Here is a 72,089-nt window from a genome sequence, read left to right as displayed (position 1 = left end):
GGCAACGGTCGAGGGAAAGAGAGTGGGAGATCCTAGCTGGATCAAGAAAAGAGAGGGAGAACAAGGAATAGGAGACCATGGTAAATGAAGACCACATGAGAAGGGGAGGAAGCAGAGAGCTAGGGAGGCCCACGGAGATCCACAAAGATACCCCCCGCAAAAGACTGCTGGCAATGGTCGAGAGACGGCAGGAACTGACCTACTCTGGTGATGGGATGGCCAGACACCCTGTTAGTTGTGCCATAAACCCCATCCAAGGAAGGTCTGAGGAATCTGGATGAGGCAATAAGTTTAATTTCACATTTCACTACACTAGCATGTATATAATATTAGAAAATTAGTTTTGAGAAAATTGCTATCTATACTAGAAAATAATTCAAATATCTGTATCAAACATTAATAATTAACACACAAAAAGTATATATACATATATTATATATATATAATATACAAATATAAAATTAATGAATGCATATGAAAGAGATGCTGAGAAGGGAACTCAGTTCCTTTGCGAGAGCACCAAATAAGCCATGTATGCAATATCCTGCCGAGGCAATGATCCTGCCTCAATTAAGATGGATCTCCCCATGGCTGGAAAGTTAAAAGAACTTGCTGCTCTTACAGAGGACTTAGGTATATTTCTGAGCTCCTACATGACAGCTCAGAGTCATCTGTAACTCCAGTTTAAGAGGATCCAATGATGTCTTTTGACCTTTGCAGACACTAGATACAATGCACATATGTACATGTGGTCAAAACATTCATACACATAAAGTAACAATAAATAAATCTTTAAAAATGTCATCTAACATCAATTATTTTAATCAAGACAACCTTCTGATAGGCATGCCTGAGGTCATCACCCAGATGTTACAAGTAGATTAGTAATACTAACCATCATAGTTCTATAAAGAAAATGTTATTTAAAATCTGTAATTCTCTATAGAAAGTCAAGACTAGTAATGTAGAGTATATCTTCTAATGCTTCTAGTTTTCATCTCTCTTTGACTCTTCTCTCTTCCACTTCTTCATACCCTCAGTAGTTTGAAACTGTCTTTGTTGCTCAACAATCGATAACAAGACTCATTAAAATACTGAAGACTTCCTTTTTTCTTTAATTAATTAATTTTCCAAGTCCAATCATATTTCCCCTCCCTGCCTCCCCTCTCCCCAGTCTCTTTCCCCAACCTCCCCTCTTCTGCTCCCTCATCCACTCCTCCTCTTTTCTCTTCAGCAAAAGGCATGCCTTCCATTTATTTCAGCTGCCTTCCATTTATTTCAGCCAGCCATGGCATATCAAGTTGCAGTAAAACTAAGCACCTCCTCTCCTCTTAAGTATTTAAGACCTTCTTTTAATCATTTATATGACTATTTATTTCATGTTTGTATCAAATTTTATATAATTGTAATAACCTATAGGTATTTAATTTTCTCTATTGAAAGTCTACATATTTTTATGTTTGTGATAATTTTGAGAAGAGAAAATGATGTTTCAAAGGTATTGAACATTTAGAGTATTCTTATTATTTTTGTCTTAGTACCCAGGGGAGATTCCTAGAAGGATGAATTGACAAACCTAACAATAATGCCTGAAAGTTATTATGTGCTCCCTATTGACAAATATATGTATTTGATCCCTCTTTGTAAAATTAGAAGAGATAAAAACTAATAAATTGTGTTAACCAATTTTTAAATCAAATGATATTAATCATTTTATTCCATAATTTTGTACCTTTATTTTCAATACAAATGAAAATTCATTTCACTGTAATCTGTGAGTGAATGCCTTCAAAAATGGTTTATTCATTAGGGAAAGTCTGTCATTTGAATTCAGACCTTCATGATAGACTAAATTAACCAGCCCACCTAATTTGTATAGCCCTTGTGACCTTGTTTTGGTCGTGCCAACATTAGAAATGTGGGCAAACTGTCATGATCACTCAGCATTTATATAGGTTCCAATGGTCTAAACTCTGGCCTACATGCTTCCAAGACAAGCACTTTACCCCCGAGCCATCTGCTCAACCTTTTATAGTATATATTTAATAAGCATATCTGTCTTATCCTGTTTATCTGAAATCCCTTTTATAATTTCATACTATTATTTCATAGTAAATTGATACCTTAGATTTACAACTTAATTTAGGCATTACATGGAAGAAACTATATACTCAGTGACAAGTTGGCTGATCCTTATTTAATCTCTATTTAGGAAACAACAAACATTCTTCAAGCATTTATAGAGTTGCTTATTCTGGAGATCTATTAAAATAAATATAACATGCCTCTTGTAACTGATTTCTTTAGCATAGCTTCAAGATTGATTCCTTTTTAAGCATTATAATTTACTTGATTCCATAATTACAACTGGAGTATTCTATTGCATGAATTGGAGGAATTTTGGTTATTTTTAATTTATGGCCAATGTGTTTAAATGTTCCAAACATTCATGAGTATGTTTTCTGTGCATGTGAGTATGTATATATGTGTATGCATACTTAAAGTTTTTTTTTTTTTTTTGATTCTGTACTTTGGAGTTTAAAGGCTTTAAAGGCATGGTCATATGGTAACTCCATGTTAATCTTTTAGAGTAGCTGTCAGACAATTTCTTAAGTGCCTGTAACATCCTACTTTCTCACCACCAGAATATAAATGTTCCACATTTTCTGCATCTTTGCCAGAATTTGTTTTCCTTTTTTTTCAAAATTTAGTTATTATTATAAATGTGAAAGAGCATCTCATTATTGTACATATCCATCATTTTCTGTAATAACTCTATACTTCTGTTAAACTGCTAATTTTTTACATTCACAAAAGCAAAATAATATGATTAAAGTAACCTATAAACTGCAAATAAATGTTGAACCATGTTTACAGTGTTTTAAATTATATACAGATAGGTAGACTTGGAACAATCTTAAAATTCACATTCATAGTCATAGTTATGCAAAAGCATGTGAGAGAAAATAATGTTGCTAATTTAAATGATGGTTTGTAATATTCTATTAAAGAAGTTGACAGTTCTTAATTTTTGGCCCTTCTACTATCAAACCACATTTTAATATGCTTTTAAAAAACATGCTCAGCCTTACTGTAGGGAGGAGGGGACTGGACCTGCCTCGGCTGAGTCTACAAGGCTGGGCTGACTCCCCAAGGGAGGCCTTGCCTTGGAAGAGGTGGGAATGGGGATTGAAGTGGGGGGAGGGCTGTGGCATGGGAGGAGGGAGGACTGGGGAATACGTGGCTGATATGAGAAATTAAGTTAATTGTAAAATAAAAATATTTTTTAAAAAGATTTTTTTCATTCATTTTATACACCAAAGATCCTCCTCTTCCCTCCTCCCACCCCCCAGGAACCCTCAACGCCCCCACCCCCCCACACAAGAAGGCAAAGCCTCCCATGTGGAGGCACATCTAGTAGAAGCAAGTCCAAGTCCTTCCCCCTGCCTCAAAGCTACACAAGATGTCCCATCATGGGTAGTGTGCTGGGGATCTCTTTCTGTATGCTGTGAATGTGTTGCTCTGATTTGGTTGATAAATAAAATGTTAATAGGCCAGTAGCCAGGTAGGGAGCATAGTATAGGCAGGATAATGAGAGAGGAGAAGGCTGGAAAGTGGAAGGCTGAGTCAGGAGACACTGCCAGCCGCCTCCATGAGAAGTAAGGTATAAAGTACTGGTAAGCCACGAGCCAAGTGGCAACTTAGAGATTAATAGAAATGGGTTGATTTAAGATATAAGAACTAGATAGCAAGAAGCCTGCCACAGCCACTCAGTTTATAAGGAATATGTCTCTGTGTGATTACTTGGGTCTGAGTGGTTGGGGGCCCTGGTGGGACTGGAAAAATCTCCAGCTACAGTAGTGGGCTCCATAAAACCCCCTCATGCACCAGGAATGAATTCTGATTATACCACCAGGGGCCCCCCAAGCAGATCAGGCTACACAATTGTTTCCCTATGCAGAGGGCCTAGTCCAATCCCATGCAGGCTCCATAGACATTGATCCACCTTTCATGAGTTCCCACTGGATTGGTTTAGACATCTCTTCATGTTTCCCCATCATGATCCTGATATACTTGCTTGTAGGATCCCTCCTCTCTTCCCTACTGGACTCCTGGATCTCTGCCTGGTGTTTGGCTGTGGATCTCTGCATCTACCTCTATCAGTCATTGGGGAAAAGCTCTGTGATGACAGTTGGGGTATTCACTGATGTGATCACTGGGGCAAGCCAGTTCAATTCAGGAACCCTCTCCAGTATTTCAAGTAGTCCAATCTGGGTTCATCCTTTTGGGGATTCCTGGCAACTTCCCTAGCACTAGGTTTCTCTCTCTCTCCATGATATCTTCCTCCATCATGGTATCTCTTTCATTGCTTTCCCATTCCATCCCTGTTCTAGCTCAACCATCTCATTCTTTTATGTTCTCATCCCCTACCAGCTACCCTCCATTGCCTACCATTCACCTCCAGTTTACTCATAGAGATCTCATCTATTTCCCCTTCTCAAGGCAATCCACGCATCTTTCTTTGGATCTTCCTTGTTAGCCAGCTTCTCTGGAGTTGTGGGTTGTAGTCTGCTTATCCTTGGCTTTACTTCCAGTATCCACTTATGAGTGGGTACATACCATGTTTGTCCTTCTGAGTCTGGGTTACCTCACTTAGGATGATATTTATCTAGTTCTATTCATGTGCCTGCAAATTTCATGATATTATTTTTCTCTGCTGAGTAGTACTCCATTGTACATATGTACCACATTTCATTTATCCATTCTTCAGTTGAGGGGCATCTAGTTTGTTTCCAGATTTTGGCTATTATGAATAATGCTGCTATGAACATAATTGAGCATGTGTCCCTGTGGTATGATTGAGTATTCCTTGGGTATATGCCCAACAGTGGTATGGCTGAGTCTTGAGGTAGATTGATTCCCAATTTTCTGAGAAACTGCCACACTGATTTCCAAAGTGGCTGTACAAGCTTGCATTCCCACCAACAGTGGAGGAGAGTTCCCCTTGTTCCACATCCTCTCCAACCTAAGCTGTCATCAGTGCTTTTGATCTTAGCCATTCTGACAGGTGTAAGATGGTATCTCAGAGTTGTTTTGATTTGCATCTCCCTGATGATTAAGGATGCTGAGCATTGCCTTAAATGTCATTCAGCCATTTGAGATTCTTCCTTTGAGAATTCTCTGTTTAACTCTATAGCCCATTTTTAATTGGATTGTTCATTAATTTGATTTCTAGTTTCTTGAGTTCTTTATATATTTTAGAGATTAGCCTTCTGTCAGATGTGGGGTTGGTGAAGATCTTTTCCTATTCTGTAAGCTGTAGTTTTGTCTTATTTACTGTGTCCTTACCTTACAGAAGCTTCTCAGTTTCAGCAGGTCCCATTTATTAATTTTTGCTCTCAGTGTCTGTGCTACTGGTGTTGTAGTTAGGAAGTGGTCTTTTGTGCCAATGTGTTCAAGACTACTTCCTACTTTCTCTTCTATCAGATTCATTGTAACTGGTTTTATATTGAGGTCTTTGATCTACTTGGACTTGAGTTTTATTCATGGTGATAGATAGGGATCTATTAACAGTCTTCTACATGTTGACATCCACTTATGCCAGCATCATTTGTTGAAGATGCTTTCTTTTTTCTATTGTACAGTTTTGGCTTCTTTGTCAAAAATCTGGTATTCTTAGGTGTGTGGGTTAATGTCAGGGTCTTAAATTTGATTTCATTGATCCCAATGTAGGTTTTTATGCCAATATCAAGCTGTCTTTGTTACTATAGCTCTATAGTAGAGTATGATGTCAGACATTCTTTTATTTTCACTTTAAAAAAATTATTTGTTGCCTGACATTCAATCATCTATTTTAAGGATATAGCCAACTGTATCACATTTCTTGAAATCAGTTATCTTTTCCTTGATAATTCTATTGTGGTTATTTAAAAGAACATGGCCAAGGAGCCTTATAAGAATGGTTTATTTGGAGCTTATAATTACAGAGTAATAAGAGTCTGCCATGGTGGGAAATCATGGCATAAAGCAACCATGATGCCTCCATCAGCAAACTGAGAATTTATATCTTGACCCTCAAGCAGCAAGCAGAAAGCATGAACTAGATATGACACAGGAGTCTTTCAACTCTGAAGTCTACCGCCAGTGACATACTTCCTCCAATAAGTCCACAACTATTAAGCATCCCAATACAGCACGAACAACTGAAGAACAAGTATTCTAAATGCATTGAAAGTATGGGGGACAATTATCATACAAACTACCACACTTGGTTTGCCAGTAGTTTAGGGAAGGATACAAGGGTAAATGGCTTATGATGCAGAGTATTCATTATATTAAATTCAAATTTATCATTTGAATTTCTATATACCTTAATGTGTTATAAAGGAATACTTGAATATCTATTATCTATCTACCCATTTTTCTTTTATCTATAATCTCAGACTATTGAATTCAGTGAAGAACCCTGTGAATATCTTCATAAACTTTTATCAGTCAGCATTCTGTCTGTTATTTTATAGCTATTTCCTCATTTTCAGTCTTTGAAATATCAACAACAGAAAAATAGGAAGAATTTTATGTTACTCTCTATACACACACATACATACCCACATATATATGTGTGTGTGTATATACGTATATACATATATATATATATATATATATATATATATATATATATATATATATATATATATACAGTAACTGCAAGTATAAGAAATTTGTTACAATGATGTTTTAGATTAGGTCAAAAATGTAATTGTAGTTGAATGTGTTTATTTTTCTTTGCCATTGTGATGTTGTTGTTATTCTTCAGTGTATATGTATGTATGTATAAATGCATCTTTTAAAAGCAATTGGTAACTAAAAAGAAAAAAATTACGTCACTATCCAGTGCCTGTAAGGCAAAATCAAAATCATTAGCTGGGCTTACAAGTCTTTCCAAAAGAGTCTTCATTTCAGTTTTCAAAACTTAGGTGTAACAATCTAATAGAAATACTCTCTGCTGCTGAAACTAACCCTAGCTTTCAAAGCAATGATGAAATAGAGAATTACCTACAGGTTATATTATTTATCTCCAAGTCTCATAGTTATTAGGATATAAGAAATATTCAAATCTCAGCAAGGACTTCAGAATTCTAATTGATCATTGCAATAATTTCCTTATGTATAAAATAAACAATATTTATTACTACCTACTTCTTAAATTTTGGGGAATTATGTGAGTCATTTATATAAATATATAGGTTTTTACCTAGTACTGAACTAAACTTGGTGAATCAGTAAATAAAAGCTAAGCATTTTGTTGATGCACTTTGGCTTGTTGACTTATAATACTTACAAATTTCAGTACAAGGGCTCTGAAAGAAGCATAAAGGCTTTTTGTTTTGAAGTCTTTGAAGGCCAATATACTATATTTTTGTTCCTGACATATACTGTATTGACCTAGTATTATGACATTTACAGGGGTCTTAAATAAAAATGAGTTCATAGATTAACTTTAAAATACTCTGGAAAAGTTCCATTATTCTAAAGCTAAGAGAATTTAGAACAAGAATGGTTTACACAGGGCTGATTCACAAAAATCATGCTTTTTCTTGGAGTATGCTTGTAAATAAAACAAACTAAACAAACAAACAACTTTAATGAGAAAAAAACAAAACAGAATAAAGAATAAACAGTCACTGACAGACATAGTGGACTATAAACAAGAATGATGATCAAACATAGTCATTCCTCAATCCTTTTTATCATAGAAAAGACAAAATGTGGCAAGCAGAAAATGAAATGCATTTGCAAGCAACCAGACAGGCAAGGTTATCTAGCTTATGGTTCCTCAGTATGCATCATAAGGGTGGAATTTACTTTTCAAAATAAGTAACATTCACCATCAGAAACCACAAAATAAATGTAGAATTTCTTATGAAATGCATTTTTGGCACATTTTCACCATTTTGTACATACAATGGTAAATATTCTTTGAAAGGCATTTTAAAATATTATAGAATCCATTGCAAGATTTGAGGGTTCCCCATAAATGCTAAGAAAGGAAGTTCTTTTATAATGCAGGAAAGGATGCAGAAGCCCCTGCACACCACGAGATTCAAATACCAAATATTTTGAATATTTAAACATCATAGCAACTTTAGGTAATGCTAATAAAATTTTGTTATATGTATATTGATTGCTTCAGTAGCGCGCACACACACACAATCTCTATAAATAAGATACCAATAAATAAGACCTTTAAAGTCAGCAAATACAATTTTAAAACAGCATGCCTTATATGCATATCATCATGGCTTCACAGAGTTTTTCTATTTTTTTTTTTTTTGAGATTTTGTTCAAGGAATTGTATTTCTCTGAGAATGCAAGCAAAAATAAACCTAAGGATTTTAGAGATACAAACAAAATTCAGTGAAGTAATTTTAGCCAAGGTTTAATGGTTGAATGAAATTCATTATTCAAATATTATTTAAATAGACTTCTGGATCACAAAATGTCATTGTACTTTGTGGTTTGGATTGAAATAGATTTTGAGAGGATATCTGAGGAATTTTTTGATTCACATTTTATTTTACAACACTTTATTATATAAAGAATTGGGTTAAATCAAGACTACTATACTTCATGAAATGTGAATTAGCTATCTTATTTTTTTTTAATTTTAAGAACAAGAGCAGTAAAGTTTGTTTAACAGTCCAGAATTGTAAAGCAAACGGAATAAAAAGAATCTGTCTTGGGGAAGATTTCAATTCCTATATATTATTTAAAAGCCTGAAGCTATCTGACTTTCCCTTTGTGACCTTATTTCCATTTTGCAAAGTCTTCCGTAAGGTCTCTTTAGATAAATCAAAGGATAACCTAAAGACAGTCAGTCGGGGCTTTTGACCTTTGGACTACAGTAACTGCAAGTATAAGAAATTTGTTACAATGATGTTTTAGATTAGGTCAAAAATGTAATTGTAGTTGAATGTGTTTATTTTTCTTTTCCATTGTGATGTTGTTGTTATTCTTCAAGTTCTCTCTGTCATGTCCTATCAGTGGAGAGAATTCAAAATCTTCAGTACTGAAGGTCAAACCATATTAAATACTAGAATCCCTTATTTCATGGAATGAGGAAAGGGGAAAATATCCTAATTCAGTTTTTTGTGACCTCAATATAGATGCTTATTATGTTAAAAACAGATAATTGTGAATATAAAACCCAGCAATATATTTTATTTTTCTGTGTATTATAGTAAGCTTGCTGGACTTGACTTGAAATAAGAGTTCAGTGTGTCTGGTATCACCTTATCTTCTGCTATTAGATTAGTAAGTGTCTGTTTTTCTTAAATGCTACAAACTATAAACAGCTATATTATCGGAAACATAGTCCTAATACAAGCCAAAACTATCTTTCGTGCTCATAATAAAAAATAGGTAATATGATCATGCTGTGTACACAATCATCCCTTTCATTCCAGGGATAAAAAATGCAAGGAAAGATAATAAATTGCCACATGGAAGACTTTGTGGCACTAAATGATTTGAAGTAATGAGATATTATAATTCAGCACACAGTAGCAGCCCAACTGTTTGAAATTTTGTATTATACTATATTAAATTTTAGTTATCTGCTGTTGGTTTAGATATTATCTAAGATTCAGAGTTAGCATTCATGAAGACGCACCCAAGCATACAAATCTGAAAAAAAAAGAACTGCAATAGTACAAGTTGATTTCCCAAGGATGCAAAGAGAATAATTTTCTACTGAAGAAGCATACCTTTTTGCACTCTGTTGAAAATTAGGCACAGTGTTAGACATTTACAATACATCTTGTAGTTCCTCAAGTACAAAGAGTAGGCTAGAACTAAAGTATAAATCATATGCTTGTTTTTGGATTGCTTTATCTAATCATATATATTTAATTATATATATATATAGCTCCGATAATAGAGCTGTTTATAGTTTGTAGCATTTAAGAAAAACAGACTCTTACTAATCTAATAGCAGAAGATAAGGTGATACCAGGCACACTGAACTCTTATTTCAAGTCAAGTCCAGCAAGCTTACTATAATACACAGAAAAATAAAATATATTGCTGGGATAAATATATATATATATATATATATATATATAATCATATATATATAATCATATATATATAATTATATATATTAATTCCATTGTAAAATAGAAATGTGATTTTCCTTTCTCAAGTCTAACTAAATCTTACCATTATGCAAATACACATCTGTTCAAAAAACCAAAGCAAAAACAACAGTGTACATTTACTACAAAAAACAAAGATTTCAAAGGTATAGGTGCTGCAATTATGTAATTTTGTTTGTGCTTTATTTATTTAATCTACATCAAGGTCTAATGGTAATAAAATTTGCTATTATTTTCCATACAATATATTTTTCCATTACAGGTTAAATGACCATAATATAAGCAGCACACTTAAAAGCAGTTACTTTAGGGAAAGAACCATTCAAGGCATACTAATTAAGTTTATTGTATATACTGTTAACCTACAAAGCAGGAACAAGAAAAATCTGAAATTAAAGATGCACACCTAAGACAACAAATGTTTTGGCATTCTGTACTCTCATTAATGACAATATTAGCTATAAATAATGCTTCTCAGGAGAAATACTTTTACTTAGAATATTGAACTTACTTTGCTTTGGTTAGTGTTTGAATCCTTATTTCCATCCTACTTCGCATAAAATTGGATATGCTGATTTTTTTTTAAAAAAAGTATTGTTTAGTCTTCTCTTAACTTGAGTAATGTAGACTAGTGTCAAACACCATAATTAATCAATTAAGGAATATTATAGTTGATATCTAGTTAATGTAAAGCATTATCTGCAAAAAATATAAAGAAGTTGTTTTGTGCCCAAATAACAAGAAGAAGGAAGATGCATGCTGTTTCTGTTTGAAATTTGTGTGAAAAATAAGTAAGACATTTATTTTTTGATAAATGATCATATTCACTTAAGGAATACATTTGTAATGAAGAAAAACTAGATATTATTGTCAAAACATTACTCCTTAATTAAAAGAATTAATTTGTTTCTGAACTAATTGAGATTGGATGAATATGGATATGATCACTTGTCTTCACCCTTTATTTAACTAATATTTATAAAGTACACATTTAAACTAGTACCTAATTTTATCAGTAATATTTAATCACAGTTACTAATTCTGTTTCAAGATTCTACCAATTAAAAAATTGAAAACAATATTAGTCTGAAAACTAAATTCCCTGAAGATATAGGAACAAACCTTTTGTTGTTGTTGTTGTTTGTTTTTTGTTTTTCTGAGACAGGATTTATCTATGTAGCTTTGGAATCTGTCCTGGAACTCTCTCTGTAGGCCAGGCTGCCCTTGAATTCATAGAGATCCACTTGCCTCTGCCTCCTGAGTGCTGGGATTAAGGCTTATGCCACCACTGCCTGGCTGAACAGATCTTAAGTAACTCATAAATTTCAATGACTTAAAACACACGTACAAGAAGAGGTTTAAATTACCAAAATTTTTTTAATCATTTAAGATCCAGCTTCAAGAAGTGATACAAACCACAAGGTGAAATCTAGATCTATAAAATATTAGTGCTTATTCATATAGCTTTCCTTTCTAAACACACATTAGTGTAGCATTTGCAAAGACTAAGTGCTGTAGGATGTTCTGTATGTGCTGTGGGAGCCCATTCTTGGGGTCCTCATGGCTTTACCCAGCAGGACCACGGGCCTGAGTGCAGGTGTCTGAGATGATCTGCACTTGGCTGTGCTGGGGGATAGTTTGTATGTCAAGTTGCTCTGATTGGTCAATAAATAAAACCTGATTGGCCGTGGCTAGGCAGGAAGTATAGGCAGGACTAACAGAGAGGAGAAATAAAAGAACAGGAAGGCAGAAGGAGTCACTGCCAGCCGCCTGCCCGCCAGGCCAAGCAGCATGTGAAAATGCCAGTAAGCCACGAGACTCGTGGCAGGGTATGGATTTGTGGAAATGGACTAATTTAAGATATAAGAACAGATAGCAAGAAGCCTGCCACGGCCATACAGTTTGTAAACAAAATAAGTTTCTGTGTTTACTTGGTTGGGTCTGAGTGGCTGTGGAACTGGCAGGTGAGAGAGATTTGTCCTGGGCCAGGCAGGAAAGCTCTAGCTACACTACTCTTATATTTGGAGTTCACACAGAGCACATATTGAATATCTATAATTTATTTTTATTCTCCCTTTCAGTAGTAAATCTTCTGTTATATTAGCCACATCAATGTCTAACCTCTGAATCACGTGAGAACAACTTCTTACAATGCAGAAAAAATATTTAACTATTCCCAACAATTTTAATACAACTTTAACATGTTTAGTAGAGGAAAACCTGTTCTGCTTAATTTGTTTTGATTTTGTTTTTGATTCTGCATTCTATTGATCATCTCATTTTATGTGTTACATAATTTGGAAATTTTTTGTTTGTGTGTATATTTGTATACTCATGTGTGTGTGTGTGTGTGTGTGTGTGTGTGTGTGTGTGTGTGTGGTGGTATTGTGTTCCCCAAAATATTGTGTACCTTAATAAACTTATCCGGGGTCAGAGAACAGAAAAGCCACTAGTTAGGCAGTGATAGCACACACCTTTAATCCTAGCATTCCAGAGATAGAAATCCCTCTGGATCTCTGTGAGTTCAAGGTCACATTGGAAACTGCCAAGCATGGTGACACATGCCTTTAATCCCAGAAAGTTAGCCTTTAATCCCAGGGAGTGGTGGTAGAAAGCAGAAAGATATATAAGGCGTGAGGACCAGAAACTAGAAGCATTTGGCTGGTTAAGCATTTTGGCCTGGTTAAGCATTTGACTGGAGAAACACAGTTCAGCTGAGATTCATTCTGGATGAGGACACAGAAGCTTCCAGTCTGAGGAAACAGGGCCAGCTGAGGAATTGGCAAGGTGAGATAGCTGTGGCTTGTTCTGTCTCTCTGATCTAACAGTATTGACCCCAATAACTGGCCTCGGGTTTGATTTTATTAATAAGAACTTATAAGATTCCTGGTGTGTGTGTGTGTGTGTGTGTGTGTGTGTGTGTGTGTGTGTGTGTGTGTGTGTGTTGTAGGCCTGAAGTCAATGCCAAGTATCTTTTGGCGGCAGGTGTTTTACTTAACCTGAAGTCACTGATTAAGCTATCATAGTTATCTAGAAAATTCCATGGATCCTCCTTTCTCTGCATTCCTAGTACTAGAATTCTAGGTATAGTCCGTCATGCCAAATCCTCTACATGGGTTTTGAGAATTAAAATTGTGTCTTTATAATTTAGGGCGGAGCACATTCCATATGGATGGAGCCATTTTCCAAACACTGATGGGCAATTTTAAAGATAAAAAGATTAGGTCCATTGAGGAATAGCACTCAAACGTTTTTTTTTGCAATTTTTTTTCTAATGGTATTTTTTTTAAACATCATTACCCTCCTCATTTGCAAAGGCAACATTCCTAACATTCATTCATACAAAATTTCTTTCTCCTCTCCTGCCCCCCATCCATCCCTCCCTCCTTCCCTCCCTCCCTCCTTCCCTCCCTCCCTCCCTCCCTCCCTCCCTCCCTCCCTCCCTCCCTCCTCTCTGTCTCTGTCTCTAATAAAATATCTAACTAGAACATTGAAACAAAGGAGTTCCATGAGAATGTTAACATTCACATGTGCATAGGTTAGTGATTTTCATAACTAATGCTCAGACACCTGTGCATCTGTGGGACTAAATGTAACATGTATTAAGATTGAATCATTTGTTAGCATACTTGGCAATAGTTATCCAATTATATTATCCCCTATTTTAACCACTAGGGGGCATATCTGTCCATAAATAAGATCAACAATTAACCTTGAAAGCCAAGCAAATAAATATTTAATTTCAAATAAACAGAATTTCTTTTCTGATATTGATTTAGGATTTTCTGCAGTTTATGCCAGATGCTTTCTCACCAAATATTAAATCAGGCAGAATTTTATGTTCAGAAATATTGAAATATTTGAAAAATAATTTTTATTTAAAATATTTTCCAGTAATAACTGCTCAGAAAAGAAACATATTTATGTACTATGTACATAACAGAACATTCCACTTTCTTTATTATGCCACCACAAAGTAAGTTTACATTGTATAACTATAAAATGATAACTACATTTGGTATTTTATGCTGATTTGGGAAAAACATGAGAAGTATAATTCAATTAAAATAATTTTGAGTTTTTACTTTAGAGATAAAATTGTCCAAGTCATGATTGGTGCATCTTCAAATTACAGGAATAAATATCAAATTAAAAAATCAATAAGCAAAACAGTTGTGTAGCTTGATCTGCTTAAGGACCCCCCTGGCAGTAGGATCAAGATCCATCCCTGGTGCATGAACTGACTTTTTGGAGCCCACTACCCATGGTGGGACACCTCCCACAGCCTTGAGGCAGGGGGAGGTGCTTGGACCTACCTCTACTGAATGTACCAGGCTCTGCTGACTCCCCATGGGAGGCCTTACCTTCTTGTAGGAGGGAATGGGGGTTAGGTAATGGGGAAGGCTGGAGGGGTGGGAGGAGAGATGAGTAGAATCTGTGATTGATATGTAAAATGAATAAAAAATTTAATAAAATAAAATAACCAATGTGAAAAAATTAAAAAATCAAATTTTGATTGCTCAAAGAACAATATACCTCAATTGTACTGTCTCATTTATATATGCTACTCAATCAAAATATCTAAAAATAAGGCTTTGTTTATTAAATAATACCAATAATTATTCATTTGCTTTTTATGTAACAAAAATAATTAATTTTACCAGTTACTGGTTTGATTGTTTCATTATTGCTTCCTAATAACATTTGAGCACATTTTTCCTGATGATTTCCTTAGCCAAATAATTTTAATCTTACTTTCTCTTCCTCTTTTAATAATTATGGATATTTTAAAACAGTGAATGTAGTTCTTAATACTCTAGATACATACATGTTTGTGAATGAAGGAGGTCTAATGAAAAGGGACAGATATTTGAAAATTATAAAGGTTTTGGAGAGTAAGTATGAGCAATGGTAATATGTTGGGGTATGTGTTACTTCACTAGTCAACAATTCCAATTGAAATAAACCCTTCCAAATATCAAACATTTTGGTTGGTAGTTTATAGTTCATTGTTGACCTCTTACAGGGTAACTGCAACTGTGGAAGATATAAACAAACATATACATATGTAAAAGGAGATTAAATGAGATGCAAATTGTTGATGTTTTGGTTGTGAGCCTAGCTTTTAATAGCTGAACCATCTCTCCAGCCCTATGTGCCATTTGAGACCTGCTTAAGTACAACTTGAGACCTGCTGTGTAGGAAACATTATTTTAACAAGTTTGTGAGGCTCTTTGTAAGCACATCAGTGTTTGAGAAGTCCTATTATAAATGACATTATTAGAAAAGTCAGTGCTCTCTTCTGGAAATTTTTTAGACTTTTCTCAAGAATGTTTATATGTCAAATTTTTATGTTTACAGTAGATTGATAGTGATAATTGAAATAATGGCAATATGGTATTTCCATTTTTGCTATTTGTGTAATCACAGGCTGTCAAGGTGACTCAGTGAGTAAAGCATTTGCTCCACTATCAGGAAGACAAGACTTAAAATCTACTGGACCCAAGTAAATACCTGGCATGACTAAAGGCAAAGTGGGAGACAGAGTAAGGAGAATACTCTGAAGCTTAAAAGTAAGCAAGCCTAACCTACATGACTACAAACCATGAAGAGATACTCTCTCAATCAAGACTGAAGGTGATGATTATCATCTGGGTCTGATTGAGGTGAGGAATGACCTACATACACATACAGATAAGCACATATCACACACACACACGCATGCACACGCACACACACACACACACACACACACACATACACACACACCTGTTTGAGCAGGTCTCCATCATTTCAATCTCTATTATGTTTTTCTTTATTACAATTAGAGCTATAAAGTAGCTGGATTATGTGAAAACTCCATAGGTTAATAGAATTCATTTTGATTTTCTTATGCTGTTTGATGTTATTTCATTGAAAATAACAAATATGGAATAAGTAGTAAATACCCTTCACTAGTCTTAAGATATATTTTCGTCTGTACAATTAACATAATTTTAGTGAGAAGAGATTTAGTTGTCATATCTTAAGAGCAAAATAAAAGCCCAGAAAATGATTCATTAATGCTCAGAATATTTGCTTCTGTCCAAAAATTATATGTGGGAAATCTAGATGGTTCAAGCCTCATTACATTTTTCTTTATTATTATTTAAACATTTTTATATTGAAATATATTTTGTTCATATTCTTTTTAAGCAATAGTTTATTAATTCTTTGAGGATTTTATACAATGTGTTTTGAACATATCTCCCCTCCCTCAAACTTCTCCCATAACCATTGTTTGCACCCTCCCATTTAACTTTGAGATTTCTTCTTTCCTTTTTCTCCATTGAGTCCAGTTTATGATGCCAGCTGGTCTTGTGCTGCCCTGGAATATGAATAACCTAAGAGGGGTCACATCATCAAAGAAAACTGACTCTGCCTCTTACAGCAGTCATCAAAGCTATTCTAGTAGCTCCTTTGCTTTTGTGCCCACTTTCCCCCCACTTTATACTATGGTTTTGTCTGACTGTTGTTTGCTCAGCTTTTGTGCATGCCCATTACAATTTTTTAGTGATTATTGTGTTTAAATATCTGCTATTATTTGTCAAAATGTGACCTATGAATTTGACAATTACCTGCTGCTTGTGTTTGTTATTTCTTCAGTTTGTTGTATTTCTCAATATAAAATACAATTTGTGTACCTCTAGATGGCTTTGAGTATATTTGCTCACATAAATGTCTTCGTTATTGTATTTATTACTTTATGTATATATTCTACCACAGTATAGTGGATTCCCTATCCTAACATTTCAAGTGAAGTATAGAAGCCTCACTTCCATTTAAAGCCCTATAACTTTCCAAATTTAAAGTATGATGGTCTGAAGTCTTTCTTCTGCATACATTGAATAACACATGAGATGGTATTATATTTTCTTCAACTATAAAGAATTACAGAAATAGTAAGGTGAAGCCAAGAGCATGTTTATCTCTATATTAACGTGTTTAGCTATAGCTAGCATTTGGAATACTCCCAAAATCCCAAATGTTAAAGGCTTGGCAGCCAGCCTGTAGAGATATTAGAAGGTTTTAGAATCTTTAAAATGTAGCACTTAGTGAGAGTTCAGTCATTGAGAGAATGACCTTGAAGGAAATTTTGAGACTCTGGACTCATGTTCCTTTCTCCATGCTTTTTGGCCTCCATTAAGTGGACAGTTTTAACAACACAAACTTCTGATATGATTAACTGTCTTGTAAAGCAATGGGGAAATTAACTATAGACTAAAACCATGGAAAATGTGCGCCAAAATAAACCATTCCTCCATTTAATCTTATATCTTAGGCATTTTATCACAGTGACAGAAAGCTGTCCAGTACATAGTCCATTATTTTTTTTTTCTGTTCAGAAGTATCCACTTTCTGTCTGTTATTCTTCTCTTTGAAGAAGTTCCCTTCATAATTCTTGAAGGGTCAAATGGTAACAAGTTTTTCCATTAGTCTTCAGTTGAGAGTTTAGTTTCTCAATACTCCTTGAAGATACATTCATGACTTGAAAAAGTACCATTCCTCTGGTCATTATCCTACTATAGTTTCAGATTTTAAAATTCTGTCATTCATGTCACTTTTCCACTCAGGATAATATATTGTCTTTCTGGAATTTTTCTTTTTTTAAGTTATCTTATTCTTTATACTAAATGAAATGAATCCATTATAAAAATAAGTGGATAGTTTAAAGAAAATGTTTCCATTCAAATTCCTGTATTAATAATGCTGTGAAGCCACCACCTGTATGTGTGTGTGGCCAGACCATGTTCAGTGTCTTAGAAGGAAGGTGCATGCCCCTAAGGAATGGAACATGATTGCCCTTTTGTTACAGTTCTTATAAAATATTAATATGTCTTCTAGTTACATAAACTTACCAGTTTTTCTATTTCAGTATACATGGAAAGATATTTTTCAGCTTTTGTGTCCTCTTTTATTTTCTACAGTTTTGGAGAGAACTGTGTTGGCAGGATTGTCATTTCCCCAATCCCATAACTCATGACCTGGCTATGATTCTATGATTATTGAAATAAGATAAGCTTGCCAGAATTCAGTCAGGGACAGTGCCCTTCATCTCCAGGTGTTTAATTACTTGGCATTTCAAACTCATTGAATCTGCCTGCATGATCTCCTTCCTAAACTAAAACATTGCATTCTGCATGTCATCTACTGTATCATCCTGGCATTTGACCAATATAAAGTAGAAATACTGTTAGAGCAAAAATTAAAATCTAATAAGTAAATGCACATATAATGAGACAATGTGAAACAAAAATCTGATAATAAGAAAAACATTTTACACAGTCAAAGTGACAATGTTTTTCCTTTCATTTTATTTACTATAAATTAAAATTTAATATGTTTCTAGTAATAATTTGCACTTTTGACTATTCATTGATAATTATAAACAAGTTAAACCTGGGCATATGAGCCTCTTTTAAACATTATAGTTCATGTACAATTCAATATAGTTATTGTTTTATGAAAGTATATGCTTGACCTTTGGCTTTGTACGACATTTCTCAAGAAAAAAAGAAACTGAATTCTTTGATATGGTAATTACTTTCAAGGTAAATGTATGCAAAATTTAGACTTTGAATTAAAGTCTATTAGTCCATTTTATGATGCTATACCAAATGTTTGAAAATGAATACCTTACAAATGAAAGAAGTTTATTCAGCTCACAGTTTAGCAGGAGGAACATCCATATAGCATGCCACAAGTTCCAGGGTGAGACTTTCTCTTTTTATGTATGATAACATAAAATTATGCCAGGAATAGATACAAAATTGAGGGATCACATTATGAAACTTGTGATCAGAGATGACTGAAGGGCCAATATTCTCTTTTATAACAAATATCCAAATAAGGAAGTCTAACCAGGGCCTTTGAAGAACTTTAGTGCTTTTGGTGTAAAGCATTCTCAATAACTTAATTTTATTGTTTCAAGCACCATTTCTGGAAACAACAACGCGGTATTCTGGGTGCTTTTCAAAAAGTCTAACACTGAATCATATCCTCTACCTCATGCCTGATCTCTTGAAGGTTCTACATCATGATTTCTAAAAGGTTCTATGTCATGTCCGAACACTGCCACACTGGACTAAGATTCAAATACAGGAACCCTTGGGGGACACACTCATGTCACTTAAAATAGAACATTCTGGTGTATTCTTAACCATCAAGGTTTATGTCTACTTAACAATGCAAATTGAATTTATTCCACCCAATGTTCTCAATATGTTAATTCATTTCAGCATCATTTAAAAGTATGAGTCCAAAATATTATCTTAGACTCAATAAAAAATTCTTCAGCACAACACTTCTAAGACATAAAAACACTTGATTCCAAGATATAATGACATAATATCAGTATGATAAATATTCACATTCAAAATAAAAATAGAGAAGTAGAAAAGTATAACCAACCCATACAAGTCTCAACCCCAGAAGGACAAATATTACATCTTAGTGCTTCAAATCTTTCTTCCTACATACAGAGGAGACATTTTCCAAGGTCATACTTCAAGTTCTTATGCCTTGCTCATTGTAAATGATTGTTCTCCTAAGTTGGATGCTAATATCTGTGGCTTTCCCACTTGAGCAGGACATGCTGCTGCCTATTCTTCTCATATAGTACCTCTTCTGGAATTGTACTCACATTGCTCCACTAGGTAATGTCCTAAGTAAAGGAAGGCAACTCCTCCTTCACAGAAAATAACACATAATTGATTCATGAGGAAATAAGAATGATTGTCTCCTAGGAGGACAGATTCAGTTTATTCCTAATGCCATATTTCAATATGGCAACAGTTTCATGGAACTTTTATAATATCAGAACAAAAGGAACTCATAAATCAAGACACTTTTCAAATATATTGGTGGAGATATCAGGAAGGTGAGTTACAGCAAAGTAGGGAATTTTTGCTATAGGCCTTAGACAGTATATCTGATGATATTCATAGCCCTTGAGTTGGTGGAATGTGGTAGTTTGTTTGTACATTCCAAAATGTACTTACCTGATAGTCACAGAGATGTTAGGTCAAACAGAACTAAAAAGAGCTGCAGGTTTGTGTCTATAACTATATCAGATTTTAAGTCTTAGAAGTTCTACTTAGTCAATCAGCCTTGTAGAACTGCAGCAGGCTTTCTTTTGGGCCACCAATCACATCCCAAATAGACATAGAGACTCAATATTAGTTATGAATTCTCAGCCTTAGCTTATACTTGTACCACTAGCTCTTATAACTTAATGTAACCTGTTTCTCTTCATCTATGTTTTGATTCGAGGCTGTTTACCTTTCTTTCATTCTGTATGACCTACTCTATATCTGTCTAGTTTGCTTGTGGCTGCCTGGTTGGCCCACAGTGTCTCCCTCTCTTTCTCCTTAGTTCTCTCCTACTACTTATTCTTCCTGCCAGCCAGCCCTGCTTATCCCTCTACTGCCTAGCAAGTGGCCATTCAGCCTTTTATCAGACCAATCAGGTGAGTTAGGCAGGCAATATAAAACAGAAACAAATCTTTACATAACTAACAAATGCAGCACAAACAAATGTAGTGTATCTTTACATAGTTAAAATAATATTCCACAACATGGAACCTATGATACAGGTACATTTTCATTTCTTAATCGGGTAATTTTAGCTCATAGCCCTAGTGGAGTATTCTCTGTGGAAATTCTGCTTCAGTAGTAAACTTCTCCTTAGGCTCCCAATTTTCCTTTGAAACATGGGTGAAAGCAATCACAAATTCATCATGCTATTGTATTCTGTGCAATAGTAAAATCTGCTCATATAAACAACATTGAAGTCTGCCACTGGACCTACTTTAATGAGAGCTGAAGCTGCTTAGTGTCGAGGAAAAAGGGGGCGAAATCCAGGGATTTCCCTTGTGTCAAGCTCATGGACTTCTTCCTCGGGTTTCTAAAACAATTGTGCTACTCTGGGTCTGAGGGAAATTGATGGGAGGAATCACCTTTAAAAATGCCTTGGGTGTTTTCCTGGCTTCTTTCTAATTGTATTGTTGATGAGCACAGGCCTCCCTTTTATCTATGGCAATTTCCTCCATAAGCTTTTGCTCCCCATTCTCCTCTCCCACCAGGCTGAAAGACTGGAGTTATTCTTCCCAGGACATAATATGAATATTAACTGCCATGGAGCACAAAATCTTAGTTTCAGTCATTCCAACAAAATATGCCAAATAATTCAATGATAACTAGGGCTGGTAGAAGTAATTGGAGCCCACAGAAGGAAAGAAAGTCACTCTCACTTGAGCTCCCAGCCACCACCACTATTAAGTTTTACTAAGTTACCTTTGGTTTTGAGGGATGATAGAATATGTAAGACATGGAAGATTTGCTGGAGCTAGGACTCTAGGGGTGATGTTTTTGTAAGTAATCATCCATGATTCAATGTAAGATGAACTACTAAATGGTCTTATTAATAGAAACCCAGAACCATATATTGGGGATAAAACTGAGAGATAGGATGAATAGGATAAGACACAGTCAACCTTACCTCACCAACACCTCAGTCTCCAAAGAGACCTACTTCCTGCATACCCATGCCTATATGCCTTTCTGTTCTAACAACTCACTTCCTCTCTCTGCCCAACTACATCACTTCCTGTCTGTCTGTACAGACCTCCATGGTTAGTGCTGGGATTAAAGGTGTGTGGCACCATTCCTGGCTCTGTTCCTTAGTGTGGCCTTGAACTCGCAGCGATCCAGAATCCTCCCGAATGCTAGGATTAAAGACCTTTGCTACCATTGCTTGACTTCTATGTTTAATATAGTGGCTGACTTTTTCCTCTGATCCTCAGATAAGCTTTATTGGGGTGCACAAAGAAAATATCGCCACAATTCAATAGGGCTTTCAGTGATGGAGCTGAGTTGGAGACACCCATGTCCCTACAGGTAAACTCAGTTGAGTCATTGATTCATTTGGCTTGACTTGAGTAGAATTAGTTCTTTGTGCTGTCTGTGCCTAATCCAAGTAAATAAACATTAACATGTTAACATGTTTTTTTTAGGCAAAAGAAAAAAAAACACAATATATGTGAATTTTTCAAATCCTTCTATCTCCTTTTCTTTTGCCTTTAAATGGATATTAGCACAGACTAACCACCTCTCCCTTTCACTTAATTGCTACATATTTAGTAATATTTTCCAATGGTATTTCTGTTGCTGTGAGAAAAACACACTGACAAAATTAAATTTAGAGGTTGTTCTGGCTACGTTTTATGTCAGCTTGAGACACATAAGAACATCAATGGAGAAAACTCCCTCACCACATTGACCTGTGGGGCACTTTCTTGATGAAGGATTGATACAGGTGGGCCCATCCCAAAGGGTAGTGCCAACTCTGGGTAGGTAGGCGGTCCTTGGTATAAAAAAAAAAAAACAGGCTGAATAATGACTGAGGAGCAAGCCAGTAAGGCCTCTGCTGTTTATTCCTGTCTCTAGGATCCTGCCCTGAATCCATACTCTGGCTTTCCTGGATGATGTGCTGCAAGAACTCAGAGGAAATAAATCCCTACTCCTCCATGTTGATTTTTTTTGTAGTAGACTTTCTCAGAACTCCAGCCCCCAAATCATGACATGGAGACTTATTATTGGTGTTACATGCTCAGCCTTAGCTTATGCTTGTCCCGGTAGCTCTTATAACTTAATTTAGCCTGTTTCTCTTCATCTACATTTTGCCTTGGGGCTTTTTACCTTTCATTCTGTATGTCCCACTTTTCCTGCTTCTGTGTTTGGCTGGTTGGTGGCTGCCTGTTTGGCTGGAGCCAGGCATCTCCCTCTCTTTATCCCTTGCTCTCTTCACTCTCTCTCTTTTCTAGAGTCTAGATTCCTTTTCTTATCATTTCTGCCCACCAGCCCAGCCTGTCCCTTCTCTACCTAGCCATTGGCAGTTCAGCTTTTTATTAGACCAATCAGGTCCCTCAGGCAGGCAAAGCAACACATCTTTAGATTGTCAAACAAATGCAGCAAACACAAACGTAACACATTTCTACATAGTTAAAGTAATATTTCACAACAGATTTTTTTCATGGTGTTTTATCATAGCCATAAAACCCTAACAAAAAGATAAGAAAGGGTTTATTTGGTTTACATTTCTAGGAAAGAGTCCATCATTATTGGGAATTTAAGGGAGGAACTAGAAGCAGCTAGTCATAACCAACTCAAGGGCAGAGATGGAATAAAAGTAAGGCTACCTACTGCTCAGCCTGATTTTATACTCATTTATTCAGGGTCCATGCAATGAAATTATGCTGCCCACATGAAGACGTGTCTTCCCATCTCAATTAACCCAATTAAGAAAATTCATCACAGGTATGCTCACAGACTAACTGAATCTAGCTAGATGCATTGAGTCTCTTTCCCAGGAGATTCTAGGTTATTTCCTTTTGACAACTAAGGCTAACTATTCCACCATATATTCTTGATCATCACTTCAAATTTAGCTTTTCATAACACTATAGGGCATGTGGACAGTACAGTGAGTTCTTAGCAATGGGGCACACTCTGAAGTGTTTAGCCCAATTTCCAACTGTTTCCACATTTTCGTTTTTGACTAGTTTTGTAATATCCTTATAGTATCACCTTTCACCCTTTATTAAAATCCCTTGTAACACAATACTTACAGTATTCTATCTCCCAGTTATTTGTGCTAGTAACAGTACTTTATTCTACATAATAAGTGCTTCAATTTGTCAGCAATGTTAAAGAATTGATTGCTCTGAATTAACCTTCAGTCTGGATGTCATACAAAAGAATGACACAGGAAGAATACAGGAGCCAGTGGCCTTGATGTTTGCAAACCTTCCCTCCCCTTTGTCCTCCACAGATAAAAGTAAATAAGGACAAAGGCATCAACACCGTAAATCTCAGTAGCAGACCTGATCGTGAGGACCAGAGGGGCAAGACTAAAATTTAGAATGATTGTTTTCATTCTATTCTCGGTCTTATGTAATCTGCTGGTTAAAGATGAAATGGAAGACAGATTGTTGGGATGCTAATTCATTGTCATCTCATATTTCTGTCTCTGAATAAATTATAGTTTTAAAATTCTATTCCTGGGTTTTCCCTATGTGACATGTATCTTAGGCCCATGTACATGTCCAACTTTTGTCCACACTCAATTCCTAAACCACATCTATATTTTCAGGCATAATAATTTCAACATTTCCTATCCTTGGAAATCAATTTTATATATTAGTGTATTTCTTGCTGCCATTACAAAAACAGTCAAAAGCTAAGAAATTTAGATACAAGACTGTTTTGTTTAATTCTCACTTTGGGAAGCTGAAAGGCCCAAAAGTATGGTACCAGCTCTCTAGTGACCTCTTTGGGGACTTTATCACATTTATGTCAGATGTCACCAAAGGGAATGTACATACAAGAAGATGATATGAATAGGATGTGAGAGCAGGAGAAACCAGTCTTTAAGAGCAACCTTCTTGATCTCCTCACCTGGGCTCCATATCCCATATACCTAAAAGCTACTTTACTGGAGGCCAAGCCAAAACTGCTCACAGTGTAAGCTAACACTCCTTAAAGCCCATCCAACATACCCAGACCACACACTGCTGTGGGAGTTCTCTATGTCAAATGTGTTGCTCTAATTGGTTAATAAATGAAACACTGATTGGCCAGTAGCCAAGCAGGAAGTATAGGTGGGACAAGCAGAGAAGAGAATTCTGGGAAGTGAAAGGCTGAGGCAGAGAGACACTGCCAGCCACTGCCATGACAAGCAGCATGTGAAAATGCTGGTAAGCCACGAGCCATCTGACAAGGTATAGATTTATAGAAATGGGTTACTTTAAGTTATAAGAACAGTTAACAAAAAGCCTGAGCCATTAGGCCAAACAGTTTAAATAATATAAGCGTCTATGTGTTTATTTTATAAGTGGGCTGTCAGACTGCTGGGGCTTGGTGGACCCAGAGAAAAACTCTCTAGCTACAAATGGTGCCCACCATACCCTGGGCTCCATATTCTGGTCCACAGCATCAGCAGAATTCTGCTTTACCTGATGCTAGGCCAATTCTAGTGACCCAAGGCAAAACAGTGGCCACAGCCAGCTAACACTCCCTAAAGCTTTCATAAGTGCCCCAACTGCACCTCCCCCTGAGCTCCCACATCCAAGCCCACAACCGCAGAAGAAAACTTCTGCTCTTCTGGATGACATGTTATACTAGAAATCTCAGAGACCAGTAGGTACTGAAAAACCCAGCGGCCACACAGGTACTTGGAACCACAGAGGCAATGTCAGCCTCCAAAACACCAAAGATCTTGGAGGCAGCAAAATCCCCATGGAGACACCATAATGGATCTGATTACTCTCTAGTCATCAGAACTCCTGGCCCCATGGGCCAGAAGATCAGAGAGGAAACAGAAACCAAGGAACAAAACATTCATCCAACAAAAACAAGGAACTTTCTCCAAAATTGACCACATACTCAATCACAAAGCAAGTATCAACAGATACAAGAAAATTGAAATGACCCCATTTACCTTATCAGACCACCATGGCTTAAAGCTGTGTTTCAAATACAACAGAAAAAAAAACATCAACAACAAAAAGCCTACAACTCATGGAAACTGAACAGCTCTGCACTGAGTAGAAACTGGATCAAGACAGAAATTAAGAAAGAAATTAAAGACTTCCTAGAATTCAATGAAAGTGAATGCACAACATACCTACTTCTGAGACACAATGAAAGGGGTGCTAAGAGGAAAGTTCATAACACTAAGTGCATACATAAAGAAACTGGAGAGATCTTATACTAGAGACCTAAAAGCACACTTGAAGGCTCTAGAACAAAATAAGCAAACACACCCAAGAGAAGTAGAAGCAGGAAATAATTAAACTGAGGGCTGTAAACAATAAAATAGAAACAAAGAGAACAATACAAAGAATCAATGAAACAAAGCATTGGTTCATTGAGAAAATCAATAAAATAGACAAACTGTTATCCAAACTAAATGGCAGAGAGAGAACATTCAAATTAACAAAATCAGAAACAAAAAAGGGGCTATAACAACAGACACAAAGGAAACTCAAAGAATCACTAAGGGATACTTCAAAAATCTGTATTCCACAAAATTGGAGAATCTAAATTCTTTCTTGATAGAGACAACATACCAAAGTTAAATCAAAATCAGATAAAAAACATAAATATACCTATAACCCCTAAGGAAACAGAAGTAGTCATTTAAAAAGTCTCAAGAAAGATGATTTTAGAGAGGTATTTACACCAGACCTTCAAAGAGCTAATACCAATACTCCTCAAATTATCCCACAACATAGAAACAGAAGGAACATTAACAATTCATTTTATGAGGACACAGTTACACTGATACCCAAACCACACAAAGACTAAGCAAAGAATAAAAATTACAGAAAAATATCCCTTATGAACATTGATGCAAAAATATTCAACAAAATATTTGCAATTGGAATCCAAGAACACATTAAGAAGATCATCTTCCATGATCCAGTAGGCCTCATTTCAAAGATGCAGGGATGGTTTCAACAATGTAATTCATCATAGAAATAAACTGAAAAAAGAAAAAAAAACACATGATCATCTCATTAGATACTGGAAAAGCCTTTGACAAAATCTAATACCCCTTCTTGATAAAAAGTCTTGGCAAGATCAAGGATAAAAGGAACACACCTAAACATAATAAAGGCAATATACAGCAAGCCAACATAAAATTAAATGAACAGAAACACAAAACAATTCCACTCAAATCAAAAACAAGACAAGGCTGTTCATTCTCTCTATATCTATTCAATATAATACTTGAAGTTCTAGCTAGAGCAATAAGACAGATGAAAAAGGTCAAGAGGATACAAATTGGAAAGGAAGAAGTCAATGAGTCACTATTTGCAAATGATACACTAGTGTATAAATGAACCCCACAACCCTACAGGGAGATCCTCTAGCTAAAAACACCTTCAGTGAGGTGGCTGGATAGAAAATTAACTCCAAAATATCAGTGGCCCTCCTATAGGCAAATAATAAATGGGCTGAAAAAAATTAGGGAAACAACACCCTTCACAATAGCCATAAATAATACAATGTATCTTGGTGTAACTCCAACTAAGCAAGTGAAAGGCCTGTATGACAAGAACTTCAAGCATTTGAAGAATGAAATTGAAGAAGATATCAGAAGATGGAAAGATCTCTCATGTCCATGGATTGGTAGAATTAGCGTAGTAAAAATGGCCATCTTAACAAAAGTAATCTAGAGATTCAATGCAATTCCCACCAAAATTCCAAGTCAGTTCTTTACAGAACTTGAAATCACAATACTCAACTTCATGTGGGAAACAAAACAAAACAAAACAAAACACATGACGGCTAAAATAATCCTGCAGAATAAAAGAACTTCTGGAGTTATCGCCATCCCTGATTTCCTGCTGTACTATAGTGTTGCAGTAATGAAAACCACATGGTTTTGACATAAAAATAGATAGGTTGATCAATGGAACCAAATCGAAGACCCAGAAGTAAATCAACATACCTACAGACACCTGATATTTTGATAAAGAAGGCAGAATTATACAATGGAAAAAGGAAAGCATCTTCAACTAGTGGTGCTGGTCTAACTGGATATTAGCATATAGAAGAATGCAAATAGATCCATATCTGTCAGCCTGCACAAAACTCAAGTCCAAGTGGATCAAAGATTTAAACCCAGACATACCAAACCTGATAGAAGAGAAAGTGGGGAATAATCTTGAATGCACTCTCACAGGAGACAATTTTCTGAAGAGAACACCCACCGTACCAGCACTAATATCGACAATTAATAATGGGTCCTTATGAAACTGAAAATCTTCTGTAAGGCAAAGGACACTATCAAAAGGACAAAATGGTAGCCTACAGAATGGGAAAAGATTTTCACCAACCCTACATCTGATGAAGGTCTAATTTCCAAGGGGAACACTTCTACAGTGTTGGTTGGAGTGCAAACTTGTACAGCCACTTTGAAAAACAATACTGTGGTTTCTCAGAAAATTGGTAACTGACATCCCTCAAGACACAGCTATACCACTCCTGGCATATACCTAAAGGATGCTTTACCAATACCATAAGGATACTTTCTCAATTATGTTCATGGCAGCTTTATTTGTAATAGGCAGAAACTGGAATCAAGTTAGTTGTCCATCAACTGAAGAATCAATAAAGAAAATGTGGTACATCTACACAATGGAGTATTACTAATCTTTTTAAAAAACAATGACATCATGAAATTTGCTGTCAAATTTGTGGAACTCAAAGAGATCACCCAGAGTGAGGTAACCTAGGCCCAAAAAGACATGGTTTTGACATAAAACCATACTCACTTATAGGTAGATATTAGCCATAAAGTAAAGGCTATAATCCACAGACCCAAAGAAGCTAAGTAACAAGGAGAGCTCAAGGGGGGACTTGTGAACATCTCTGTGAAGGGAAAATAGAACAGACATCAAAAGTGAATGAGGGGAGGTCTGTGTGGGGGTGGTCATGGGAACAGGAGTGATCAGGTTGGGGTAGGATGGAGGGAGAGAGTACTGGGAAACACAAGTGTAATCAGGGGTACCTCTGTGATGAGCTAGAATCCTAGTGCAATGGAAGCTCAGAGGAATCTATGAGGGTGACTCAAACTATGACTACTACCAGTGGAAGATTATGAGCCTGAACCTACCATCTTTTGTAACCAAGAAAGACTTCTAGTGGAGAGATTTGGACACCAACCCACATTTTGCCCTGCCTACAAAATATACTTGGGCAAAAAATTTGCAGAAATTATGGGAGTGGCCAACCAATGACTGGTCCAGCTTGAGACACATACTTTGAGAGGGAGTCCACCCCTGACACAGCCTGGAAGACCAGGACTCAGAGGCTGGACAGCAAAGAGACATAGGATAGAACCAAACATGACTGACAAAAAAGAAAAAAGTCAATGATATGATTCCTAATAATATTCTACTATAATCATAAATAGTTCCTTAGCCCAATTGTCATCAGAGAAGACTTACAGGCAAACATTGGGCAAACCTCGGGGAATCTAGTGGAATATGGGAGAAAGGGTTATGGGAGCCAGCAAGGCCAAGGACATAAGAGAACTCACAGCCTCAGTCAGCTTGGGGGCATGGGGACTCACAGAGACTGAATCGACAACTAGAGAATGTGCATGGAACTGATGTAGGTCCTTTGTAGCATGAATCTTAAATGGTCTTATTAATAAAATCAAACCCAGGGCCTGGTATTGGGGTAAATGCTGGAAGATCAGAGAAACAGAACAAGCCAATTCCTCAGCTGATCCTTTTTCCTCAGACTGGAAGCCTTTGAGTCCTCATCCAGAATGAATCTCAGCTGAAACACTGCTCAAAAGTCTAAAATTTAAAAAAAAAGCTTATAACTAGTATAAGAAAAACTATATCCAATAAGAATATACAATATATAGTCAATAATTACATTAACAATGTCTAGTCCACTAACATTTGACAGATTAAGACAAAAAACTCCATTATATATATTAACAATGTCCAGTCCAGTAACATTTGATAAACTCAGACAAAATTTCATTACTTATCCTATTTAAAACAAGTAGTTTCTTTTTAAAAGTAGATTCAATAGTCTCCTTTTTTATTTTATATCTGTATTCTCTTTTTTTAGTAGATCCAAAAATCTACCTTTTATCTTGTCATTTCTATATCTTCCCCTTTGTCTTTTTAGAGTAGATTCTATGATCTACCCATTCATCATATTATTTCTTCATCTTTTTTCTCAGAGTAGATTCAATGATCTACCTCATAACTATATTCTTTTTTTCTTTTTTTTAAACAAAAACTCTGAATCTAATCTCCTTGTTCAGCTTTTTTCTGACCATTAACAATTAACAACTTATAACCAACCATCGTAAACAATGACAATTATCCATAAGTCATTAAACAACCAAAAACCTCCCATCCCACCTCTTGGGAATGTGGGTGTCATTTTCTTTAAATTACTTCCTGTTTTCTGGGGTGAAGACATCTTTAGGGAATCCTGAAAAGAAATTTTTGGGGGGGTTAATTGTCAAGTCCTGTATCATCTGTCCAGTCGCTGCATAATGGGAAAGGGCAGGGCTTGTCACAAGTTCTTGTTTGAGTAGTCTGTCAGGCTGAATATTCTCAGCTAGCCATCTCAAAATTGTCCTGAGCAGTTTGTAGTCCAAAACCGATGTTTCGATGGTGTTAATCAGCTTAATGGCTTTACCATAGTCCTTGAGGAATCATCATTGTGGGTGGAATCATTGTTGTGGGGTCCCGTCATCCTTTTGAAGATTTCAAAGTTGCTGTTAGGCATGGCCATGGTTCCCTGCAGATTTTTTTTTCTTCCTCTGTGGTTTGGAGCACAGCCTGATAAATGTCTGTCTCTTGGAACCATGAATGTTCTTCCCTAGAAGAGAAAATCTTCACAGCAATTTCTCCCCACTACTTTTCCAAACTGACCTTTGCCGATGCTTTCTTGTAATACGGTGGTCCTGGCAATTCTTCTCTGAACAAGTAGCAGTAAACCATTCTTCCCAGGTAGCAGCATCACTGCAGTCATCAACATGATGAGAAGAAGCCAGCAACTCAGAGCACCACCATTTGTGGCTGGGTCCTGGCCACAGCTTCTCCTTAGTAAGCCTCCTAGGCCAGCCTCAAACTCGGGATCCGCCTGCCTCAGCCTCCTCCAGTAAATCCAACCAGCGTGCTCCACCACTACCAGGTCTGATCTGGGGCCCCAAAGGCCACAGGCAAGCAGCCTTTTCATGAATTCATACCACAAACATTGGGCGCCAGATGTAGCAAAAATTGTTAGAAGGTCTTATTAGTAGAAATAAACTTGGAGCCTGGTATTGGGGTAAATGCTGGAAGATCAGAGAAACAGAAACAAGCCATAGCTTCCTCACCTCACCAATTCCTCAGTTGATCCTTTTTCTTTAGACTGGAAGCCTCTGAGTCCTCATTCAGAATGAATCTCAGCTGAATTGCTGCTCAAAAGTCTAAAAGCTTAATCAGGCTAGTTCCTTGTTTTCATGCCTTATATACCTTTCTGCTTTCTGCCATTGCTTCCTAGGATTAAAGGCTCTTGTTACCAAGCCTGGCTGTTTCCAGTGTGGCCTTGAACTCACAAAGATCCAGAAGAATATCTGTCTCTGGAATTCTAGGATTAAAGGCGTGTGCTACCACTGCCTAACCTCCATGTTTAATATTGTGGCTGTTCTCTGACCTCAGATAAGTTTATTAGAGTACACAATATTTCGGGGAACACAATACCACCCCAGTCCTCTGCATATATGTTGCATTTGTGTAGCTTACTCTTCTTGTGGGACTCCTAACTGAGGGAGCAGAGGCTGTCTCTGACTCTGTTACCTGCTTTTGAGACCCTTTCCTCCTACTAGGTTGCCTCATCCAGCCTCAATAATAATGCAACTTGATATACTGATGTATATGGGAGTGCTACACTTTTCTGAAGAGAAAGGAGAAGGAGTGGATAATGGGGGAAAGAGGGAGGGTTGGGGCGAAGGACTAGGATGAGAAGAGGGAGGGAGGGGAAACTGTGATTATGCTGGGAAAATAATTTATTTATTTTAAAAAGAGCTATCTTCTCATGTTCACTAACCATAGTTTGCCTTAAATACTCCTAAAGACTATCTATAGCGCACATGACATATACATGCTACACGAAATATCACTCTTAAATCTTTTAAACTATTTCATGAAATTGCTGAAGAATATAATAAACTCAAAATTCAAAACACAGCAAAAGAAATACCCTTTCTTATACTAATGATTTATAGATACAATATTCTTCTTCTTTTGTTAATTATTTTATTTTACAATACTATTCAGTTCTACATAACAGCTACAGATTCCCTTGTTCTCCCCCTTCCTGCCCCCCTCCCCTTCCCCCCAGCACACCTCCCATTCCCACCTCCTCCAGAGCAAGGCCTCCCCTGAGGACTGAGATCGACTTGATAGACTCAGTCCAGGCAGGTCCAGTCCCCTCCTCCCAGACTGAGCCAAGCGTCCCTGCATAAGTCCCAGGTTTCAAACAGCTAACTCATACAATGAGTCCAGGACCTGGTACCACTGCCTAGATGCCTCCCAAACAGATCAAGCCAATCAACTGTCTCACCTATTCAGAGGGCCTGATCAGAGCCCTCTGAATAGCCTCAGCCTTTGGTTCATAGTTCATGTGTTTCCATTCGTTTGGCTATTTGTCCCTGTGCTTTATCCAACCTTGGTTTCAACAATTCTCGCTCATATAAACCCTCCTCTTTCTCGCTAATTAGACTCCCAGCGCTCCACCCGGGGCCTGGCCGTGGATCTCTGCATCCAGATTCCTCAGTCCTTGGATGGGGTTTCTGGCACAACTATTAGGGTGTTTGGCCATCCCATTACCAGAGTAGGTCAGACCCGGCTGTCTCTCGGCCATTGCCAGCAGTCTTTTGTGGGGGGTATCTTTGTGGATCTCCGTGGGCCTCTTTAGCACTTTGTTTCTTCCTTTTCTCGTGTGGTCTTCATTTACCAGAAGGGCATTACATACTCATCACAGGAAAGATCCTGAAGACACTTTATGCTGGTAGATACAATATTCTTTTACTCCATTGTTCTTAACAAAATAGAATATAAAAGAACAAACTTTAATTTAAAAATGCATTTTGCATTATTACATTTTTGCTGGTTATTTTCACATCATTGAATCTGAATTTTAATTAAAATGGCATTAAAGTTCCATCTTATAAAAACTGAATTAGTGCTTTTTACAAGAATGTAACAAATGTCTAGTAAAGGAATTGTAGTGCATTCTATGCACAAATGTCAATTTTCAGATTCTCGTAGATGACAAACATCAGTACTTAATAAAAATTTAACTATATATAAGTTACGTGTGCTATTATAATGAGTATTTATATAACTCAAAAGAGACTTTCTAGTTGTAGGGTTAAATGAAACTGAATACTTTCTAATTTTATAAATTAGATAATTTCAAAGGAATAGTATAATTGTAATGAACTCCTTATAAAATTGTTTGAAAAAATAATTCTTCATATTTTTACTAGATTTAAAAAATAAAATATGATTTGTGATTTTTACAGAAGTTCAAATTCTCCATTGTTCTGATAGGTTGAGTTTATTTTTGAGAGGATATTTATTTGTTCTATTTCTCAACTCCTAAAATAATTCATGTTTCTTAGGTTTATAATACATGAGCATCCATGTGCTGTGGATATCACTCTGTATGCAGTGAATGTGTTGCTCTAATTTGGATGATAAACAAAACACCAACTGGCTAGTAGCCAGGCAGAAAGTATAGTATAGGTGGGACAAGGAGAGAGGAGAATGCTGGGAACAGAAAGGCTGAGTCAGGACTCACCAGCCAGACACAGAAGAAGCAAAATTTAAAAGTACTGGTAAGCCCCAAGCCACATGGTAACTTATAGATGAATAGAATTTAAGATATAAGAACTAGATATAAGAACTAGATAGCAAGAAACCTGCCATGGCCATACAGTTTATAAGTAAATGTGTTTATTTGGGACTGAGCAGCTTTGGGCCCAGGCAGGAGTGGAGAAAACTCCACCTACAAATAAAAGGGTAGGCCCCAAAACATGCTCAGGATCATTTTTAATGGGTAAGTCCCTAACTACAGCTCTAATTTTCTATAAAATGATATTCTGGTGGTTGATAAGGTATCCAATGGACCACATTCACAAGATCCCTTGGGTTTCTTGGAGAATTGAACTGTAGGCTCACATCTTGAATAACAGAATTGCAGCTATATGCCAATATAACAATAGTCAATATTTGGTGTGAGAATCCTGCTTTTATAAAAATAAATAAAAAAGATATTTGATATTAGACAAAATTGAATCTATAAAAAGAGAACAAACTGTAATGTAAGTAATAGAATTAAATGAAACTGGGTAAGAGGAGGTAAGGAACAGCTAGTAAAGTATAAGACAACTTGTTGATGTTTTATTGGCAATAATAGTTATTGTCACTTGTAGAGAAATAAAGAAGAGAATTTTATTCTGTAATAAATATAACATAATCAAGCAAAATTAATGAGTGTGTATGTATACTACTATGCTGAATTTGCAATATAGTTTGACATATAAAGTAGGAATGGCATAAAGAATACTTGGAACAATACCTATTGGACATGGTAGATACTCAGGAGAATGTAGGAGGATAAGTTTAAATGAAGATCTTTAGCCAGAGAACAAATATGGACATGCAGACAACTGAATAATTTTATACTGAACTTGTCAATAATGTTTTCCTTGAATCAGTGGGCACTTAAAAGTGTACTCTTCTAGAAGGTAGCCTATACTTTTGTTTATTTATATTATGGAAATATTATTAGTATAGCAGCAGCAATTTTGAAGATGCAGATTATTACTTCAGATATGGAAATATGATTATGAAAAGATCAGAATGAACTGTTCTTGACATTCTCTGGAGCCTTCATGCAAGACATTTGTCTTTGTTTCACCTAACTGAAAGAAATGTGGTTAAAATGAGAAAAGCACTTGAATGCATTCAAAAACAAATGAACAATCTGTTGTCACATGAAGCAAAAGATTATAATAGAGACAAAAAATTGAGATGATGAAATCACATGGGAAATGTTGTATGTAAGTATAACTTTGAAGTCTAAAGACTTTGAAAGAATTTATGTATGAATGGAAACTTAGAAATCCAAACCAAGTCAAGAACAGTCAAAAATGACACCAAATGACCAGCAGCTTTATTCACCTCATTTTGGTTCATTACTATGAAGGGGTATAAGAGTTTTAACCAACCTAGCTAATTTTTGAAGGAGTGCCCTATAACAGTTATTTTTGAAAAAATAAGAAGTTATTTATTGCCTTTCCATCCTTTCTTTAAAGAAAACTTTTTCCTATTTTTCCTCCTTTCCTCTATTTTCTTCTCTTCTTTCTGTCCCTCAATTCCTCTTCTTTTATTGTTTACTACATTTAGTAAATATACTTCAAACTACTGTGAAACCATAGACATCACAGAAAATATTCCAAGAACAGAGTTAACTAAAATTACTGTGGTGGTATTCTGTTCCCCAAAATATTGTGCACCTTAGTAAACTTATCTGGGGTCAGAGACAGAACAGCCACAATATGAAACATAGAAGTTAGGCAGTGGTAGCATATGCCTTTAATCCTATAATTCCAGAGGCAGAAATTCATGTGTTCAAGGATACAGCCAAGCATCGTGACTCATGCCTTTAATCCCAGAAAGTGAGCCTTTAATCCCAGGGAGTGATGGCAGATAGCAGAAAGGTATATAAGCCGTGAAGACCAGGAACTAGAAGCACTTGGCTGGTTAAACTTTCAAGCTTTCAAGCAGCAGTTCAGCTGAGAGCCATTTGGATATGAGGACACAGAGGCTTCCATTCTGAGAAAACAAGATCAGCTGAGAAGTTGGCCAGGTGAGGTTAGCTGTGACTTGTTCTATCTCTCTGATCTTCCAGTGTTCACCCCAATACCTGGCTCAGGTTTGATTTTATTAATAAGAACTTTTAAGATTCATCTACAAATTACTTTCCAATATCATTTTAAAAAGCAAAATTAAAACCTAGAGGAAATAAAAACAAACTATGAAGTAAAAGGGAATTTTAGTTCCTAGAAGTGCCAAGCTATTGTATTCATATCGACAATTGCCAACAAAATGTGTAAAACACTCAAAGAGTAAATTTTGTATATAAAATATTCATTAAAAGAAAAATTTCCTTAGGAAATGAGAACACTGACAATATTAGCAAAGACTTCAAATCAATTATCTCAAATATTCTCAATTTGTTAAATTAAATCATGAGAAAAGTAACAAAGAAAAATACTGTTTGTCTAGTAGTCCATGTCAATAAAAGATAAATCGAAAATCATAAAAATAGAAATATTAGAGATGTAAAGAAGTTAACTAAAATAATAAATTCTTTAAAGTATTTTATATTAAGAATTTGCTAGAGGAACAAAACTCAGGATGAATACACATAATAAAAGTGGTTTTACTAAACTAACTTACAAGATACATAGTGGGTAATACAAAATGGATATCTTCACAATGGAGGTACTGAAAAAATCATTTACTGTTCAGTTCATAAGGGTCCATGTCTCAGAAATTCTAATTTAGTCTGAAAGCTTTAATGACTCCTGGAAAACTGCTTGTCTTTAGTCCACGCTGGAAATCTGAAGAAGCGGTATTGTGATACTAGGAAAGGATGGAGGTAGCAGTGGTATCAACAACATGATAGGTACACTGCCTGTCAAAAAACTTCAGCAGGCAGAAATACTATGTATTTTTCTTGAAATATCTTTACAGCGTTGAAGAAATGCCACACTGTCTGGGGAAATAGTCTTTTCCCTTCAATCAATCCTATCTTGCAATGTGCTAACAGATTCCCTCATAGAAATGGTTCTTGTTTGATTCTAGATCCAACAGCCTGATAATCAAAATAAACTATCACATGTTTGAAGAATAATTTTGAGCAGACAGGAAGAGATTTCAAATTTTGGGAAAATCAATTCAAATCATGATGTTTGATAAACAGTGGGGAAAACAAGAAAAAACACTTAGAAATAAGTGAGACAGCATCAAGCATATAGCATACATGTTATGAGCAACTTTTGAGAAGCAGTGAAAATGGCACAGAGAACATGTGGAGACTTGCCAACCACTTCTCAAATTTGACAAAAGACACATCTAAAACTCGAATGAATTTCCAAATAGTATAATTGTAAAGTATGCTCACAAAGACCCATTATAATCAAACATTCAAAACCCAAGGAAAAGAGAGGATCTTGAAAAGAATACTAGAACAGTTATTTTTCAGATGCATGGGTCTGTCAATAAGATTGACAGCTGATTTCTTATCAAAAATCATGAAGTCTATAAGGTGACAAGAAGAAAAATGTATTGTGCCAAGAGAAAATAAAAGCAACAATATTGTACTGAGTGAAACTATCCTTCAAAAATGAAGGACAAATGAGGACAGAATAGAAATGAAAAACTTTGTCACTGTGGATTTTCTGTATACAAATATTGAAGACTGAAATATGATGATACCAAACAGTTGTTTAGTATCATATGTAGAAATGAAGGAAATTGCAAACGTGATGCCAATAGTACTATATATCATGTTTTAAGTTATTAATTTTTTCCACATGTAATTTTAAAGATAGATCAACTCATAAAAATCATTAATATTAATTCTATACTTCTTAGAAAAAATGTGAAAACATGATATACTTATTTTGACCATATGGATGTAAAATATAGATAAGAATAAAATTTGTAAATAATATTATTAGTACTTTGATATTAAGTCAATACAGGATATTTAAGATACATATAATTGTAACATTTTTGGTTTGATCTCTGTTCCTGTGATAAACACCATGACCAAAGGCAGCTTGGAGGAGGAAAGAATGTATTTTGTATTATATTTTCAGGTAACAGCCCATCATTGAAGGAAGTCAGGACAGGAACTCAAGGCAGGAAACCTGGAGTCAGAAACCATGGGAGAAGGATATTTGCAATTTTGTTCAATTGCCCATGCCTAGCTAAGTATTTTTTAAGAAATTTTTTTTCATTCATTTTACACACCAAAGATCCCCCTTTTCCCTCCTCCCACTCTCTCAACCTCCCACTCTCAACCCACAACCACTCCCCCCCCCCAAGAAGGCAAGGCCTCTCATGGGGGAGGCATATCCAGTACAGGCAAGTTGAAGCCCTTCCCCCTGCCTCAAGGCTGCATGAAATGTCCCATCATAGGTAGTGGGCTCCAAAAAGCCCCCTCATGCACCAGGGATGGATTCTGATCCTATCGCCAGGGGACCCACCAAGCATATCAAGCTACACAATTGTCTCACCATGCAGAGGGCCTAGTCCAGTCCTATGCAGGCTCCACAGCCCTTGATCCACCTTTCTTTCATGAGTTCCCACTAGTTTGATTTGGTCATCTCTGCAGGTTTCTCTATCATGATCTTGATGCACTTACTCATAGAGTTCCTCTTCTCTCTCTTTGACTGGACTCTTGGAGCTCTGTCTGGTGTTTGGCTGTGGATATCTGCATCTTCTTCCATCAATCACTGGAGAAAAGCTCTGTGATTACAGTTAGAGTATTCACTGGGGCAAGCCAGTTCAATTCAGATAACCTCTCCACTATTTCTAGTAGTCCAAGGTGGGGTCTTCTTTGGGGATTCCTGGCAACTTCCCTAGCACCAGGTTTCTCTCTACTGTGGGATGGTCTGTATGTCAAATGTGTTGTTCTGATTGGTCAATAAATAAAACACTGATTGGCAAGTGGCCAAGAAGGAAGTATAGGCGGGACTAACAGAGAGGAGAATTGAGAGAACAGGAAGGCAGAGGGAGACACTGCCAGTCACTGCCATGACAAGCAGCATGTGAAGATGTCGGTAAGCCATGAGTCATGTAGCAAGGTATACATTTATAGAAATGGATTAATTTAAGATGTAAGAACTAGATAGCTAGAAGGCTGAGCCATTAGGCCAAACAGTTTAAATAATATAAGCTTCTGTATGTTTATTTTATAAGTGGGCTAAGGGATTGCTGGGGCTTGGTGGGACCTGGAGAGAAAACTCCAGCTACATCTCTCTATCTCCATGATGTCTCCCTCTATCATGGTATCTCTTTCATTGCTCTCCCACTCCATCCATGTTCAAGCTCAACCATACCATTCTCTTATATTTTCATCCCCTATCCTCTACCCTCCATTGCTCATCCCTTACTCCCAGTCTACTCATTGAGATTAATCTATTTACCCTTCCCTGTGCAATCCATGTGTCCCTCTTTGAGTCTTCCTTCTTAGCTAGCTTCTCTGGAGTTGTGGGTTGTTGTCTGGTTATCCTTTGCTTTACCTGTACTATCCACTTATGAATGGGTACATACCATGTTTGTCTTTCTGAGTCTGGGTTAACTCACTCAGGATGATATTTTCTAGTTCCAACATTTGCCTACAAACTTCATGATATTATTTTTTTTTCTCTGCTGAGTAGTACTCCATTGTGTATAGTACCACATTTTCTTAATCCGTTCTCCAATTGAGGGGCATCTAGGTTGTTTCCAGGTTCTGGTACAGTGGAAAAAAGAAAGATCTTCAACAAATGGTGCTGGCATAACTGGATGTCAACATGTAGAAGATTGCAAATAGATCCATATCTACCACCATGCACAAAACTCAAGTCCAAGTGGATCAAAAACCTCAATACAAAACCAGTTACACTGAACTTGATAGAAGAGAAAGTAGGAAGTATCCTTGAAAGCATTGTTACAGGAGATCACTCCCTAAATATAACACCAGTAGAACTGACACTGAGAGTAACAATTAATAACAGAACACATATAGCACAGTCACTAAGATCAACAATTAATAAATGGGACCTCCTGAAACTGAGAAGCTTCTGTAATGCAAAGGACACAGTAAATAAGAAAAAATTACAGCCTACAGAATGGGAAAAGATCTTCACCAACCCCACATCTAACAGAGGGCTGAAAGAACTCAAGAAATTAGACATCAAAATAACAAACAATCCAATTTAAAAATGGGCTATAGAGCTAAACAGAGAATTCTCAAAGGAAGAATTTCAAATGGCATACTTAATCATCAGGGAAATGCAAATCAAAATGACTCTGAGATACCATCTTACACCTGTCAGAATGGCTAAGATCAAAAGTACTGCAGAGAGCTTATGTTGGAGAGGATGTGGAGCAAGGCAAACACTCCTCCACTCTTGGTGGGAGCATGAACTTGAATAGCCACTTTGGAAATCAGTGTGATGATTTCTCAGAAAATTGGGAATCAATCTTCCTCAAGACCCAGCATACCACTCTTGGGCATACACCCAAGGAATGGTCAATGATACCACAGAGACACATGCTCAACTATGTTCATAGCAGTGTAGCTAAGTTTTTATATAAAGCATTGAACCATGTGCAATTTAAGATTCTGTACCAATAACAAGTAGGTATTATTAGAATTCAAATATATTTTGAAGTTGAAAAGGTAAATAATGCAATCTACTACTTGACCAAACTGAAGAAATTGTTTATCATTTACTCATCTGAGTCAAAATATTCAGCCAAGAAAAAAGTATATTGAAATTTGAAAAGCAATAGATATTGAAATTTGTAAACCTACCTCTTTTCATGAATTACATGATAATTCACAAAAGAATTATAAAACTATACAAATATACACAGAAAACTTTAAGGAGAATAATCACACTCCGAATGTCTCAAAGTACAAAATAAACACACACACACACACACACACACACACACACACACACACACACACACACAGATTCTATGCACCAGTAATGAAGAACCAAATGTTCATTTGACAAAACTATTTTAATCAGTGTAGTATCTGAAAACAAATTATTTTAGGACTGGCATATGGTTCAGTAGTTAAGAGTAGGTGTTGTTGCAGAAGACCCAGGTTCCATTCCAATCACCCATGTGGTGGCTTATCACCATCTGCAACTCCAGTTCCAGAAGACCCTTTTCTAGCCTCTGCAGGTACCAGGGACGCATGGGGAGATGAGACACATATGTGGGCAAAATGTTCATTGACACAAAAATTAAAAAAAAATTAACACAGTGCAAGACATTGTAAGGCTTTCATGCTGAAAATGAGAAATATTATAAAGCAATAATAATTAAAGAAAAAGGAGCCATCATTTTTAAAGTAAAAGCATTTTGAGAGGGGGCATAGGTAAGATTGGAAGTAGAAGAAATGAGGGTGTTTGGAGGTAGGGAGGGAAAAATGGGGAAATGATGTCATTTTATTTTAATTAACATATACTAAAAGAACAAACAAAATTAAAAATACTTAAGTAAAAATAATTTTAGTGGATTGATAGATAATAATGAAGGGATGTACTTCCTGAAGATTTCTACAAAATAATTTTATCTTCTTCAAAGTCCTAAATAAATAAATGGTTTCATATGTAAAACTGTGCATGTGATTTTGCTATTTAATGAACTTTTTTTATATTTACTAAGGCATTTATTGAAATATGTTAAAAACAAATATATTTTTTGAAAATGGAATATTTTAAAATTTCTTTCTTGAGATGTATAAAATATGATATTTACTCCTCTTTTTCACTCTTGAATTCTACTCATCTACTAAATACATCTCAATCTCAAACTTATGTCATATTTTGAAAACCCGCTAATTCTTGTTAATTTTTCCAATATAAGCATAGCTGTGGGACCATTTACCACAGTATGAGAATCCTAACATTTTCCACATCCTAAAGGAAATTGGTACACCATTCTAATTCATCAGTTATCCTTTCTACTTTTTATTGTGAGGTAAAGATTTCCATTTATAATCACTGCACTTTTCCTATATTTCTTAAATATTTCTCAAATATTATATCCACACATGTATGTGCACACTCTTCACTTATATAATACCATTTTTAGATGACAAAAGCTTATATCTCTTAAGTTCTTTCACTCTAGGTTCCCTCGCATTTTTCACAGATTCTTTCAATATATCAACATATTTTGTCAAGGAGACACTCACCACTTGTTTCTTGTGTCTATTCAGGTAGGATTTACTAAGACAAATAGTATACTATACTTTTTTCCTTGCCTAACTTTTGTTAATCATTGTAGTCAAATATTGTCTCATTTCTCCATTTGTGACATTTTCTGCATGCTTTTATTTCCATCAAATTTATTTAACAGGAATTTAAAGTACCTACCATCCCTAAATTGATGAATGTTAGTATTCATTTATTAATCCAGTTTCTCCTGAATATCTTCTGTTCTAATATGAACAATTACATTTATAAGTTTCCTGCATAAATTTCTTTCAAGGCATTTCCAGTAATGATTAATCTGCAAATCATCTTTACTACCTTAAAGTAGCTGTATAATATTTGATCATCTGGTATCTTATCGAAATCCCTCAGGAAGAATGTGTGCCTGCCTCCCTTTGGTGATCAGGGCACCCTGTGGAAGAACGGAAGGAAAAACTGTAGGTGTCAGAAGGGACACCAGGAGGACATGGTCCAGTGAATCAACTAAGCAGGGTTCAGGTGAGCTGATGGAGACTGAAGCAGCAGTCAAAAGACCTGCATGGGTGTGCACCAAATCCTTTGCACATGTGTTGTGGCTGTTAGTTTGGTGTTTTTGTGGGACTCCTAATAGTGGATGCAGGTGTATCTTCAACCCTTTCACCTGCTCTGAGACTCTCTTCCTCCTGCTGTGTTGCCTTGTTCATCCTCAATAGGAGGGCTTTCACCTTGTCTTCTTGTATCCTGTTTTGTCTTATCTGGCTGTTTTCTCTTGGAGGCCCACTCTTTTCTAAAGAGGAAATTGAGGAGGAGTGGATCTAGGGGATAAAGGAAGAGGGAGTATATAGGAGGAGTGGATGGAGAGGAAACTGTTTGGGATGATTGTATGAGAGAAGAATCTATTTTCAATAAAAATTAAAAAAATAAGATATATGCTTGCTTGTTTTTGCAGCAAGTAAGGGCATTGTGGATAATAGTATATTGCTTAGGTTTGGCATCGTTCTAATGGAACTACATTTGGGGAAAATGTGTATTCTAACCTTTAATTATGATTATCAGTAATTTCTTTATTTCTATAAATGATGCTCCTTCTGTTCATCATCATTCTCATATTTATGTATTTGTTGCCACTCAAGCTTTGCAGATCATTATGGCTCTGTTTGCTCTGTTTTGAATATATGTTATTTTGTAAAAGCATTTCTGAGTGACTCAAAGGGCCAACAGTTACAAGGGTTATTCTTTGTTGACGATAAGTGCAAAGATTCTTCAACCTTGATATGTTCTTTGTTTGTTTCATGTCATATTCATTACAATCAATGTATAACCCTCCTTCGGAAATGTCTTTTAAGGAAAGTTACTATCTTGCACTGCTTGTTTCAACTTTGCATTGCTTTAATCACAAAATACACAATTTCCTCGTGTCAGTTATGCCCAATGAATTTTTGTTCAAGTCCATTATTTTAAAATGCTTGTTATAAATGAATTTGGACTTCATAGTTATCGATTATTGATGCTGACAGCCATTCAAAGCATAGGATAGAGAAGAAAGATTGGTCTGTAACAAGCCATCCTGAAAATAATTCATATTGAAGTGAGTCAACGATAGTGTGCTTCCAAATGAGGTTTCTTCTGTCTATCCTACTTCTCAACCTTATCTCTGGGTTTGCTAGTTCTTAGTTAAAACTAAAACTCAGCTCCATTAAATACAGGGTATTATTACCATTAGAGAAATCTTCTGCAGTTATAATTATGAGGGTCTCTGACCCTGCACACAAGAATATACTTTGTATATAAAGTGACAGCCTAATTTGGCTGGAGCAAGTCTCTGTGTAAGCTAATTACATGTGGTAATTTTGCCTGAATGGAGATTGACTTGAAAGTGAATCCAATTTAACAGTGAGAAGATTGTTAGAAGAAACATTTTACTGTGGGCTTAGAAGTCCCTTAAAGTGCTAATTTTTCACTTGAATAACGATATTGATATAGCAAGGATTTTTCAAATTATTTTATATTTCAGAGTGATCATTTAAACAGAGAAAAATAAAGACAAACAGTTTCTTCTTTTTTTCTGGGAACAATTTATGATTCTATTGCTTTTCACACATTAACGTTAGCTCCTATTTTCCTATTCCCTCTTGTTCTTAAGTTATTATAGGCCACCTTGCTCCATTAAATAACAAATCTCTTTCCTTAATTATATATTCAGCTGGAAACTTGTGCTTTTTCAGTATATCAATCTGTGTTTTTACTTTTACAAATATAATCTCTTTGACATTTCTTTTTTTTTTTTTTGGTTTTTCGAGACAGGGTTTCTCTGTGTAGCTTTGTGCCTTTTCCTGGAACTCACTTGGTAGCCCAGGCTGGCCTCGAACTCACAGAGATCTGCCTGGCTCTGCCTCCCGAGTGCTGGGATTAAAGGCGTGTGCCACCACCGCCTGGCTAACATTTCAATAATTATTTAAAAATCATTATATACTACTACCAGCTATTGTATGCAAACTTGAAGTATGAAACTATAAGACAAAATGGCAGAAGAAGTGCCTTAAGGAGGAACTGAACCATGACTTTAAGAATAGCTTTTTGGTTGTCAATCACTAGGCAAGGAGTTCTTTGGATAATGATAATTGCAGTTAGGGCTGTAATTTTTCTATTATACTAAAAATGCTTATACTGTTACCAATCAAATGCAACATAAAACCTGAAATTTCAACTGTGGAATCATAGTCTATATAACATAATATTGTGCTTTGTACAATATACCAAGCTCATAAGCACACTGAGCAGCTTCAAACCCAAGCAGGAAAAGGCATTCCATATTGTGGAAAAGCCACTGAGTCTGAGTATACCACCTATTCTGAAACTCTCTTTCCTTTCAGGTTATCAGTTTTCTTAGAATCCCCTATTACATTTTGTTCTCAAACCAAAAATTGCCCTCTCACTGAAGTCCTATCTCTTTCACGGGGTTTAGTCATATCCAATGTCTAGTCAATTCTGTTCATTATTATTTCTACCAAATTTATTTAACAACTAGATACACTGATAGATCCTTCTAGTAGATGTAAACAGCTCCTGCCTTGGGGTTGGTATATAGTACTCGAACTTTTCATTGTTCATGAGCATCAGTGAAATACTGAAGAAAGGGGCCAGTCAAAAGTGTAAATAAAATATGTATTTCCCATTTGTTTTTTATTGCTAAGTATTCTAAAAATGTATAAAGACACATAAGAAATGAAAAGCCCATGTACCATTAAAAAAAAGTGTATGATATCTCATGGGAATGAAAAATTAGGTGGGAGTGTTTAGGGAGATTAATTGTAAAATCTTATGAACCAAACAGCTTGATTTGGGGTAATATAAGCATCTGAGAGAGATGGTGAAAGGCTGAATGTGATTCATAACCAAGATAAACTGAAACATGAAAGCTGGGTATTCACTTTGGCAGCATATAAAGACAATCATAGCCCAAGACTAAAAAATTAAGAATGGTGGTTATTATATCCATTTCTTTTTATTATTTTTATTAAATTACTTTTTATTAATTTATTTATTATTTTTTATTAAATTATTTTTTTCTAGTTCCATAACAGTTTCCTCACCCTCTTTTCTCTCCTTCCAGTCCCTCACCCTCAAACTTTGCTATGTATTAACATTGCACTCTGCAGAAGGTTGAATTCTCATCCAAGGTCCATTTCAAATGTCATAGTGAGGTCCCAGCTTGGAAAAAAGATTGTGATTATTTTGAAGGACACAGCATCACCTCATTTAAAAATAATACAGAGGGTTTCTCTCAAAGGCTATATTTGACTACTCAGGATCTATCAATAAGCACCCTGGATAACAGACTATTAATTATGGTCAATTTACATTAACAACATTACCTTGCATAGCCTGATGCATAGGGAAGGGCTTGGACCTGCCTCAGCTGAACATGCTGGGCTATGCTGATTCCTCATGGGAGGCCTGATTCATATTAGACACAGTTTACACATTTATAAGACAGGTAATCACTATATAGACACACTTCTTTACTATAGGAATTAATGTATTTGTAAACATTATGTAAGATGGGGCTATATTTGGCTAGTTTGCCTCTATTAGGCATAGGACACCTAATAGCTTTCACAAGATAAAGTAGATCCTGGCCAAAAAAAAATTCAAAATTCTCAAAAACACATGGGCTTTTGCGAGCAAACTAAATCAGTTCATAAAACCCTCTAATTGTATATATTAAATGGAGTGTCCAAGGAGATATTCAATTCAACAAAAAGAGAAGGAACAAATTGGTGTTTATACATGTAAAAAATCTCAAACATGAATTTCTTCTGATAATCCAAGATGAATCTAGTAGGTATTGTTATTAAACTGATCTTGATATCAATGGATAATATGCAATTTCAAGAAAAAACTAAACCTAGTGTAGATGTAACCAACCGTCTTATTAAATAAGAAACACAGAAACAATGCAAAAGAGAAAGCCAAGAAGTCAGAGCTCAGAGCTAAAATCTCACCCTTCCTCCTGCTGTCCCAGCTTCGCGAAAAGAGAGCTACTTCCTGTCGGTTCGTTTTTTTATAGTATGTTGTTCTGCCTTCTCATTGGTTGTAAACCCAAACACATGACTGCCTCGTCACTGTCTGAATGTACAGCCCCCTAGGTCTTAAAGGCATGTCTCCAATGCTGACTGTATCCCTGAACACACAGAGATCTTATGGGATTAAAGGCGTGTGCCACCACCGCCACACTCTTGCTATGGCTCTAATAGCTCTGACCCTGAACACACAGATATCTATGGGATTAAAGGCGTGTGCCACCACCGCCACACTCTTGCTATGGCTCTAATAGCTCTGACCCCCAGACAACTTTATTTATTAACATACAATCAAAAAAATATTTCAGTACAATTAGATTACCACCACATTTCCCCTTTTCTATTTTAATAAAAAGAAAAAAAAGCAAAAGGTTATAACTAACAAAAGAAAAACTATATACAAAAGTACAATAACTATATACAATATATACAAGTAATAAATACCTAAACAGGTATTTGACAAATCAGAGAAAATAATTCCATTATCTATCCTATTTTGGTAAATCCAAGATGTATCTAATGCACTTTCTATCCTAATTAATTTTCAACTATAACTAACTAATCTTCAACCATAACTAACTAATCTTCAACTCCCTCAGAGACCCAAGAAGGGAATAATATTAGCTAACAAAAATAAAAACAGGAAGTGCATGCAAGCAACTTCCAAAAAATTTTGTGAGTTGACAGAAACAGCCAGCTGCCTGGGCAGTCACCTGAGGTTTCTCCGCAGTGTTGGGGCATCATCTTCAGCCTATAGGCTTAGTGTATCTGACAGACTCATTTGTGAAGTAGGATGTACACAAGGTCAACAGTTCAACCTCACATTGGGTGAGAGCAGTCCACGTACCAGAAACACCTGAATTCCACTAGTGTCCTGTCATGATTCAGGATTTTAAATTCTGGAAATTGTTGACAGTTTTTTAATTCAGCTGTCCATTCTTCTTGGCTGTGTATATATGACTTCATCTCAGCATCCCCTTCTTCTCCACATCCCTCTATTAAATGCCAGTCTACTTTTGAGAGGCATGAGCTTTCAGCTGCTGTTCCATTGTACAACAGAATCCATCGGCCCTCTGCCTGTTAAGCTGCCTTCGAAGAAAAGGGATGCGTACCTTTTCCGGATGCGAAGGCCACTTCAGGTATGGGGCCATATTGTCCTGGCCTCAGAAGATGCCTTTTGATAAAGCCATAACCACACTTGTTTTGGCAAGAATCAGTAGTCCCTTGTTTCGTGATCTGTCTGTCCATTTTGTCCTGTTGATTCGAGGATACTTTGTTGTCCAGTGGCTAACTTTTGCCAGAATGAAAGTTGACTCCATATGCAGTTTCTTCAATGCCCATATTTTCTCTGAAGTAGATTGGTATTGCCAGGAGCCGACATGTCTCAAAAAAGAAAAATTTTCTAAGTTATTAAAACATTTTAAATGCCATATTCTGTAGATCTCTGAAGGGTTTGAAGATGACCTGTCTAAAACATCTCTGCTCAATTTTTAAAACATATCTAATATGACTACAAGTTCTATGATAATGTCTAACTACTAGCTTTCATTTCTTTATATCCTAATAGTTGATAATAATAACATTCAAGGATTAGAAATTTGCATTACATTGTTAAATGGATGGAATAAATACAATTAGAAATATACATATAGCATTTTCTAACAATATCAGTTTCAAATTTGTGTACAATATAAAACAATTCAATCCAATGTAAAGTATTTAAAACTAGTAATTGTGTTTTTCTTTTCTTTCTTTCTCTCTCTTTTTTTTTTTTAAACAAGAACCTTAAATCTAATCTCCTTGGCTTAGCCTTTTTCCTAACACTTGACAATAACTTGTAACCAACCCTCCTAAATACTGAAAATTATCCCAGACCCAAAACCCATTAAAAGACCAAAAAACCACCCGCCCCACACCACCTCTTTGGGAATGTGGGCGTCGTATTCTTAAAATTGCTTCCTGCTGGGTATGGGCGAAGTTTTCTTTATCCTGAAAGAAAAATTTTAGGTTAATTGTCAAATTCTAGGAGAGGTAACTATATCCTTCATTATCCAGTGTGTGTATAATGCCAAAGTTCAGGGTTTATCTCAAGTCCTTATTCAAGTAGTCTTTGAGACTGGATCATCTCAGCTAGTCATCTCAAATTTGCTCTGAGCACCTTGTAGTTCAAAGCTGATCTATGGATGATGTTTGTCAGTTTAATGATATTATTATTGTCCACGTGGAATTGTTGTTGTTGTGGGGCCCCATCTTCTTTCTGGAGACTTCAGTTGATGTTAGGCCTGGCCATGATTTCCTGCAGAAAACTGATAAGAGACTCGAACACAAAAACATATATATGCAGCTAGCCTTTTTTCTAGAATTAGTTAGTACTCTATGTGACCATTCATATCTTAACAAAGTTTAAAATGTATATATATATATTAATCTTGTAAATTTTGATATAAAATTTATACTTTGAGAAAAGTTTAAAGAATCAGAATAGAATCAAAGAGTTGAGATTAGTAATAGAATCGTCCCTTAATTAATTTTGCTTTTGTCCTGTACCATAGCAGAAGATGGCTCTTATTCTGGCATGATACAGGGAGTTTGCATTTACCTTTTAACAACATGCTTGATTTTAAAGAAGGAGAGAGCCATTCTCCAACTCCAAAGTCAGCTTTAAATTTTAATTGAACTGGGACTGTTAGAAGACCAACAGTGTTAAATCTTTAGAGAAAAGCAGAAACAAACATTTAGGAAGACATAAAATTTTTTTACATAATATATACCCATACACCATTTCACTCTGTTTCTTGGGATAGATGATTTGTCCCTTTTCTTCAGTTGTCTCATTTGTCCAGTGTTCTTCAGATTCCTTAACCTTCATTCTCCTAAAAGACAAAAACAAAAACCTTTCCCCAAGACTAATTTTGGGGATGTTCCTTTTTGGCAAGTTATTATCTGATTAAATGAAAAGGCATGTTTTATTGATACAAGTTAGTTTAAATTGGATGTTCATGCTGGTTGATGAACTATCACCTCCTCTAATTAAGAGGTCTCTCTTGTTCAAATCGAACCTTTATCAATTTTGATGGTACCCACAGCTTATCTTCTCCTGTAGAAACAAAAGCAAAACCACGTCCCCAATGTAATACATACCCTGGTTTCCATTCTGAGGTCAGCACATCCTTAAAGTATATAGGCTGATTTAATTCTGTAGTTTTTTCTATTATCCAATGTCTCTCTGCAGCTGTTGTTCCTTTCTCATTGGCATTCAGAAAATTCAAAGTTAGAAGAGCATTATGCAGTCTATTTCTGGGGGTTTTTGTTACCCATTTCTGTTTATTTAGCATATCCTTTAGAGTTCTGTTTGATCTTTCTATAACTGCTTGACCTGTAGGATTATGTGGTATGCCTGTAATATGCTTTATATTGTAATAAGCAAAAAACTGTTTCATTTTAACAGAGACATATGATGGAGCATTGTCAGTTTTGATTTGTGCAGGTATACCCATGATGGCCATAACTTCTAGCAAATGAGTGATTACAGAATCAGCTTTTTCAGAACTCAAAGCAGTTGCCCATTGAAATCCTGAATAAGTATCGATAGTGTGGTGTACATATTTCAATTTTCCAAATTCTGCAAAGTGAAACACGTCCATCTGCCAGATCTCATTTTTCTGAGTACCCTTTGGGTTACATCCTGCTGGTAATGGCGTCTGATTGTAGAAGGAACAAGTAGGACATTTCTTTACTATTTCTTTGGCTTGTTGCCAGGTTATGGAAAAATCCTTTTTTAAACCTTTACTATTGACGTGATGTTTTTTATGAAATTCTGAGGCCTCCAGCACATTTCCTATCAATAATTTATCAATCTCATCATTGCCTTGTGCTAGAGGGCCTGGCAGACCAGTATGGGATCGAATGTGAGTTATATATAAAGGATGATTCCTTTTCCTGATTGTATCTTGTAATTGAATAAATAGTGAAGTTAATTCTGAAGCATCAGGGATAAATTCTGCAGTCTCAATATGTAACACCACTCTTTCAGCATACTGAGAGTCAGTTACTATGTTGAGAGGTTCTGAAAAATCCATTAATACCAATAGAATAGCATACAATTCTGATTTTTAAACTGAATTATAAGGACTTTGAACCACTTTACTTAAATTTTCTGATTTGTAACCTGCCTTTCCTTCTTTGTTGGCATCTGTATAAAATGTACGAACTCCAGATATGGGTTTTTGCCGTACAATTCGAGGCAAGATCCAATCAGCTCTCTTTATAAGATCAATTCTATTGCTTTTGGGATATTTGCTGTTAATTTCTCCCAAAAAATTACTGCAAGCTCTTTGCCAAGGTTCACTTTCTGTCCATAATTTTTCAATGTCCTCCTTTGTTAATGGTATGACAATTTCTGCTGGGTCTATGCCTGCTAATTGACGAAGTCTCAATTTTCCTTTGTAAATAAAGTCAGAGATTTTTTCCACATAAGTTTTTAATTTTTTATTTGGTTTATTTGGTAAAAATATCCATTCCAATATAATATCTTGCTCTGCATTAATATTCCAGTAGGAGAACGCCTAGAAGGTAAAATAACCAAAATGCAATCCAGCTTTGGATCAATACGATTCACGTGTCCTTCATGCACTTTCTTTTCTACCAAGGCTAATTCTTTCTCAGCTTCAGGTGATAATTCTCTTGGACTATTTAAGTCCTTGTCACCTTCTAAGGTTTTGAACAAATTAGTCAGTTCATCATTTTTTACCCCAACAATAGTTCGTAGATGAGAAATATCTCCAAATAATCTTTGAAAGTCATTAAGAGTCTGTAGTCTATCTCTCCGAATTTGCACCTTTTGGGGTCTAATTTTTTGTAGCTCTATTTTATATCCTAAATAATTAATAGAATCTCCTCTTTGTATCTTTTCAGGAGCAATTTGTAATCCCCAGCAAGGCAAAATTTTCTTTACTTCTTCAAACATTATTTCTAAAGTATCTGCATTTGAGTCAGCTAGTAAAATATCGTCCATATAATGATAAATTATAGATTAAGAAATTTTTTACGTATTACTTCCAATGGCTGTTGTACAAAATATTGGCACAGAGTTGGGCTATTCAACATTCCCTGTGGGAGGACCCTCCATTGAAATATTTTAACTGGTTGAGAATTATTATAAGTAGGTACTGTAAAAGCAAATCTTTCTTTGTCTTTTTCTTGTAAGGGTATTGAAAAGAAACAGTCTTTTAAATCAATAACTATGAGAGGCCATCCTTTTGGTAACAGAGTAGGCAAAGGCATCCCAGATTGTAGAGAGCCCATTGGCTGAATTACTTTGTTAATTGCTCTAAGGTTTGTTACCATTCTCCATTTACCAGATTTCTTTTTAATAACAAATACAGGAGAATTCCAAGGGCTGGTTGATTCTTCAATATGCTGAGCATTTAACTGTTCTTCTACCAGCTCTTCTAAAGCCTGGAGTTTCTCTGTTGTTAAAGGCCATTGCTGGACCCATACAGGCTTTTCTGTTAACCATTTTAAAGGTAGAGCTGTTGGTGTCTTTGGAAGATCATCAGTTATTGTGCCCTGTTCTTGTATAATATGGATGGCTGGTGACCACTCATTAGAACAATATCTTCTAATATTTCTCTCAGTAACATGTGCTAGTTTGTGATTTGTTTCTGAGATTGGAGGGATGTTAATCTGAGTATTCCATTGTTGCAACAAGTCTCGACCCCACAGGTTCATAGTTATGTTAGCCACATATGGTTTTAATTTTCCTCTCTGTCCTTCTGGAGCTATACATTCGAGCCATCTTGCACTCTGTTTCACCTGAGATAATGTCCCAATTCCTAACAGTTGAACGTTTACCTCCTGAAGAGGCCAAGTTGGATGCCAAAATTCTGGTGCAATTATGGTAACGTCTTCACCTGTGTCTACCAGACCAGACAACAAAACACCATTTATTTTTATCATTAATTTTGGTCTTTGTTCATTAATAGAAGTTTGCCAAAAAATTTTCTTTATGTTTTCTCCTGAATTTTCTATTCTCTCTGTTTCATCATCCTGACCAGCATGATTTATTCCAATAGGCATTTGGTTATTTAATCGCTCTCCAGAGCAGGCATTTCCTCTATGGCTGCCGGAAAGGTTTGAACTGGATTTGCACTGGGGGCCTGCCTGAGGCCCCTCTGGGAGTTTCCCGAAGACTGAGGCAAAGGATTACCCTGTCTGTCCTTTGTTGATCTACATTCGTTGGTCCAGTGTTTTCCCTTACCACACCTTCTGCATACTCCAGAAGGAAGCTGCATTCTGTTGCCATTGTTCCTTGAAGAAACATTGTTTCTGGGAATGACCTGTCTACAGTCCCTTTTCAAATGTCCTTGCTTTCCACATCCAAAACATCTAAAACTCCTCAAACCTTTTGAAATTACTTCTCCTACCCATGTATCATCATGCTCATCGGCTTCAACATTAATTGTTTCTCTAATCCAATCTTCCATAGGTGCAGATCTTGCCCTTAATGGCCTGATTATTCTTTTGCATGCTGCATTCGCATTCTCAAAGGCCAAAGATTCAATTATTGCCTTACCAGCTTCTGAATCCGAGACCATTCTCTTTACTGCTGAAGCCAGTCTTTGTAAAAAATCTGTAAAAGACTCTTTTGGGCCTTGCATCACCTTTGTAAATGACTCAGATTTTTTCCCTGGTTCCTCAACTCTGTTCCATGCATTCAAGGCTGCCGTTCGACATAAAATTAGGGTTTGGACATCATATAAACATTGTGTTTGTGCTGAAGCATATTGGCCTTCGCCCATAAGCTGATCCTGGCAAACTTGTATTCCTTTATCCCTCCATTGTTTTTCTATGTTTTTAGCCTCCTCCTTAAACCAAGTCAGAAATTGAAGTCTCTGGCTGGGTTCCAGAACACCTTGTGCAAGGTCCCGCCAGTCCTGTGGTACTATCCTATTATATGTTGACCAAGTGTTTAACATTTGCTTTATATATGGGGAATACATGCCATATGATACTATTGCCTCCTTAAACCTTTTTAAATCCAACATTTCAATTGGAGCCCAAGTATTTTGTGTAGCCATTTGATCAGGCATCTGCTGTACGGTTACAGGATAAATTAAGGGTGACTGTGTGAAAACAGGCTTTCTTTCTGCAACCTTATGATCCCGACTTGAAACAACTTCACTGTTAATTTCTTCTGTCTGAATTTTTACAGGTTTAACAAGTTCTTCTAAAGCTGTTATCCTGGCACTTAAATTGACTATCTTTTTAAATATTAAAATGTGGATTATTATAGTGATAAGGTGCATAATTCCACCAATACTAATATTATATAGTTGTTCCATTGCCAGACTGCCTAAAATTTCGAACAAAAACCAATTTTCTTCCAATGTACACATAAAACCCATTTGTTTTTTAATGTGGAAAAAAAATTCTCTTTTAGATAGTTTCCTTTAAAATATCTGATATGTTATGACTTACCAAATCTGTGTAGAACAGTAGAAATCTGAGGGGATTTTCAAAGCAGCCACCTAGTGTCCCAGGTGTAAATCCAAAGAGAAAGAGAGAGAGAGAGAGAGAGAGAGAGAGAGAGAGAGAGAGAGAGAGAAAGAGAAAGAGAAAGAGAGAGAGAGAGAGAGAGAGAGAGAGAGAGAGAGAGAGAGAGAGAGAAAGAGAGAGAGAGAGAGAACAAGAAAGCGTAGCTGGCTGAAGTTTAAATGCAGCCACGTGTTCCCTCTTGTGCCGAGTCAAGGCTTGGGTCTGACTTCCTTAAGCTCTGACCACGTGCGTTGGCTTTACAGGCAGGGCCCTGTTCGGCAGGGCAGGTCTGAGTTGTTTGTAGCACCGGCTTTAAGCAAGCAGAATTTAAGCAAGCAGCTCACCGATAGTCCCGCCTGAGGTCAAGCAGAACTAGACCCAGGCTAAGAAGTCGCTGCTCGGACTAAGAAGCCGATCGCCGCCGGCCGCCACGTGCTGCCGCCGCTGCTGCCGCCGCCACCGCCACCGCGGGCTGCCTGCCGCCCTTGCGGGAATGCGGACCTGCCGCCAAGCCAAGCAGTTTTTAATGGATTCTTGTCACGTTGGGCGCCAGATGTAGATGTAACCAACCGTCTTATTAAATAAGAAACACAGAAACAATGCAAAAGAGAAAGCCAAGAAGTCAGAGCTCAGAGCTAAAATCTCACCCTTCCTCCTGCTGTCCCAGCTTCGCGAAAAGAGAGCTACTTCCTGTCGGTTCGTTTTTTTATAGTATGTTGTTCTGCCTTCTCATTGGTTGTAAACCCAAACACATGACTGCCTCGTCACTGTCTGAATGTACAGCCCCCTAGGTCTTAAAGGCATGTCTCCAATGCTGACTGTATCCCTGAACACACAGAGATCTTATGGGATTAAAGGCATGTGCCACCACCGCCACACTCTTGCTATGGCTCTAATAGCTCTGACCCCCAGACAACTTTATTTATTAACATACAATCAAAAAAAATATTTCAGTACAATTAGATTACCACCACAACCTAGTGATATTTTTATCAAATATAAAGGTGAGCACAATTACAGGAATAAGAGGAAATGTAGAAATGTTAAATTGAATAACCTAAATTTCCCTGAGCTATATAGATGGTTAATAATATTCTAGAAACAATACAGACTTTTTCAGTCTGGGGAAATAGCTCAGTTGGTAAAATGCTTGCCTTACATGCATCACAAAATTTCACAACGAAAAGTAGGGTGTCTTGATACACAAATGTAATCCCATTGCTCTGGATTCCTGGGGCTCATTGGTCAGGTAAGGTAGCATACTGAATGAATTCCAAATTAGTGACCCTGACTCAAAGCAAGATGGCTGACTGCTGAATTAAAAATGCCTGATATTGATTTGTGATCCCCACATGCAGTCAGTCACCCACATGTGTAAACATACACACACACACACACACACACACACACACACACACACCAAATATTTAAATTTTTTCTAAGAATTGATGCCCAAAGAACCAAGTACTATTATAGACCATCAGTTAGAATAAGAAATTCATAAAGGAAAATTAGAAGATAAATTTCTCCTCTGTATCTTAGTCATGTTTATTAAATTTATAATTACAATAGACAAACTTTGAAGTTGACAGAATATTTGTGTTGATTACCTGGTCTGTGACATGTGGGCTGCAAAGATTATGATGCACTACACTTTTACTTATCTTATGTTTCCCAAGTATTTTGAGAACTTAAGAACATAAATATACAATGAAAATGGAAATTTGTCTAGGTAAGGTCTAGTAACCTGTTACAACAAGGAATTATCCCCCATATTAAGCACACATGAAGAAATAGGCCTAAAACGTCTCTGACTTTTTATACTCATCTGTAACCCACTACTGGGTAGTCAAATGGAAATATTTTCTCCCTCACTGGAGAAAACATTATTTGTGTCAGGTAGTTTACTATTTTTTGGCTAAATATGGACTGAAAACATAATCTCTTCTTGAGCTTCACTCTAATTCAACTAATGTTAGTTGCCTTGGATAGGGACTATATTTCTGAGTATAATTCATTCAAACATTAATGAAGAATTTGTATATTTAATACTTATTTTTAACCAAACTAAATTTATTAGGTCCAACAAAATTAAAAAGAGAGCTCTAGCTATAATTGATATTGAAAGCACTGTTACTTTTATATTGCAATAATAACGATGCTTTATTTTATATAAGTGTGTTGCTTTGTCTTGGACTCTTCTAGAAATATTGATCTGCTAAGATGATAATGATGGATGGTCAGAAAAGGGGAGAGAAATATCTACTTTTGGCTTTAGGAGGAAAATCATTTCACAAAATGATTAATTACAAACTAAAAGCATTTGCAGAATAAAAAATAGAGATGCTTCATTAAGATCAGCAACAATATGTGAATTAATTTCCATGCAATCACCCATTTGTTATATTCACACTTAACTGGCTATGTGATTTGACTTTTATTACACAATTATATGACCTTTTTAAACTAAAGACCTTTCTATATGGCAGATTTTAGAAGAATTGCAGTTAGTTAAGATTAAAGATTTACAATTTGATAATTTAACATAAAAATATTTAAGTAGTCAATATTTAGATTATAAAATCTTTAATACCACTCAGTCTGCAGAATGATTAATTTATATTTAATATTTCTAGTTACACATTGGTATATAAATTCTTCACTGTTCTTTGATGACTTCTCTCCTGCCATCATTAAACTGAGTAATTTCAAATAATTTTCATCTAATTGTTTCTCCATGTATATATTTCACATTTAATTTGTAATTGTAATTCCCTTCTCCCAGACTCTAAAACATAAAGGGATGTATTTTTTATTGTTCACAAATGAAAGCTAACCCAAAGTAACTTAATTAAGGTAGCAATGTATTTTCTATTAAATACTTACATATAACTAGGAAAGCAAATCAGGGCTGGCCACTTCTTTCAAGCCCTGTAACAGAACCAGGATTGGTATACTCTCTGTGTACTTTAAAAACTTCTATTTATAGCTTGATCTTGCATAGTTCTTTAAACTTTTCAAGGATTTAGATCTCAAATTATTCATCTTTGGCTCATTAGTATCTAGAATAACATTTTTCAGATTTTGTTTTGTTTGACCATAATAGGATATTTAATAGTTATCTTCAATGTTAAATATCCTTTCTATATATCACATGGTAATTATTTTCTGCTGCAAAAGACAAGACCATTGCTAGCAAATATAAGTGCAATTATTAACAAATGTAAATTATGTGTTGGATAAATGCATTTCAACAAACATCAATTAATACTCTATTGTTAATGTGTACCAGGTTCTGTTCTAGCATTTATGACTACAGAATGGGGTTTGATTCTTTCTCTACCCTCAAGTAGTTCACATGCCAGTGTTAAAAGAAAGAATGAATGAATATGTTATAGTACAGGTATGCTTTATATTCTATAGTTCTATGAATATATCTATGCGTTTACAATTAATTTCATGCTTAGTCTTAAATTGCTTGAGTTATTTTAATGTTCTATGAGATGTCCCTTTGTCAAAATTCATTTTATGTTCCATAAGCACATGTAATGATAATCTAAATGTACCATTGAAAACAATTGTACAGAACAAACAGATTAAAGCCCCTTGGTTTTAAGAGAAATGCAACAGACCAAGAATATCTGATTTCAAATACAGCCCTGTAACACAAATCTTAAAAGGTCTTATTAAATAAAAACTAGAGCCAAATATTGAGTGAATGCTAAAAGATCAGAGAAACAGAACATGCCACAGCAAACCTTACCTCACCAACTTCTCTGCTGATCCAGTTTTCTCAAACTGGAAGCCTCTGAGTCCTCATCCAAATGGATCTCAGCTGAACTGCTACTAAAAGCTTAAAAGCTTAAAAAGCCTCTAGTTCCTGGTCCTCACGCCTTATACACTTTTCTGCTTCCTGCCATCACTTCCATGGATTAAAGGCATGTGTCTTTCCCAAACAAGACATGAGATCTCAAGTCCTGGGATTAAAGGTGTGTCACCATGCTTGGCTCTGTTTCCAGTGTGGCCCTGAACTCACAGAGATCCAGATAGATCTGTGCCTCTGGAATGCTAGGATTAAAGGCATGTGCTAACACTGCCTAACTTCTATGTGTAATATAGTGGTTGTTCTGTTCTCTGACCCCCAGATAAGTTTATTAGGGTGCACAATATATCAAAAATATATAAAATATATAAAAATATAAAAAGTTATAACTAATATAAGAAAAAGTCAAAAAATTACATTAAAATGTCTAGTCCATTAACATTTGACAAATTCAGACAAAAAAATTCATTACAATATTTCAACCACACATCCTTATGAATAGGTATGGATAGACTCATGTGTTTGGCACTCACATGGGGCAAATTCCAAAGGCCTGGGCGGCTCCCGCCCTCTCCTCCCTAGCTGGTGGGTACCTAAACCTGCCTGCAAAGTTCCATATAACCAGGGAACACCTACACAGTTCCATTCCCGAAAAAGGGAGCAGCTAGTCCGATCTCAATTCCCTAGCTTAACCCCGAGACCAATCGAAAGAGGCAGGCGAGTGCTGGCTGCGATTGCCATCTCTCCAGCCCCAGTCAGTAGAGCATAAGACTCTTAATCTCAGGGTCATGGGTTCGGGCCCCACATTGGGCGCCAGATATTGGTGAAATTATTTTGGCCACTCCATGTAGTTAAAAGGATATTTATTTAATGGTGTAAATCACAAATTAAGTAATAGGTAGGTCTCAGGGTCTGGGGAAGGTGTATCACAATCCAGTGGTGTTCTCTGGAGCGCTGCATAGTCCACCTCCACCGTTCAGCGTCCCGGCACAGAGAGAGCACACAGAGAGCACACAGAGAGAGTGCTGGCCTATCTAGCTCTTGGGTCTCCAGGCACCTCCCCTGGCCCCGCCTCGTAGGCATGACAGTTGCCAGAGTCTCAATGGGGGTTGGAACTTCCAGATCCAAGCTGGAATGACTACCCACTACACAAAAGACACAGATTTGAACCCTGGTACTAAATTAAGGTAACTATTAACCTTAAAAAGTGATGTAGCATGCCCAGCAGTGGTGGCGCATGCCTTTAAACCCAGTATTCAGGGGGCTGAGGCTGGCAGATCTCTTGAGTTTGAGGCCAGCCTGGGCTATAGAGTGAGTTCCAGGAAAGGCTCCAAAGTTACACAGAGAAACACTGTCTCAAAAAAAAAAAAAATCAATCGATCAATGTAAATAAATAAAAAGCTATGTAGCAAAGACCTATAGACAACCAAGTAAAGCTGGGAGCAGAAGAGGTGGTCTTCCCTGGGGAAGAGCAAACCAACTGATTGTCCAGTGCTAAGTATGTCCACTGTGTTCACTTTCACTTTGGTCCACCCCCTTCTTCCTTTAATATCCTGTCCTAAATCCCCGAATTACCTCAAGTATGTTTCACTTCTAGTTTGTTTATGTATTTTCTTCTTTTAAAACCACTAACTTATTATTTTATTTCTATATATGTGTATATTTCTGTATGGGGGCAAGTGCTCATGTGTACAGATGTTCATAAGGGGCCAGAAGAGGGCAAAGGACTCCCTGGAGCTGAAATTATGTGTCATAATGTGCAGCTCAATTGAGTGCTGGGAATTAAACTTGGGTGGTTCTCCAGAAGAACAGTAGGCAGTCTGCATCAATCTAAATTTTAGAAACTGCATAGTTTACAATTTCTTTTTCTTTGATAATCTTCAAGGACAAAAAAGGGAATATGCAAACAATACATTTTGGCTAATCAGAGGTGGCAATAGTTATTTCTGTTCTCCACTTAGAAACGTTTTAATGATCACTAATCTATGAGCAGTATGAGTGAAAAGTTTTCATATATTCAAGTTCAGAATGAAACAAAATAGCCTGAAGAATATTTTTAATTCAAAACATAGAAACATATAAAATAATACATTAATATTAATATAAACATTTCAAATATTTCTTTTTTAATCCCCCAATTCTAGTAACATTAAATACACTTGGTTCTGAAAAAAACATTACACAATGGGGGAAGAATTCATTTATAGTAGAAGGAAACTTGTATAAAATATATACTGTATAAAACATTATTTTAGATAATAAAATATTCCATTGAATGGAATTTTATAAGAAATATATTGGAAATGTAACATGGTACAATATCAGTGAAATCAAATCATTATATTAGTTATTATTAAAATTTCAAATTGTTTTCATTTTTAAATGGAACTACTAATGTAATGTCATTATAAATAGTCACTGGAAAATGGAAAAGAAACGATTCATTGAATAATGCACTAGTTATAGATCTTTCAATGGGCTGTTCACTATGCATAAACAGAACTGACTGACTATAAATAAATAAACTCCTTGGTGGAATTGTTCCCTTTACTTAGGGGCACAAATCATGAATTACTCTGTTTCACTGAGTGATGAGGACTGATAGCAGTGATACACGTCATATAGCACCAGAAAGAAATTGAAATGGGGAATGCAAGCACCAATTTTAGAGGAGGAAGAGAGTATTTTGAGATTGTCAAGGGATACTCTTTGAAGAAAATGTATTTGATGGCAGAAGTATTATTAGAATAGAAATGAACACATAATTTGTTTTGAATTTCATTTGTGGTTTGGGTAATTTAGCTTAATAATCTCAATTATTTAGCCATGTTTTCAAATGTCTTATAGAAAGTCTTCTTAACCCACTAAGATTTTCTTATAAGTATATTTATAGTTTCACATTATCTGAGATGTAATCAGGTACCACCATTCCGAACTTCAAAGAGAGTATTCCTTTTGAAATTCCTAAGTTATAAAATTGTGAGGATAGTTGATGACAGCTAAACAGATTTTTTTGATAGTTTTATATTTTAATTCTTCCTGAGCCACATATCTCTATTGGAATATCATGTGACATTTTCTTCAAATATGAGTACCTAAAAAGCAAGAAAAAATAGTGACTGGGTCACAGAAGCCTATGTTATTTTTGTCTGTAAGTATTCATTTATGGAGTGAAAAAAATTTTATTTGGAAGTTCAATTATCTTATTAGAAGAAAGTTTTACAAAGAACATTAAAAAATTAACAGCTAAAGATTTTTTGCTGATCAAAGTCTTCTGATAAATTATAAAATATGTTGAAATTTTTTTTTTTTGTTTTTTTTTGTTTTTCGAGACAGGGTTTCTCTGTGTAGCTTTGCGCCTTTCCTGGGACTCACTTGGTAGTCCAGGCTGGCCTCGAACTCACAGAGATCCGCCTGGCTCTGCCTCCCGAGTGCTGGGATTAAAGACGTGCGCCACCAACGCCCGGCTCTGAAATGTTTTAAGAAGGAGTGACAATAGAGAGTGGGTGTGGATATAATCAAGATACACTATGAAATTGAATTGAAAATTGAATAAACAAATATGTTTCTAAAAGACAATATATTGAATCCATTAGAGAAGAAACTGTTCATTAGTCACTTATTCTAGGTATTTCATCAGTTTTAAGACTGCATTAAAACTAATCCATGCCAAAACGAAAACTTTTCTATCCAAGGCTTAGAGCAACATTAATTTATGAATACAAACATAGACATTTACATATTGCCACTACTGCTATTGATTGTGTTTTTACTCTGCCATGTAGGAATCTGGGATAGGTGTAGGTGCTGATTTCTGGATTTGTCTTTGTTTGGGCAGGTGTTTTGTTCCTTGGTTTCTGTTTCTTCTTTTGTTTTTTGGAGAGTGTGATGGCTGTGTGTTGCCTGTTTTCCTAGCCTGCTAAGCTGGTTGTGTTCCCAGAGAATGCCTGCTGTTGTTGGAGGACGGGATACTGAAATGAATTGGGGGAAGAAACATTGGAATAGATGTTTGTGATACGTTGGGGTTGGGGTCAGAGAAATGGGAGATGACAGCAGGTTTCCTGCTACAGAGCTAAGGATGATGCTGGGGTAATTAGATATCAGGAACAGTAGGAGAGGTATGGGTACACCTTCAACCAACTTGTTGCAGAAGGAAGAACAAACCTAGGGTTATCAGAGAGTACCTGCTGGGGTTAGGGGTTGTGATAAAGTGACCAAATCAGAGGAGACAAGTTAGGAGGGAATGATCTGTGGAAATCCATAAACAATCCAGGCTGTTGCTAAGACCAAATTTGTTCTCCTCAAACTGGTAGTGGGAATCCCATTGCTGAGGACAACATCCTTATAACTCATTAAATATGGAGAAGTCAAGCTGGTGCCTATATGGCACCTTCACCTAAAGGTTCTTGTTTCTTTGGTGTGGGGTGGTATTCTGTAGCCTACTGAAAGAGAAATGTGGTCAACCCAGCCATAAAACCTCTGACTTTGACCTATAATCTGTCTTGCCTGCAAAATATGTTAGGGCAATATTGATACAGAACTTGTGGGATAAGCCAACCAAAGTCTGATTTGATTTAAGACACACTCCACTCCACCAGAAAGAACCCATAACTGATTAGATAACCCAGAGTCCTGGAGTAAAACTAAACACTACTAGTCTAATTTTTTTTTAAAATATCAATAAAATGACTCTTATTGATATTCAGCTACACACAGTGGTCAATGACTTATATAGCATACATTAGAGATGCAACATCTGGTAGCAGGTGGAAACGGATGCAGAGAAACACAGCAAGACATTATAGGGAGAGAGTGTCTAAATCGGAGGTCTCCATCAGGTACCTCCCTTCAAAGCTAGAGGAATCTTGAGGAAGAATGGAAAGATTATAAGAGCCAGAGAGGGTGGAGGATACCAGAAAAAACAAAGCCCTCTAAACCAACTGAGCAAAGCTCATATGAGCTCACAGAGACTGAAGCAGCAAGAACCAGGCCTACATGGGCCTTTACCAAGTCCTCTGTGTACATATTATAGTTGTTATCTTGGTATTTTTATGGGATTTCAGAGTGAGAAAATGAGTTGGTCTCTGACTCATGTGCCTGCTCTTGGGACTCTTCTCCAACTGAGCTGACATGTCCAACTTTGATATTATAATTTTTGCTTCATCATATTATATTTTATTTTGTCATATTTGGTTGTTATCTTTTAGAAACCCATACTTTTCTAGTTGTAGGCAGACTGTTGATCTGGAGGGGAGGGGAGTGGGGAAGAATATGGAGGAGTAGAGGGAGGGAAAACTATAATTAAGAAATTTCGTATGAGAAAAGAATCTATTTTCAAAAAAAGGTAAAAAAGGGGGAAACACAAAGATGTTTAGAAGATAGTTTGTCATCATGTCCACTTATCAAAAGAGTTGTAGATCTCATTCTATAGCCTAACCATGGAGTTTTGTTGAAGTTTAGAGTTAAAGTTTATAGATATGAACTCCTCCTGTGGAGTGGATCTCAAATCAAGTCACAGTGTGATTTTTTTAATTCACCCACCACTAGCCCACTGCTGTACTAGTAGGTTTATCTTGTCTGGCAGGATTTTGATGTGTCTCATAGGGTTTGCAGCTAGGTGAAACTATTGTTAACATTTTTCTTTCAGCAGCCTGCATACCACCTACAAAGATTATAAAAAGCAACCAGTATTCAAGAACTTTCCAGAGAGTTCCAGATTGACTTTTTCTTTTTTTAAATTTCAAATTCTTTTTAATTATATTATTAAATATAAATATATATTTTAATTATAAAAATTATTTAATGGAAAAACTAATTTTTTCCCTTTATTTTATTTTACAATACAATTCAGTTCTACATATCAGCCACGGATTCCCTTGTTCTCCCCCCTTTCCCCCACCCCACCCCCCATTCCCACCTTCTCCAGGGCAAAGCCTCCTCCAAGGACCAACCTGGTAAACTCAGTCCAGGCAGGTCCAGTCCTCTCCTCCCAGATTGAGCCAAGCGTCCCTGCATAAGCCCCAGGTTTCAAACAGCCAGCTCATGCAATGAGCACAGGACCCGGTAGCACTGCCTAGATGCTTCCCAAACAGATCAAGCCAATGAACTGTCTCACCCATTCAGAGGGCCTGATCCAGTTGGGAGCCCCTCAGCCTTTGGTTCATAGTTCATGTGTTTCCATTCGTTTGGCTATTTGTCTCTGTGCTTTATCCAACCTTGGTTTCAACAATTCTCACTCATATAAACCCTCCTCTTTCTCGCTAATTAGGTTCCCAGAGCTCCAATCAGGGACCCAGCTGTGGATCTCTGCATCCAGATCCCTCAGTCATTGGATGGGGTTTTTAGCACGACCACTAGGGTGCTTAACCATCCCATCACCAGAGTAGGTCAGTTCCGGCTGCCTCTCGACCATTGCCAGCAGTCTATTGTGGGGGCATCCCTGTGGATTTCTGTGGGCCTCTTTAGCACTTTGTTTCTTCCTTTTCTCATGTGGTCTTCATTTACCATGGTCTTCTATTCCTTGTTCTCCCAATCTGTTCTTGATCCAGCTGGGATCTCCCACTCCCACAGGCTCTCTTTCCCTCGACCCTCGCCCTTCATTACTCCCACTCATGTCCAGGTTGTTCATGTAGATCTCAGCCATTTCTCCATCATTGGGCTATTCCCGAGTCTTTCTTGGGATCCTGTTTTCCAGGTAGCCTCCGTGGTGGTGTGAGTAGCAGTCCAGTCATCCTTATTCTACATCTAGTATCCTCCTATGAGTGAGTACATACCATATTTGTCTTTCTGAGTCTGGGTTACCTCACTCAGGATGATTTTTTCTAGTTCCATCCATTTGCCTGCAAACCTCATGATGTCATTGTTTTTCTCTGCCAAGTAGTATTCCATTGTGTATATGTGCCACAATTTATTTATCCATTCTTCAGTTGAAGGGCATCTAGGTTGTTTCTAGGTTTTGGCTATTACAAACAATGCTGATATGAACATAGCTGAGCAAGTACTCTTGTGGTATGATTGAGCAGTCCTTGGGTATATGCCCAAGAGTGGTATAGCTGGATCTTGGGGGAGATTGACTACCAATTTTCTATGAAAGCGCCATATTGATTTGCAGAGTGGTTGTACAAGCTTGCATTCCCTCCAGCAGTGGAGGAGAGTTCCCCTAGCTCCACATCCCCTCCAGCATAAGGTGTCTTCAGTGTTTTTGATATTAGCCATTCTGACAGGCATAAGGTGGTATCTCTCAGAGTTGTTTTGATTTGCATTTCCCTCATTATGAGTGACGTTGAGCAATTCCTTAAATGTCTTTCAGCCATTTGAGTTTCCTCTGTTGAGAATTCTCTGTTTAGTTCTATAGCCCATTTTTAATTGGTCTGTTGGTCATTTTGATGTCTAATTTCTTGAGTTCCTTATATATTCTGGATATCAGTCCTCTGTCAGATGTGGGGTTGGTGAAGACCTTTTCCCATTCTGTAGGCTGTCACTTTGCCTTGTTGACCATATCCTTTGCTCTACAAAAGCTTCTCAGTTTCAAGAGGTCCCATTGATTGATTGTTTCTCTCAATGTCTGTGCTACTGCTGTTATATTTAGGAAGTGATCTTCTATGCCAATGCATTCAAAACTACTTCCTACTTTCTCTTCTAGCAGGTTCAGAGTAGCTGGATTTATGTTGAGGTCCTTGATCCACTTTGACTTAAGTTTTGTGCACGGTGACAGATATGGATCTATTTGCAGCCTTCTACATGTTGATATCCAGTTATGCCAGCACCATGTGTTGAAGATGCTTTCTTTTTTCCATTGTACACTTTTGGCTTGTTTGTCAAAAATTATATGTTCATAGGTGTGCAGATTAATGTCAGGGTCTTCAATTCGATTCCATTGGTCCATGTGTCGGTTTTTATGCCAATAGCAAGCTGTTTTTATTACTGTAGCTCTATAGGAGAGCTTGAATTCAGGGATCATGATGCCTCGAGAGTTTGTTTTATTGTACAGGATTCTTTTGGCTATCCTGGGTTTTTTGTTTTTCCATATGAAGTTGAGTGCTATTCTTTCCAGGTCGGTGAAGAATTGTGTTGGTTTTTTGATGGAGATTGCATTGAATCTGTAGATTGCTTTTGGTAAAATTGCCATTTTACTATGTTAGTCCTGCCTATCCATGAGCATGGGAGATCATTCCATTTTCTGACATCTTCAATTTCTTCTTTTCAGGGACTTAAAGTTCTTGTCATATAGGTCCTTCACTTGCTTGGTTAGTGTTACCCCAAGGTATTTTATGTCATTTGTGACTATTGTAAAGGGTGATGTATCACTGATTTCCTTCTCAGCTTCTTTGTCCATTGTATATAAGAGGGCTACAAATTTTTTTGAGTTGATCTTGTATCCTGCTATGTTGCTGAAGGTGTTCATAAGATGTATCAGTTCCTTGTTGGAATCTTTGGGGTCCCTCAAGTATACTATCATGTCATCTGCAAATAGGGAAATCTTGACTTCTTCCTTTCCAATTTTTATCTTGTTGTTTTTCTTAAAGAACCAACTTTTTGTTTCATTGATTTTTTGTATTGTTCTCTTTGTTTCTATTTTATTGATTTCAGCTCTCACTTTGATAATTTCCTGGAGCCTATTCTTCCTGGGAGACTTTGCTTCTTCTTGTTCTAGAGCTTTCAGGTGTGCTGCTAAGTCACTAGTGTGAGATTTCTCCAACTTTTTTATGTGGGCATTTAGTGCTATGAATTTCCCTCTTAGCACTGCTTTCATAGTGTCCCATAAGTTTGGGTATGTGGTGTCTTCATTTTCATTGATCTCTCGGAAGTCTTTCTTTATTTCTTCCTTAACCCATTGGTGATTCAGTTGAGCATTATAAAGTTTCCATGAGATTGTAGGTTTTCTGTAGTTTTGTTGTTGTTGTTGAAATCTAACTTTAAAACACGGTGGCCTGATAGAACATAGGAGGTTATTCCAATTGTTTTGTATCTGTTGAGATTTGCTTTTTGGCCAAGTATGTGGTCGATTTTAGAGAAGGTTCCATGGGGTGCTGAGAAGAAGGTATATTCTTTTTTGTAAGGATGGAATGTTCTGTAGATATCTATTAGGTCCATTTGGGTCATGACATCAGTTAAGTCCTTTATTTCTCTGTTAAGTTTCGATTTGGGAGATCTGTCCAGTGGTGAAAGTGGGGTGCTGAGATCTCCCACTATTAATGTGTGGGGTTTTATATGTGGTTTAAGCTTTAGTAATGTTTCTTTTACATATGTGGGTACCCTTGTATTTGGGGCATAAATATTCAGAATTGAAAATTCATCTTGGTGGAACTTTCCTGTGATGAGTATGTAATGCCCTTCTTGATCTCTTTTGATTGATTTTAGTTTGAATTCTATTTTGCTGGATATAAGGATGGCTACACCCACTTGTTTCTTAAGACTGTTTGATTGGAAAGTCTTTTCCAAGCCTTTTATTCTTAGGTAGTATCTGTCTTTGAATTTGAGGTGTGTTTCTTGTATGCAGCAGAAAGATGGGTCCTGCTTTCGTATCCATTCTGTAAGCCTATGTCTTTTTATAGGTGAATTAAGTCCATTGATATTGAGGGACATTAATGACCAGTGATTGTACATCCCTGTTATTTTTTGGTGGTAGTGTGTGTGTACTTCCCTTCTTTGGGGTTTACTGTTGTGGCTTTATCTGTTGCCTGTGTTTTTGAGGGTGTATCTGACTGCCTTAGGTTGGAATTTTCTTTCTAGTGCTTTCTGTAAGGCTGGGTTTGTGGATAAGTATTTTTTAAGTCTGGCTTTGTCTTGGAATGTCTTTTTCATTCTGTCTATGATGATTGAAAGTTTTGCTGGGTATATTAGTCTGGGCTGGCATCCATGATCTCTTAGTGTCTACATTACATCTGTCCAGGTCCTTCTAGCTTTCAAAGTCTCCATTGAGAAATCGGGTGTTATTCTGATGGGTTTGCCTTTATAGGTCACTTGGCCTTTTTCCTTTGCTGCTCTTAATATTCTTTCTTTATTCTGTATGTTTAGTTGTTTAATTATTATGTGGCGAGGGGACTTTTTTGGGGGTCTAGTCTGTTTTGTGTTCTATAGGCTTCTTGTATCTTCATAGGCATTTCCTTCTTTAAGTTGGGAAAGTTTTCTTCTATGATTTTGTTGAATATATTTTCTGTGCCTTTGCGTTGGTATTCTTCTTATTCTATCCCTATTATTCGTAGGTTTGGTCTTTTCATGGTGTCCCAAATTTCTTGGACATTTTGGTTCATGACTTTCTTGGCTTTAGTGTTTTCTTTGGCTGATAAATATATTTCTTCTATTGTATCTTCAATGCCAGAGATCATCTCTTCCATCTTTTGCATTCTGTTGGTTATACTTGCATCTGAAGTTCCCAATCATTTACTCAGATTTTCTGTTTCCAGCATTCCCTCTGTTTGCATCTTCTTCATTTTTTCTATTTCCCTTTTGAGGTCTTGGACTGTTTCCTTCATTTATTTCATTGCTTTCTCATGATTTTCCTTCAGTACTTTATTGTTTTCTTCCAGGACTTTATTGCTTTCTTTTAATTTGTTTGGCCTTTCCTCTAGTTTTTTTTTATAGCGCTTTTCCAATTTTTTTTTTGTCTTTTCCTCTACACAAGCGTCTACCTCCTTCATGATGTTATTCATAAGGCTGTTTTCTTCTGCTTCTTCTAATTTATGATGTTCAGGTCTAGATGTTGGAGGAGGGCTAGTTTCTGGTGATGCTGTATTGCTCTTCATTTTGGTGTATGCACTTCTGCCTTGACGTCTGCCCATCTCCTTGTGGTTCGTTCTTATCAGCTCACTTGCTTCAGACAGAGCTGACAGATTCAGGAAGTCTCTCTTTCTTGTCCAGATAGGAGCCCTCTTGTCCAAACGGGAACTCCGGGGCAGGATGGGCGCTCTTGTCCAGAAGGGAAGTCTGGGACAGGATGGGAGCTCTCTCTGGTCCAGAAGGAAAGTCCGGGGCAGGATGGGAACTCTCTCTCTCTCTGGTCCAGAAGGGAAGTTCATCCAGGGCAGGATGGGAGCTGGGGGCCAGTCCCTAAGTCTCAGGAAGTGGCTGGGGTCTTGGGCAGATGGGCATGGGGGCAGGGCGTGGGGATTGCAGGGTCTGCCGGGGTCTTGGAGAAGGGGATCCTTCCCGGTGGGGCTAGAAATGAACCTGCCTGGTGACCAGAACCTGGGGTCAAGTTGGGCAGGTCTTCCCCGGAGTGGCTGGTGCCCAGGGATGGGGTCCAGGCTGAGCCTGGGTACTCACCTCTGGTCCAGAAGAGAAGTCCGGGGCAGGGCAGATTGATTTTTTTCTATATCATACAGTAAAAGTTTATAGTTTTTCTCTAGCTGATATTTGCTGTCTCTGTATTTGTCAGATGCATCAGCCTCTATTATGCCAAGATATGCTTATTCTATCCATAATCTCTCCATGGATGTGGAGTTTAATCATGAAGTCATGTTGAATTTTGCCAGTAGCCTTTTTGGCATCTTTTAGGTGGTTTGTGACTTTTATTCTTGAGATAACTCATGTGATAAATTGTGGTTATTGATTTACTTATGTTGAACTATCCCTGCATCCCTGTATTGAAACAATTAATACATATTGTGAATGTGTATTAGCATATAATTTTATTTCTATCTACTTCTGGTACTGTTATTACTGTAATGCAGGCTCCATAAAGGACTCTGGAATTGTTCCTTCATAGCACAGTTTTAGAAGCATTGATTTTCGTTCTACTTTAAAGGACTGGAAAAATTCTTCAGTGAGCCCATAGAGACCTGGACATGATTTAGTAGTGAAAATTTTAATTATTGCCTAAATCTCATTGTTCTTTATAAGATTATTTAAATTCTTCATTGCATCTTGGTTTGATTTTAGTAGGTCATATGCATACAAGAATCCACACATTGCCTTACAATTTCTGACTTGGTAGAATACAAATAATTGACATATGTCCTTATGACTTTCTGAATTTCTTCTCTTTTTATTTTGGTTAAATTGGCTAAAGGTTGTTAATCATGTTTATCTTTTCAAAGAACCATATTTTCATTTCATTGAAACTTTTTATTTTTGTTTCTATTTGGTGTATTTCTGTCCTAAAGTAATATTTCTTTTTGTCTTCTTCTTTTGTATTCGAGTTGTTGTTGTTTGTCCAGGAAGTTAAAGTACATAATTAAGCTATTTATTTGGAGGATCTAAGATTTTGTGATGTAGATTCTTAGCATTACAAATTATCCTGTTAGGACAATCTCAATTTTATCTCATAGGTTTGAATATGTTGTTTTCATTTTTAGTCAGTTCCAAGAATTTTTTAATTTAATTGCTGACTTCTTCAATGACCCATTCATTTTTCATTTAATAGTGTTGTTTAATTTCATATATATATATGAAATTTTATATATATATATATATATAATCATGTTGGTTTTTTACATTATTTTGCTGTGGTTATTTAGAATACAAAGTTATTCCAATTTTACCAAATTAATTTTTACTTGCTTTGTGTCCTAATATCTGATCTATTCCAGAATATATCTCATGTACTGCTGAGAAAAATTTTTATTTGTAGTCCATTTGATCTACGGTGTCATTTGATTCCAATGTTTCTTTATACTTCAATTGGATAATGTGTCTCTTGGTGAGAGTGGGTTCTTGAAGTAGTCTTCTATTACTGAGTTGTAGTTAACTGGTGATTTATGTCTAGTAGTGTTTGTATTATGAAATTAGAATCAAATGTTTTCAGGACATACACATTTAGAATTGCAATGTTCTCTTCATGTATTAGTCCCCTAATGAGTATTTATTGGCCCTTCTTTATCTCTCTGGTTTATTTTAACTTGAAATATACTGTGTTCTCAAATATTAAACTAGTGGCAAGTGCTTGTTTCTTAGTTCTATTGGTTTTGAATACCTTTGCCTATCTATTTACCATAAAATAGCCTTTATTAATGATAGTGTGGTATATTTCTTAGGAAAGAGATACCATGATAAATGAAGACACCATGGGAATAGGGAGAAGCAGAGTGCTAGGGCAGTTCCCAGGAATCCACAAGGATGACTTCACCATAGACTACTGGCAATAGTCGAGACAGTACCTGAGCTGCCATACTCTGGTGATAGGATGGCTGAACACCCTAACTGTCATTACAGAACCTTCATCCATTGACTGATGGAAACAGAGGCAGAGATCCACAGCCAAGTCCCAGAAGGAGCTACAGGAGTCCAATTGATGAGGGGAGAGATTCTATGAGCAAGGAATAATGAGACTATGACTGGAAAAATACAGAGACAACTAGCCAAACTAGTGGAAACGCATGAAATGTGGACCATTAGCTGAGGAGCCCCCATGGTACTGGACTAAGGCCCTCTGGATAAGCAAGACAGTTGTTTAGCTTGAACTATATAGGAGGCTCCCAGGCAGTGGGATCAGGACCTGTCCCTAGTACATGAACTGGCTTTTTGGAACCTAGAGCCTATGGTGAGACACTTGGCGCAGCCTTGGTGTAGGGAGGAGGGCACTGGACCTGCCTCAACTGAATGTACCAGGCTCTGGTGACTAACCATGGGAGACCTTGCTTTGGAGGAGGTGGGAATGGGGGTTAGGTTGGGGAAGAGGAGGGAGGACAGGGGAATCTGTGGTTGGTATGTAAAATGAACAGAAAAATCTCTTTTTTTTTTTTTTTTTTTTTTTTTTTTTTTTTTTTTTTTTGGTTTTTCGAGACAGGGTTTCTCTGTGTAGCTTTGCGCCTTTCCTGGAACTCACTTGGTAGCCCAGGCTGGCCTCGAACTCACAAAGATCCGCCTGCCTCTGCCTCCCGAGTGCTGGGATTAAAGGCGTGCGCCACCAACGCCCGGCCAGAAAAATCTCTTAATAAAAATTTTTATTAAAAATAAATAAATTATGAGAAATAAATTTTCACGAAAAAAATAGCCATTATCAATGATAGCGTGGTATATTTCTTAAAGATAGCAAATTAAAAAGAAAATATTCTATTTGAACATCCAGTTTGCTACTTTGTGTATTCTGATTGGGAAACTGAGACCATTAACAGTCACAGTATAATGGAAATATGGGTTTAATTCCCGTCATTTTGTTTATTTTACTATATTTGGTGCTTTAGCACACCTTTGTTTATCAAGTTTTTTAATATTTACTATTTCTCTGTACACTTTTTACTGCATTTATGTTTCTTGCCAGGCAACAATGTTATTTCCAGTATCCTCTTTGTTGGCTTACTGGTCATAAATTCCTTTAGGCTGTTTGGATCATGGAAGAGATTTTATGTTTCCTTCAATTTTAAAAGATAATTTTGTTGAATAAAATAGTCTTGGTAGACAAGTATTGAATTTAAGTAC

Source organism: Peromyscus maniculatus, chromosome X, assembly GCF_049852395.1.
Source record: "Peromyscus maniculatus bairdii isolate BWxNUB_F1_BW_parent chromosome X, HU_Pman_BW_mat_3.1, whole genome shotgun sequence".
NCBI classification, from domain to species: Eukaryota; Metazoa; Chordata; class Mammalia; order Rodentia; family Cricetidae; genus Peromyscus; species Peromyscus maniculatus.
Note: the sequence above shows the minus strand (reverse complement) of the source record.